At 42.4% G+C, this 68,736-nt stretch overlaps 3 protein-coding genes across 10 annotated transcripts; 1 reads left to right on the forward strand and 2 right to left on the reverse strand.

The window, feature by feature from the left end:
- The first annotated feature begins 5,132 nt into the window (after positions 1–5,132).
- Positions 5,133–48,070, forward strand: LOC139628911 (putative leucine-rich repeat-containing protein DDB_G0290503). Of its 8 annotated transcripts, none has more exons than XM_071491085.1 (13): positions 5,134–6,117; positions 11,605–11,689; positions 11,829–11,922; positions 13,081–13,460; positions 15,958–16,119; positions 16,445–16,642; positions 16,763–16,921; positions 17,666–17,746; positions 17,923–18,079; positions 33,577–33,621; positions 35,130–35,597; positions 36,776–38,277; positions 43,565–48,070. In XM_071491085.1, the coding sequence occupies exons 4-13, from the start codon at positions 13,338–13,340 to the stop codon at positions 43,610–43,612; spliced, it is 2,943 nt and encodes a 980-aa protein (XP_071347186.1). In that variant the 5' UTR covers positions 5,134–6,117; positions 11,605–11,689; positions 11,829–11,922; positions 13,081–13,337; the 3' UTR covers positions 43,613–48,070. The 8 variants fall into 8 exon arrangements, with proteins under 8 accessions (XP_071347188.1, XP_071347186.1, XP_071347183.1 ...); XM_071491086.1 differs by having other exon boundaries at positions 6,045–6,117; positions 11,605–11,662; XM_071491088.1 differs by lacking the exon at positions 5,134–6,117 and having other exon boundaries at positions 11,526–11,662; positions 13,081–13,248; positions 13,357–13,460.
- On the reverse strand, positions 26,547–33,068 carry LOC139629686 (uncharacterized). Its single transcript, XM_071492459.1, has 2 exons — positions 32,153–33,068; positions 26,547–32,112 (listed from the first exon to the last, which is right to left on the reverse strand). The coding sequence occupies exon 2, from the start codon at positions 29,919–29,921 to the stop codon at positions 27,750–27,752; it is 2,172 nt and encodes a 723-aa protein (XP_071348560.1). The 5' UTR covers positions 29,922–32,112; positions 32,153–33,068; the 3' UTR covers positions 26,547–27,749.
- A 129-nt stretch (positions 48,071–48,199) lies between the features above and the next one.
- On the reverse strand, positions 48,200–60,620 carry LOC139628913 (tissue factor-like). The gene is made up of 7 exons (XM_071491090.1): positions 60,337–60,620; positions 56,436–56,550; positions 55,028–55,120; positions 54,782–54,873; positions 53,971–54,149; positions 52,025–52,187; positions 48,200–49,620 (listed from the first exon to the last, which is right to left on the reverse strand). Exons 1-7 carry the CDS (start codon positions 60,401–60,403, stop codon positions 49,478–49,480), a joined length of 852 nt encoding a protein of 283 aa, XP_071347191.1. The 5' UTR covers positions 60,404–60,620; the 3' UTR covers positions 48,200–49,477.
- Between the last annotated feature and the right edge of the window lie 8,116 nt (positions 60,621–68,736).

The raw sequence follows: 68,736 nt of genomic DNA on the forward strand, positions 1-68,736 counted from the left end.
AACTATCCACACAGTCATTGGTTACGCAGTTTTGAATAGGCACACATGAGTTATACCAAAATTTCCCATTACAGCTCACTCTAATATTCACTTACACCTGCTCTCATAATCACATAAGCTCACACATGATCTTTACTCATGTACACAGAATTATGCGACCAAGAGTTATAAACAGTTACAAAAAGAGTTGTGAACAGCTTGATTTGAATTTCATGTAGTTCAAATAGGCATACATTGGAAATATACTTTATCAATACAAGGCTTGGTTGAAACAGCAGTAAAACACTGGATGGTATGACATGCAGTGAATGTACATCAGGGAGCTCCCCACACTCACACACACATACTCATGGGCAGACAAACAGATAAAACAACAACACACAACAAGTTTGTCAGTCTGTTTTCCAGCCTGGTCAGTCAAGGGTCAGGGTTTTCTATGATAAACTGAATTCTGAGCGTAGCTAATTTAAGGCACAAGTTGGTCTTATGTTTTAAGTTTCAACATGAGATATTCTTATGTGGACTCATGCTTGGTTGACTCAGAACATTTTTGCCTGACTTATCTCTCGACACACCTTTCACCAGCAAAGCTCATGGATTTTTACAGGGACCTCTGAATATCTCCTGTACTTTATGTGCCAGATTTTACTCTAATATGGATTTCATGTAATTTTATTTTTTGAGAGCTACTTTAGCTCCAACGAGCTCTACCCAGTTATGTTATAGTTCTAGTGCCTAAATTATTTTGGCCCCTATAGATACTGCAATGGAAAATTCAGAGTCTCTGACCAGTGTGGTTTTTCTGTTTTCTTACAGATCTGGCTTACTCCCCCCTTCAACTGAGAGAGAGCACTCCTTGACGAGTGAATTACTTCACATATCACATATCATATTAAATTAGTTTCTTACACTGTTGGATAATGACCTCTGTTGGCCTTACAAAAGGTCTCCTGAGGCTTCTCAAAACCGATTATCAATGGGTGGCCTCTTGCCCACTACCAACAGCATTTCTCGACAATTTCAGTACCGGACTTCCTTGGTCCCACTTTACACAATACATATATTACACACACCCCGGGGCTCGTGCTCTGCAGATTCATACTTAACATACATTTTTTCTTCACATTGCTTCTTTTTAACTCAATAATTACTTCAAAGTTCTCAGTGCCTCAGCACTCAACCGCACCTTTATTCTCTTCACAAGTGCGTAAAACACAATAACTTCAGAGATCTCAGTACTCACACACAGCTGTCTCTCACAGATGCGCAGCACAACATGTAATTTCACATTAACTTCAGAATATTATATTATATATTGAACACAACACCCAAAACTTACACCCAAAATTAAAACAGCTGTCTGTGCACACAGAAGGCAGACTGCTGCCTCTGCTGCCTCCTCCTATGTCAATAATATTAGTCAAGCTTAACTTCTTTTTTGATCGGTTGGTCGTACTCCCCCAGCTGCATGTAGACACAGTAAGCCTGGATGGGGTTGCTGCTGCCACCACCAGAGGGCAGTAAATTCAATGATGAATGCAAACAGGCATCAGGTTCTTTATGGGACAGAAAGCTATTCTGAGATCAGATGTAAGGAGAGATATCACTTCACTTAAGTATCATTCTGATTAATGTTTAATTTTAGCTTTAATTTGCTCTGACAACACCACACTGGTATATACTCCTCTAACTCTGCTACATTGGCCTTTGAGTAAAATAGTCCATAGAGAGCAACCAGTGCCCAGCTCACACAGACCATAATCCAGACCAGTGACACTGTTTTTTTCATGGATTAATGAAAAGGATTGCATATTGCTTGTTGTCTGTCTACAGCAATGCAGACTAGGTGGAAGATAGACAGGCCCGGACTAACCATCAGGGATACCGGGATGATCCCTGGTGGGCCAATTGCTTTTATGGCCTAAAATTTAGGCCTAATTATGTTCACGCAATGACCACCAGTGATTTCTATTACACCTGTCCGACTTATATGGACGGTTCTCAATAATCAGCAATACAAGGCAACACTAGGGTAGTAACAATCACATAGCCTAGGCAATGCACTCTCAGGGTAAAAACATATATCAACAAAAGGTTACATTTGTCCATTACGTGTGACTTTAAACAGCATGTGTATTTTAACATCAGTAAAGCATTGATTAATTCAGCATGGTAGTCTAATGCTAACATTTTGACTAGGATACCAATTCACCTTGCTCTTTCCCAGCTGAGACAGCCTAACTGCTCTAACTTTGCTGTCTGCATCCTTTGATATATTAGGATTGGCTAAGGTCTAACAAAAAGTTTTGTATATCCCTACCTCTATCAGTTTAGTTTGTCTCTGTGTCTCGCCATTGATGTTGTCAGACACACGTCACATAGCAATGTTAAAAAAAATAATGGATAAAAAACACGCAATAAAATGTGATGGTGGAGCTCAAAAAATAAGACGAAAATAAAGTCTCTGTAGGCAGATGCAGCAAAGTGCCATAAAAATAATTGATTTTACTGGTGCCACTGCTACTTCCACAGCTGCAAGTGAGGAGAATACAGCCAGCCCTAGTGCAAGTGAGTGACATGAAGCATTTTGTGTATTGGTTTGTGCATTCTTCATTTTACCCATGTAAAACCTGCCAAAAATATGTACAGCCAGTAGAAACAGGGTCAGATCCAGAACAACCCCCAGAGCCTGAGCAAAGGGCCAGCGACATGGTAAGGTTGATGATGAAAGGCTTATTTGGCTAGCTTGCTATAGTCTTGAGTGAGGTAGCTAACAGTGCCACATAATGATGATGATTGCTTATTGTTTAATGAAACAAAAACTACTAGACCTATAAATGTTGGTCCTGTAATTCTCAAGCTGTGGCTCCTGACTACTAACTAGGCCGAGTAAATTGATAAAGACAAGTTTACATCCTAACATTATATATATAGTGGTATACTGGCATCCTCACCTAATAACCTGCTAATTACTGTTACCTAGGCTGATCCTGAGGATGACCTTGCTGTTTACAGGGAAGGCAGTGCCCCCTCAAATGTGAATTTTTTCACAAGGCCAAAAGCAGAGGCCTTAGACAGCTTCTTTCATTTTCATCCACAACAAAAGACAGACAAATTTGTAGTGCAGAGCTTTTTTTTGCTAAGATGGCACTAATAGAAAATGGTTGTCTTACAGTGAAAAAAGACAAGCACTATTCTGTTATCTTTGTATAACATTCACTAAGCCTACGAAGCATGTTTGTGTCAGGATGAATGCAACATACAGAAGTCATTACCATAGAACCAGCAGCCATGAATGGTCTGAATGAGGCAATAACAGTAACACCTACGAGAAGGTCCGCAAGAGCCAGAGATGCAACAAGCACATTGGTGGGATTCTGATCAACCAATTATAATATTTTTATTGGAAAATAAAGTAACTGCATTCATTACTTCTTATTTCAACACACACACACACACACACACACTGAATCAGATGATGTGATTTGTGATCAAATACAATTAACAACATCTTCTGATTAGTTCATCCTTATCTCCTTCACTTACCCTTACCACAAAACATATTTTATATGGGATGATCAGAGGGTGGAGACGTGTGGTTGTTCAGGTTGGAGGATTCGTTGGTCATTAGATGCTTGTGCTACTAGAAACTGATGGAAATTCATTTAAATGTCTTTATTTTTAGTCTTTAGTTTTACATTACAGCCTGAACCTGATGTCAGCCCTGTCTGTCATCTGAGGGACACTTGGCCTTCTGAAGGGGGCAGAGTGAACTTTACCCTCCCTGACACACAATTCTCAACTAAAACTGTACAGTTTTTACTCCATCAATCAGTGCTGTGTGTCTCCTACTTTCACCACTGTTCTCTGGGTCATGTTGGTGAGGAACCAGCTCCAGATTCATGTGAAGACATTCAAAGACGCTTCCAGCCTCTTGTCCACACTAAGAACTGAGCTTCTTCAACTCGGTGATAAAACCCAGTGCTCACACCTGACTTATAGTGCTCTACTTATGTGGTCACTTTGTGTTAAACAGTGGTGTGGATGTAAAAGCTCAGATTAAAAACAGTTACCAGTCAGACTGGCATTATGGCAGGAAAACAATTACATAACGCTGCATCCAAGGGTCAGAGGCTGCAACGTCGACCACACAACTAACACTCATCTATATGCATCACATTTTGATATTTATTTGTACACACTATGTTACTATTATGTTATGTTATTTATCTTTTTAAACACTTAGTATTTTATATTTTCATTTTACTGTCCACTTTTACTGCTTTAACACTGTAAATGTACCCACCATGGGACTAATAAAGAACAATCTCATCTCATCCACAGCTGCAGCATCATGTCATTAGAACAATGCTCACATCACATCCAGCAGCAGTGCCTGTCAGTCAGTCCAGTGATAACAACATCCAATATGGCCGCCCTGACATGACACAACATTAACAACATCAGCTGAGCTACAGAGAATAAATCAACCTTTAGATGTGAAGTGAAACTATTTGAACCTCAGAGAAACAGAGGTCACTAGAGGTCATGAATCTGGTGTGAGACCTGATGCTGTTGAGGCAGTTTAAATGAAAAACTGAGTGTGTTAAAGTTCCTGGTTCAAGGTTTGTGTGTTTCAGTCAGAACCAGTGGACTGGTGGGATTTTATTAGTCTCTGTTACTTTTTACGGACAAAATTAATTTGTTTCTTCAATAGTGACTTTGTTTTCTCACAGTGGAAATAAACCTTCCTTTGTGTCCTCAGCTCTTACTTCACATTTCTCACTGCACTTATTTTAACAAATGAAGCTTTTAAACAGTGATGAGGACAAAATTTCACTAACTGCTGGAGACATGCCTTCAGTGACCTCAGTGTCTTAAGTCTCCTCAGTGTAAATGTCACCTGTGTGTATGTTGTTATCTGACAACACACAAAAAAGATTTGTTATAAATAAAATAAATAAATAAATAAAATGTGAATAAAAATGAATTTATTCTAAAAGGTTTTTAAAGCTCCTCCTTTCCTGTTGTCACCACATCATTGTGGTAAAATGACTGATTTCACTATTGAACTAAATTATAAGTAAACATATGATCATAGGTGTGATGACAATGGTAGTTTGGACTCAGTGTTTAACAGACAAAGACATCAGCAGTGTTCCTGCAGTGGGTCTGATGTCAGTAATGTCCTCACTGGTCCAGTGTCTGACAGCAGTGACTCAGAAGAGCCTCCAGTCTCATGTTGGACTGAGGGGACAGGGACCTGGTTCCTGGACCTCATGGTGTGCCATACTGAGGTCTGTGTAGAAGTCTGACTCTGAGTCTGACACAGTGAACTCAGTGATGAGCATGAAGAACAAACAAAGCAACATATCAAATAAACAGGTTTCAAATCTGTGATTTTATTCTGAAGGTGCTGTGACCTAGCTGCATACAATAAACTTTTATTTTCTTACAGTCATCAGATAAAGCTCTGTCCATCACACCTGGTCTGGACTGGTTAGGAGGGTTAGTTAGTGATAGACTGGTTAGGTGGGTTAGCTGGTGATGGACTGCTTAATGCACGGTGACTGATTATGTAATGACTTTTCGCAGGTTGACAGTAGTTACCACAGAGCTGCAGCAGAGGAACAGACCGGAAACGGTTAGAGGGTTCCTTCAACGTAAACGTAACCTGTCGTAAAATATGGTGAGTGGAGTGACCTCTGAGGCCTCAGGTTGAACAGATATAAAACATCACACATGTGGAACAAACTATTTTATTTCCGTCGCTTATTGTCCTGCGTGCTGTCCTGTAAATGCTACAAACAAGGCAGGCGGTTTTTAGTTGGTGCTCTTACACTGACAGAGTGGACAGGTAGTCCTGTTCACGTTGGTAAGTGTCGTTTCCCTCCCCTCTTCCCTGGTTACGGTCTGTAGTTAACAGAGAGGAGGCTGGAAGCCAGAGCCCGGTCCGTCCATCCGTCTGTGGACTAGCTGGCGCGTGCTGCTGCCGCACGAGACCTGTCCGTAACGGAAGTGACAGCAAGAGGATGAGTGCGCGAGCGCTGCAGTAATGATGCGATTCATCCTGGACTGTCTGAGGACACCGAGAGCGAGGAGCAGCAGGGATGAAGGGTGAGCAGACTGCACTGTGCATTTACTCTGTTTGACCTCCTCTTTACCCGCCTGCTCTTGCACTGTTGATGTCCACCATGTCTGAGGCTGCTAGTTACTCTGGAGATTACCTTTACATCTAGATCCATTAATCTATCAGTGGCCAGAATGTAAAATGAGCAAATACAACATTTTAATAAACAATGTAAGAGTATAGATGTAACCATGACAATATTTGTTATTCTAAGCAGACCCTTATAGTAATTTCTGTAAAAGTAATCAACATATGTTTTGAACAGAGTATATCTCAGTCAACTTAAATCACCTATAATACCGTTATGCTATGTTATACTCCATAGGGAGAAATAAGATGCTGTCAAACTGGAGAGGATCCATCACAAATACAATCAGTCAGTGTCAGTCTCATAAACTATGAGAATGCATCATTTCTCTTGGAGGTCTCAAAAGCAGTCACATGGTACCAACAAGAAGCTTCACACATCATCAGTTATGTTGTACGTTTAAAATATGTGCTTCACTCAGCTGTGCTCAACACACACTTTGAGTGTTCACCTAACATCACTAATTATCACCTCTTAATGATGGCTGAAGCTCTGGTCAGTTGACCATCACACCCCCTGCTCCTGAGAAGAACCCAGGTTCAGCGGACGGACAGAGAGGAGCTGTAATCCTGAGAGCACCCCTTGCTGGACAGACGCTGTAAATGTGACAGTGTCTCTAAATGACCTCAAACATAGTTTAACATCAGATTCACTGGCCTGGACCATATGCTGGTATGACTTGTTAACTGTAGCATGAAATATACACCAATATATAACCTTCTGAAAGGGGCCGTTCTGCCTGATGTGTGCTTTAACGTGTGGCACCGTAAGTGGAGTTTTACGTCTTGTACTTCAGTGTTGGCCGTTGACTGTTGGTCATGTAAAGGATGTTGATACTTATCTGAACTGTTAAATCACCTTTGGACTGTTATAGGAAAGAGGAAGTCAGACACAGGCTGACTGCTGCCCAAAGCTGTGTGATATGACTTCAAATCAATATCAGGATTAGTTCAAACTTTTAGCTCGATTATTGATCGCTTACTGTGGTGCTTACGGGTCTCTGTCATATTCAGTACTGTGATTGTGATTAAACTAATTCATGGTGTTACCTTTGATCGTCTCGAGAGTCGAGTCATGTGGATGAAGAGATGAGTTTTAAAACTAAAACGTGTCAGTGTGGGTGGAGCCTGAGGCCGAGCTTGTGTCGTCTGTATGTTCAGCTGCACTCTGAGTGAACGTGCACTAATGTTAGTTGGAGGGGGCAGAGCCACGAGACTGAACATGAGGTGGTATGTATTCAAGGAGATGGTTGATGATGTTGAAGAAAAAAAAATCCAAGTCTAGTTCCAAGTTTGCTGTGGTGGTGTAAGTTCATTGGAGTTCCAGGTCATGGTGAGCCTACCGACACAGAGTTGGTCTGGTATCAGGGACTGCTCCAGAATGCAGGGCCAGAGAACAGATATACCCTGTCCCCAGGTGTGGTCGCAGACACTTCATGAATGGATCGTATAGTGGATGTGTATTGGTTAGTCATGAGCAACAGGTAACTGTCTTACAGGAGGGTGAACTCAGTAGGGGGGCAGGGATGGCTCCCAGACAAGGTCAGAGACAAAGAAACAAAAGGACAAAGGAGTGACACTCAGGTAGTATGATCAAGGCAGGGGAGCGGAGACGGGGAGGGTAGACAAAGGAGTATGATCAGGAGACTGATCAGCAGGGGAGGGGAGACGGGAGGGAACAACATTTGGCTGGGTTTGCCCCAGACGTGTAATGGAAAATGTCCCTTCAAAGAAAATGTATGTTGCATATGTAAGTTTTCTTCTTTAATGAACGCAGTGTTAGAGAAAGTGAGACAGTGAGAGGGTCTAAATATCGGTTTGATAGTTAATTACTCAGACCTGCTGACAGGTCGTCGTCTTTCATGGTCGTCATCATTACGTTAGGGGGGAACTGTTGCCTATTTACAGAGCAAACTTATAATTTATATGGAGTGGTGTTTGTGTCACCTGGTGAACATTGGTCTCCACCAGCTCCCGCAGCCAGCTGATGACTACAAACTAACACCTCCACATCACACAGAGTTGACCTAAAATGTTACTACATGTTTAAATATGGAGGCCTACACTCTGTTCATATCTGCTCATCAGCTCAGCATTGAAGGCTACATTCCTCAGCTGATGCATTCTGGGAGAAAATCAGTCAAGGTTGACACATACTGAAGATCGTTAGGAAGAAAACAGCAAATCATCAAATCAATTAAAATCAAATCAAATCAATCCTGATATATGTATATATATATATATATATATATATATATATATATATATATATATATATATATATATGTCAGCTTTGATGCAAAGACTGTAGCAGTTGCTTAATAATAATAAAAAGCAGTAAAATCAGTTAAAAAGGGGGAAAAACAGAGAGATAGATAAGTAAATAGACACAATAAATAAGGCTCTGTGTCAGTCAGTGAGTTTAGTATCACATGATCATCATATAACTGCATAATGTATAAAGAGAAACACAAACATGAATCACCTCCTTGTGGTGTTTCATGGTGATTCACCTGTCAGGCCAGTTGTAGTTTACATCCATGTGACATATCCACTCAAGTGAAGGAATGAATTTAATGCAAGTGAATTTATCAGAACATGAATTCTTGGCCAAAAAAATCCACTCAAGGTGTTCATGAGTTGTGAGGTTATAGGAACCTTTGACCTTTGACATAAACCTAATCAACGAGTGAATGAGTCCAAGATAAATTTGAAGACCCCTCAGTGATATCAGGTTAAGAGAACGGGACAGAAAGACACCTGAATGCACATCAGCCATCTTTAATATGGTTATAGAAACTCAGTGAAGTGGGTTCACATCTGTTCTGTTCTTAGAGGAACAGTATGAGGGGCTCTGAGCTGGGACAGGTTGGACCAACATGATCCACTTTCAATTAGTGTTGCTTCATGAACCAGAGGGAAATCAGTCCAGTTTTCACAATAAGAGCTCACAAACTGTGTGAAGGTCCTGTGTTATCAGACCATAATAATATACTGCTATGAGCAGTGCATAGTCTATTGTTGTCAGTGTCAGTGAGTTAACGCAGCTACAGACCTGCAAGTTGTTTTAAAGAATGTTACTGATTATTACTGAAGTGATTCAGATGCTGTTATTTCTGTGAACAGCTGATGTGGACGTTACAACTGGAGCACCAGGGTACGATGGTAACTGGGTCAACAGTGACATCAGAGCTTCAGAGTAGAGAGGTCATGCTGTCAAACAATGTCTGCCATGGTATTGTTCAGTTTACAGAGGAAGGCACTTTCACGTTCACTCGAAAACCAATCTCCAGCTGATTGATCAGTTCATCATTTAATCATTGCTCAGGCATCAACAAAATCCATGGCTGCAGTTTTACTGTTTTCTGTCATGTAGCAGCATAGCTCATTTAAACATGTCACCTGGTGTCAGACTCACCTGTTAGTGTTATTGGTTGCCTGTCAATGACATCATATCCTCTGCACTCATGCGTCAGCATCATGGTTCCCCTGAATGTTTTTCAATAAAGATTAAAAAAAAGATAAATTGTCTTTTATCCAGTTTTAAGTCACATGTTTCAGATCCTCTTTTTCCACATTGGTGGTTTTCAGCTCTATATTTGAACCAGATGAAGGATTTTAATCATCAGACGTCTGGATCTGAAGTTATCAGAGAAAACAGTCAGGCAAATGTTAGACAGCTCAGGTCCCATCACTCATGGATGTCCATGCATCCACTCCAAGATGTCCTGTGTCCAACAGGGAGCGTCAACCAACGTCCTGTGTCAACCAATCACTGACTTTAAATGTGCAACTGTTTGATTCAGTGTTTCTACTGGTTCTAATCACCTGCTCTGTTTGTTGTGTAAAGTAGGAGACCTCTGTGGAGAATTCAGCTCCTGAACCACTGACACTGAAACCAAGAGAAGACTACAACTCCCATGATCCCACACTGCTTCATGATGTTTAGATTGAGAGACCTGTACTGTGGGTTTAAAACATCCTTAGATTTTTTTTCAGTCACTACAGTATGTGTGTGTGTTTGTTCAGAGAGTTATCACCACCTCAGCTCTGCCGAGACTTATGGCCTCGTTCAGCTCATTGTTTTGGTTTTCAGACCACAAAGTCACCACCTGCAGAGCAGCAGCAGACAGACTCAGTCAAAGAGCAGCTGGTGGAGACCAAACACAGAGCTGGCAGATGAAGGATCATGTTGCTACGTAGCTGCTGGATGTGGACATAGTGTCTACAGATGGTGACGTTTGGACTGAGCAGTATGGTCTGAATATATCACTGGATATATCACCGCTCATTCTGTGCTTCTGCTGATTATCGTTTTTAAACCTCCTCCTCCATCGTAGTGTACAAAGCGTTCAGATAAAGCAGCCTGGACTCTCAGGTTTATTGGACAAATTGCTGGTTCAGGCTGATGATGATGAACAATCTCCTTCTTCTTCTTTCCAGCAGACGAGGCACAGTGCAATGCATCACTGCCTCCCCACTGGTGTATAATAATAATAATAATAATAATAATAACAATTATTGTTGTTGTTGTTGTTGTTATTATTATTATTATGATGATGATGAAGAACAAATGTATTGTATATATGATAATGTAAAACGTATTTTAGTATCAGAAAAAAATATATGGATAAAATGTATTATTATTTTTAATAGTAATGGAATAAATACATAATTGAATTAGATTACAGTCAACAGTGATTTGTAACTGTAGTAAAATCATTAACCATATAGTTAATTAATGACAGTTGTTAATAATCTGGTCACATATTTAAAATGTGTTTATGATTGATTATTGATTGGTGATGTTTAATATTTGCCTGCTGCTGCTGTGCTCTCTGGGATTTTTATGAATGGCTCAATCATTGCTTGCAGTGTGTGTGTGTGTGTGTGTGTGTGATGCATACTGCAGTGGCCTGTGATGGAGATGGAGGGAAAGGAGGAGCTAGATGAGGAGGTGAGAGCTGTGTGAGGACTAGAGAAGCAGGAGAATGGTAGGAGGGAAAAAAGGGAAGAAGAGGACAGACCTGCAGGAAGGAGACTAGAGAGGAGGAGGGACGATCACCTCCTCTGCTGCTCTCGCTCTGACTCATCCCCCGCTCTCTTTCCATTCTCACATTGGTGCATTCTGCCTGTGTGTATCGATCACACACACATACACAGACACATACACACTCACACATACACATTCACAGAGGCAGCTCCGCCTCCTCTGCAGTGTAGCGACAGCTTGTGAGGGCAGCAATGGAGGAGCCAGCGGTGCAGCAGGAGAAAATAGAGGGATCACGGGAAGGAGGACATGATGGAGGGAAGGCAGACTGGAAGAACGAGTGCTCCCTCTCCTCGCTCCTTAAACACTCCTGTCTCCTCTGCTGGTCGTCTCCTAGGGACACCGACGTCGTGGAAACGGATGAGAGGGTCCTCGCGAAGGCAGCCGAGATCAGAGTAAGAAGACCGCAGCACCTAGCGCTGGTGTGTGTGTGTGTTTGTGTGAGTGTGCTGGATTTTCACATATCTGTCTGGGTGTTTTGTGTTGTTGTCACATTTTTTCCTCACATAATTAATGTGTACGTGTCATAAATCATTTGTGGGTCTGTGTTTGTGTGTATAGTGTCTCCAGTTTGGGACCCCTCCATCACTTGGTTTCCCGTGATGCACTCATGTGATGTCACGATGCTGTGAGACCAGTGTCAGGCTGCATGAAGGTGTAGATACACAGACACTCAGCTGACTGTTGTTATTTGATGGTGAAGGTTCATTAATCTCTGAGCATTTCTCTGTAAACTGAAATGATCAGCTTCTGCGTTTTGACCTAAATCTAGTTGTAATGTTTTCATGATGCAGTTGATCATGTTAATTGCTCATGATGCATGTTACAGTATATTACATTATATACTAAATATATATGACTTCACATCATGGAACCCCTGGATGTTTCTGCTTTGTTATCATCACTCAATTTATTTACAACATGTCTTATCTTTATAAGGTATGTACTGTTACTATCAGGCTACTCAGAAGTCATTTGTGTGCAGCTATAGATGTTGTAGGACAGCAGTTTTGAAAAAATAAATAAGAAATCCTGTATATACATATATAGCACATACATAAGTATTTACATTTGAGAAGCTTCCTATTATTCATTTTTACTTTAAAGCTCCATACAGTCTGGTAAATGTTCATGTGTTTGTGATTATAAAGCAGGTCTAGGTTCTATATTATTACTGTGAAAGTATCAAAGCCTCAGTCCACAGAGAAATGCACATAGCCTGTATTCATAAACTGAGCCTTAAAATGAGCCATAAGGACTTCTGGAACTTTGTCACAACAAAGCACTCACTGCCCCAAGCCCCGCCCACCTGGACCCACCATCCAACCTTGCAGGATTTGGTCTCTTTGAATGTTTACCTGAAATCTGCTCAGATCCTCTCTTCTGATTGGCACAGAGCCTCTCTTCTGATTGGCTCACTGACCTGTTGTTACTAGAGCTCCAGAAAGAAGTCTGAGAGAGGAGAAGTAAAACTACAACTACATACAACAAACCCATGGAAGGGGTCCCCCTAGCAGCTCATTCCAGGCCAGTGTAGTTTTGCTGTAATGGTCATGAAAACGTACAGTATCTATTGTTTGTAAGAAGATACAAGACAGTTACATATTTTCTTCCTAAACTGGGAAGACAGGTAGTCGATAGCCCAAAGAGGCCATGAAGGGGAACATACAGTGCAGTGGTACTGGTGAGAGAATTATGAGCGCACTCAAGCCAGAGAAACTGTGCACTCCAGGTGGACAGGCGGCGAGCAGTGACAAAATGCAAGGCCGCTTTGAGATGTTGGTTTGTTTTTGTCTGCACTGTCTATGGATAGTAACCAGGGCAGAGGCTGGTGGTGGAATCCAGAGCTCGGCAGAAGGCCTCCCAGACCTGGAAAAAGAACTGCAGGCCCTGGTCTGTCACAATGCTCAGGGGAATGCAGTGAAACCAAAACACAGAGGACCAAGTGATCTGCAGTTTCTGTAGCTAAAAGGAAATTAAGGTACAAAAAAACAGTCAACAAAGGTTAATCTGGTAGTGTTACCTTCTGATGGAGAAGAACAGAGGGGGAAGGAGACCAGCTGGAGGTTAATGAAATGCCTTGCTGCAGGCACAGTTGGAGGAGGAGGACATGAAGGCAGTGGTGTCTTGGGACATGGACAGCAATCTGAACCACTGTTTGATGAAAGAAAGAATGTGATGAAAACGGGAGTGGTAAGTTAGCTTTAATGAATGTCCCATCTGAACTTGAGACCAAATAGAGTCAGGTACAAACAGACAACTAATAATACCTACCAGACCTGGTTAAGAAAGGATGGCACCCACACTAGTCATAGGCATCCACCTCCACAACAAACTGCCTTGAGGGATCAGGGTGGGTTAGAACTGGGACAGTAGTGAGGAACTGGTTCAGAGTGATCAAAGAAGAGTCTGCCTCTGGAGTCCATTAAAAGGGTTTGTTGAGGAGGGGAGCAGTGTGAGGGTGGCTGCCACTCTGCTGTAGCCTCAGGTTGATCATTTGTAGAAACTGGTGAAGCCCAGGATTCACCACAACTGTTTCCTGTTTAGTGGGTTTTGGCCTGGATTTTGGCATGGTCTGTTTTCACCTGCCCCAGCTTCAGGTATGAAGTCAGGAAAATTCACAGAGATTATGTGAAAGTCACACTTTTACACTTTTACAAACGACTTTCCAAATGCTGACAAAGCACTGCCCGGACATGTTGAATGTGTTCTGGGAGATCATCCACATATACAAAGACAAAGTGGTTCAACATGTCACTGAGGATGTCATTGACCATGGGTTGGAAAACTTCAGGGGTCTTGATGACTCGTCACTCAAAATGGTGTTAAAAGTGGTTTTCCATTTAGCTCTTCTCAGACTCGGATGAAGTAATTGGTGTTGTGGAGGTCCAGTTTGGAGAATAGGGGTTCAAAAGCAGGGTCAATGATAGATAGATCTTTATTGTCATTGTACAGTAGGTCATACAACAAAACTTTGTTGGAGCAATCCAGTGAGTAGCATAATATAAAAATAAATATAAAATATATACACGCACACAGTCCAAGTACATCTCATCCATACCCATGACCACTTACACATTCATACTCATAAGTTTTAAAATATGTAATAAATGAGAGGGAGAGGTTGTTTTTTATGGTTAGGACGTGATAGAGAGAGGCGAGTTCCAACTGTGTGGGCTCGTCCAGGGAGGACAGGTGAGAAACTGAGTGAAGGACCAGCTGTTGGGGCATACATAGGGGGCTAGTCTGGACTTGTGGGGGCTTGAATATGGATTACTCTCTCCCCGCAACATTCACAAAGGTGGCTATCTGAATGAATATACAGGGAAATGACAGAGTCTAAAGTTTCAGACACGTCATCCCGCCCACTCTCTGATTATCTGAGGAGTAGACAGCAGGTTGCAGCTGGACAGCACTGCAGAAGAAACCTCCCACAAGCCCCCAAATGTCAAGGGTAGCATTCTGGGTCGGGATGAATGGCTCACAGGCGAGTGGGGCTTGAGCGATCTGCACTGAGGGTCATGTGGATGGCGCTGTCAGAACCTCAGCAAGAGAAGCAGATACACCTGTAGTATCTGAAGTTCTGTATGTTATGTTATGTGAATTTATGGATTTCGTATGTTTAGCTAGAAGTCCCCTGGTCAAAAAGATTTAATGGCCTTAGCCAGACGGCTCTAGGGCAAAAAGATTCAGGGGTCGTGTCTAGGGGTTTCTAGGTCAAAAGGTCTAGGTGTGGATGAGAGATTGAAGACTCACCCATCTTATGTAAGGAAGCCCTTTTTCTGTAAGTTAGGAACCATATGTTTTACCTTAGGTTCACGAAAACAACCAGCCTATATAGACGGGGAGTTAGAGCAGTTATTCAGAGGAGATTCACATTGGCTTCGACTCCTCTCTCAGGCAATCCATGGTGCTTGATTTGATGCTGGACTTCTTTGTAATAAACCTCTTTATATACAAGCAAGACGGTGTCAGCGGAGTTTTCTTCATCATCATCACATCATCGCTATTTAAGAAACAACACACCCATGGCAGAGAAGGCTGTGAAGTGAGTGGTGACCTGGCCTATTTGGCTTCTGAGTTGAGAAAGGTATCAGACCACAGAGAATCCACTACTTTATAGAGGACTGTATTGTGTTGTTGAACCAGAGCATTCTGGGAAGACAAGGAAGAAGAACGAATCCATGTCTCCTGTGGAGGGGCGAAGGAGGCTGGCAATGGAAGGGGACAGGCAGGCTGATGAGTGGAAGAAAGTTTGGAGACTGGAGGGTGACTTGAGTGATGTATTGGCACTGGAGAAAATCTGGTCAGTGAGTTGCACGAGGAAAATCACAAGCACTACTATAGTATCTGTGAAACTGAGAGTTTAGCTCCCACTGAACAGGCTGGAAGGAGAGCTGGGCACACAAACACACACACACACACACACTCAGAAACAAACAGGGGAGAAGGAGACTCGGGGGAAAACAAGCCCTGACAGTTTGTTTCCTGGTCTCAGATGAAATTAGTGTGGATGCTCTCATCAGACAACAACACACAAGCACTTTATAAAACAATCACATGTTGAGCCAAATGTGGAACGTGTTAATGTGATGGAAGATCCCGGATCCAGGTGATGGTCTGTTCTATGCTGGAAGAAGAAGAAGAAAGAACATTTCTCACCTGCTCCTGTGTATGTGTGTGTGTGTAGGAGCTGGAGAATGCTGTGGCGGTGGAGAACATAGAGCTTCAGGAGCAGCAGTCGGACCGTAAGGAGCTGGAGGAGACTCTGGATAAATTAGAGAAGCACAAAGAGAAACTGGTGCAACAAATAAAGACAACCAGACAGCTGTGCTATGAGGAGAGTCAGCAGGTACTAATAGACTGTTATTGTACATATGGTCTCTTTCACTGTAAACTGGACTTCTTAAATGAATTAAACACAGTCTATATAAATACATAATGAGCCTGCTGTAACTGATGTGCAGATACATTTCCTAGCCATTTTTTCTGGAGGTTGTGTTACAGTATGTGATGCTGCATTAGTGTGTGTGTTTACAAGGATTTCTGATTGGACACTACTGAAGATATAGATTAGTTCATTCAGCAGGTTGGCAGCAGCATCACTTGTATCATCTGGAACCAACAAGCTATGGGGTTTGCTTTAAACTAACGACCCACTGGGCTGGGTTTTCCAGATCCTGTCTCTGCAGGCAGAGGAGGTGCAGAAGGAGAGCCAGGTGGAGGAATATGAGAGGGAACTTGCCAGAGCCCGGTGGAGGCTGAGGAGGCTCAGAGAGGAGGTGAAGCAGGCCAAGAGGAGGGTGGAGGAGGCTGGAGAGAGGAACACACCTCTGCAAGACTCCATTAGACAGTCTTATGAAGAGATCCTGCAGGTATGACAAGTTGTGTGTATGTGTGTGTGTGTGTGTGTGTGTGTGCGTGTGTGCTGTACGTATATACAGTATACAGTGTGTACTGTACCAGAACCAACCTCGCTCTGCTGTCCCCTGCAGGAGGAGCACACTCTGTGCTCTCTGTCAGGAGGTGCAGTCACTCCAGAGAGCCAGCTGGAGGAGTCAACGTCTCCTGCAGACACCACTGAGGATGATCCACTTCCCATGAGGCCATGGGGAAGGAGCCAATCACTGCCCGCTTATGCCGACCTGATCATGGTAAATCAAAGTGATGGTGCTGAGAGCTCTGTGTGTTTTAGTTTCACACAGCTGCATTATTGTAACTGATTATTGTAAAGGGACAGCACCTGAGTGATGCTAGATATTAATTAAAGAGGAAAGTAATCAGGCAGTACCACAGGCAGAAACTGGCATTTACCTCAAGAACCTAACCAGTACCAGGATTTACACACATCTCTCAGTAAACAGCTGGTGCAGCAGCAGTTTAATCATCTGCAGATAATCTATATGTGTCAGGAAAATAGAGCTGTTACTTTTAGTTTCACTGGAGAATCATTTGACAGAAGGTGGAGACAGTATTACAGCTTATTAATGTTCCGTTTTTTTTAACAATAGATGAACAGATAAAAGGGAAGAAAACTGAAACACACAACCAGATAGATCCTGACCACTTCAACTGCCCCCCAACACCTGAAAATATACTGTGTCATTTAGTTTTAGAGCAGTGGAGCCTACAGACGTGTTTAATAGAATGAGGTAATGTCAGTGATGGATTTCCTCCAGACTGTTTTTCCAAATCTCATCAGAAATGTTGAATCCCAGTTCCTCCTCCTGAGCTGCTGTAATTGTCTTTGTTGTGGTTAAATGAAAAAGTTGTAGGTGGTATAAGTGTCTGTCCACTGGAAATTCATGTGAGTGTGATTGTACATTGTTTTGCATTTGCAGAAACCTGAACCTTCTTTTCTTTGTGTGTGTGTGTGTGTGTGTATGTGCGCACACCAGAGGGCCAGCGGCTCGTCTTTTTGTAATAATCTAGCAGACACCAGAGAGGAAGTCGACGACAGTGGGACCAGTTCTCCAAAGGTATCTTCATCACCTCTCCTCATCATTTCACATATGAAGGTTTAATAACAGCTGGAGCAGAATCAATTAAACTGTTATTGACTATTGATCACACCATCACTCATCACATCATTGATGACACCAAGCAGCAGTCATCACTGTTCATGGATGTAAAGGCTGTGCTGTGTGTTTAACAGATGGACAGGTCTGACATAGAGGATGACCTGGAGGAAGGGGAGATCAACAATGAAGGGGGAGCGAAGAGAGAGAAAGAAGAGTGCAATATCAACCCAAACCCCCTCAGCCAACTGGACTTCTACCAGGCCAACCCATTTGCCTACTGTCAGAGTGACCGTACGTATCAGAGCTTCTTTTTTTAATAAAACTAGGAGGATATACATTATCTCGAGGCACTTTACAGGGTAAGGTCGAGACCTTACTTTGTTATAGAGAAAAACCCAACAGTTCCCACAAAGAGCAAGCGCTTGGCGACAGGGGGGAGGAAAAACTCCCTTTTAACAGGAAGAAACCTCCAACAGAACCAGGCTCAGGGTGGGCGGCAGTCTGCCTCGACCGGTTGGATTTAGGAGGAGAAAAAGGGGGGGTGGGAGGAGGAGAGAGGAGAAAAGAGAGAGAGAGAGACCATGAACAGCTGTATAGGTAATGGTGTTATCAATTCTAATGACAACATTAACAGTGGTTAATAGTAATGATGAGTAGTGGTAGATCTGGATCCCGCTGCTCCAGAGGTAGTGATACCTGCAGAATGAGGACAGAGAGAGGGAGAGAGACGAGAAGCAAACCAGGTCGTTTCTGACTGTAGCACTGGAGGCCAAGGTGATGTCATCCAGAGTCAGTATATTATCACATTGTGTATCTCTGAGGTGTTTTGGGCCAATTACAATAACCTCAGTTTTGCCTGAATTTAAGAGTAAGTAATTACTGGTCATCCAGGTTTTTATGTCCTTAAGACACGCCTGAAGCTTGGCTACCTGGTTAGTCTCACCTGGCTTCAAGGATAAGTACAGCTGGGTGTCATCTGCATAACAATGGAAATTTATCTGGTGCCTCCTAATAATGTTTCCTAGAGGAAGCATATATAGAGTGAAAAGTATAAGTCCCAGCACAGAACCTTGTGGAACTCCATGACTGACTTTAGTGATGATAGAAGAGTCATTATTAACATGAACAAGCTGGAATCTATCTGACAAATATGACTTAAACCAGCTTAGTGCGGTTCCTTTAATGCCAAACATATGCTCTCGTCTCTGTAATAAAAGCTTATGATTGATGGTGTCAAATGCAGCACTAAGATTGTTGTTTCTTAAGCAGCGATGATGTGATGATGATGAAGAAAACTCCGCTGACACCGTCTTACTTGTATATAAAGAGGTTTATTACAAAGAAGTCCAGCATCAAATCAAGCACTCGAGATTGCCTGAGAGAGGAGTCGAAGCCAATGTGAATCTCCTCTGAATAACTGCTCTAACTCCCCACCTATATAAGTTGGTTGTCTTCCTGAACCTAAGACAACGTATGTAATCCATACCATAAAAGGCCTCATTCAGAAGGACAATCATCTTCCAAAACCCCTAGACCTAGGACCAAAAAAGGCCACATTCTCCTAAACAGAGAAGCACCCATCTCCCAGTGCATCCTCTGACTTGGGGCCCCTATCTAAACATACCAAACCCATAAAGTTACACATCCTATAGAGCCCCAGACACTACATATTTCCCCCCTTCGAGACTACGCAGAGTCTCGAAAAATAAATGAATAACACATACATGCTTGCAGTTGTGACAAAAATAACAGTTCCTCCTACAGCATAACCTTAACAATTCAACAGCTTTGTGGAGTGTGAGAGTGAAAAACCTGTCAGGCAGCTATCTGTCCTGAAATGTCCATCAAACAATCTAGACAGGAAAATTCTCTCACAGCCCCTCTGCCTTAGGCGACCACATATAGTACTCCAGACCAATTAAAAAGGAGGAATTTTGACAGTGTGTATAGGGATATGACTTAAGTAAATACATATAGAAACCTCAGAAAATAAAATCAAAACAATGCCCAAATTCAGGCTGGTCGACCCATCGCACCTTCCAATGGACCTTTCCCTGCCTAACACCAATATCCCTAAGCATCCCCGAAAAAAAGAAAACATCTGAGATTCCAGTATATTTACTCAATAACAGAAAACATCATTCTTCAATCAATTAAAACAAAAAACTTTATAAAGCACTATAAAAAATATTACTCATGTAATAAAGAAACTCAAAACTAAGCAAGACATAATAGTTTGGCTAAATTATCACTACTATATAAACGTCCTCTATTACTATCACAGATTACAATAAACAGAACAAAATCCAATATTATGAAAATATATGTAAGAGAAAACAAAAAAATGCATCACACTGCAGCTCCTCAGCAGCGTTGACTCTCAGTGTAGTATCGATGGTGTTTTAAATCTGGCCAGTCCTTTTTATTGTCCATGTCTGAATGTCTTCAGAATGTCAAAATTCCTGAACAACCAACCACCCTCACAGTGGTCTTCCCCCAATATCGTTCTAGGAGGAAAAAAGAAAACACCAAACAGTATCTTTGCAGAAACAACAGATGCAAATTGAAACATCAAATGCAGATTAACACCTTATAAGTAGACATGAAATTCACAATATCGTACTTTCACATTATTCCTAGTTATAAATCACCTTTTCCATTTCCCCCCTTTAATCATACCACTCCATAATAAGAAACTACTAAAAAATAATAACAGAAAATATATGTTAAAGATTCAGATATTCAAAATGGATATTGCTCTACTAGTTTGCCTTCTATGACCTCTACCTCATCATCGTCTGTGTCTGTCCTATGTAATAATGGCATCTGACCTTGATCTCCAGGCATCACAATACCAACCCATCTCAATATCATAGCCTTCGCAAAGGTCAACAGCAACGTACAAAAACAAAACATCACACACAATGATAGAAGAGCTGCTACCAAAATCTGAACCAACACTGCTCCAACTGGTCCTAATTTCTCCTGCAACCAAGCATTCGCAGACCATCCAGCTCCTTCCGATGGGCCAAACGCATCTCTTATACGCCTCAGTGCTTCTATGACACTAGTCATATTATCAGAACTATCAGGAATCAAAGTATAACAAGCATCCCCAGTTAAATTCAAAGCCACACATAGACCACCTTGTTTGGCCAAAATATAGTCAAGAGCCATGTCATGTTTCAGCAATGTCAGTCTATGACTCCTTTGAGTATTTGACAAATATTCAAAACCTCTTATAGTCTCATTTGCAAAACCCTGTAGGGTGTAGGTAATATTATCAATGTGATCTGCCAAAAACGTTACACCATACCATGGAAATAATCCTATACCCCACTTCTCTCCTAGACTTATCCTCCAATGGTAGGACTCCAAGTTGTGAAATTGTGCCAGTTCCCTTTTCTTTCTACTCCCAGAAATAGCATTAGATTGGACCTCATCAGGTACTTTTCCTCTCTGGATAGCAAAAACCTCATATGGGAGTTTCAGCGTTGCCATATAACAGCATCCTGTCCACCCATACGGTAAAAATATGTATGCTTTATCACCACAAACCCACCAAATATCCTTGAAATTCCCTATAGTCACGTTTCCAGGCAAAATTTGGTTCCGCACCATCAAAGTTCTACTCTGTTTTTGATGTGGTACATAAAAGGTTACTTCATACAAGTCATCACTAGCCTTATGTTTACGCTTACCCAAATTCATCATATACTTGTTACAGTCTGATATTCCCATAAACATCCCAGGCCCATTATGGGTATCGTTTGAACAAAAACAGTCTGTAGCCCTCACAGATTTCACCTCCATTGCGTCAGGAACCGCTGTTATCATATTTTCATACTGATCCAGTAAATTCACATATGGTAACTCCCTCAACCAAGAACAATTAAATCTAGGTCTAAACAGATGCACCGACAAAGCCATCAACATATCCTTTGCTGATTGTTGCTGATACAACAACCACGATAGTGCATAAAATTGACATACAACAGTTAGTGGTTGTGGTACCGTCTCTAAAATTGAAGGCCATGTTCCTGGTGATGGGATTTTCACCACATATGGACAATTCATTTTCCTAACCGATCTTACGGAATGAGTTACCTGTTGGAACCATAAGTTCCTACTTGCCCATGGATCTGTGATTTGTAACACTGAGGAATCAAATCCATATGCCTTCCACTTAGTTTCTCTCTTCTGTAATGCATGGTAATGGTTAGTCATGTCTTCTGATGTCCAGTCAGAGTCAAAGAACTCATCTTCCACCCATTGTTCTCTAGTTTCCAAAATCACATCACTACTGTTCACACTAGGCTCTATCCCTAACTTAGGCTTCTGAGTCACATTAACCACCTCCTTAAATCTCAAAGATGTCATATCAGGTGTCTGTGTCACATTTATTAATTTCATAGACATCAAAGACGTTGTCACTGTTTTATTAGTAAAGGTTGCCCTTGTTGCAACCTCACTTGTAAAATTTCCAGAAGTAACAAAAGTAGAAGTTGTCACCGTCACTGTTGTAGCATTCATCCCCTTCAAAGTTGTACCTAAAGTAGTAGCCTTCATCTGTACACTACTCAGCCTTGGAGTAGTTACTGTGGTGAACTGTTCCTGAGTCCCTTTAGCAACCGTAACAACTCCAATAGGACTCAAATCTTTTATCACAAGTGTCACCTTACGAATTATATAACCCTCTATCCAATAATTTCGAAATGGAACAAATTTAAACTCCGGCTCTAAAAAAGTACATGTGTACTCCCCTTGGTCTTCCCATGTAACATTACGCAAGACAAGTGAACAATATCCCCTAATTTTCAACCGCTTCATGTCATTGTACAAAAGATACTTCCTTTGATCCAAAGGTACAATGTCAACTTCAGATCCTGCTAACAACACATCTTCACCACGACTATTTTCCCACTTAGGAGGATTGTTACCATCAACATTCCATCTTCCACATCGACAGGGAAGGTGAACCTCTCTTCCTAACTTAGTTCTAATCACAGTCTTCAAAGGAGTTGGCGTCGCAGAAATCTTCTGATAGTTGAATACGACGCATTTATATCTTCCATAACTTTCAGCGATGCAAGAGTAGATTTCCATTCAATTTTTTCAACTTTCGACTGGAGAGTTGATGTCACCATTGTCATTTCTCTTATTGCCTCAACATCTTCGAGATCTGTACTCTTACTTTCATCTATGACCACTAGATTCACTATACTAGCTCTGAATCCTATCTCTGATCCTTTACTCTCAAACTGTGGATCATAAAAAGAACACCTATAATCACCTTGATCTTCTTGTTGAGGCCTACGTACATAAAGACTACAATCTCCTTCAATCTTCAATCTTCTCTTATCATTCAGTAACACATACTTTCCTAATAGTGATGTACCTGACAGATCTAGAACCCTACCATGGTTATCTTCCCACTGGACTCTAAATTTCCCTTCACCACTATTTTCTCCTGTACACTGGCATGGAAGCTGTACTGACATCCCTAAAATCACTTCAACCCTAGTTCTCGTAACGTTTTGGTCTGACCCTTTTCCGAACTGGCCTTGGACTCCTTCGTCTAACTGAATCTCTGGGTTCCCCTGCAGCGGAATCACAGCCCTTTGTAACCTTCGGCGCTTCACACTCCACTGAAATAGGCTCTGCTGTTTCTGGGACATGTTGGAAATCAATGTCACCAAATCTTCTGTCCTGTCCATTGACTGCACAGTCATCTCTGGCATCATCAGAAATGTGCACAGGATCATCAGTATTGGCCACAACATGGATAGTCTCCTCTTCTGGATTTTGACTCTGGAGATCTCCACGCATCTCTTCTTCTTCTGCATCTTCTTCTGGCTCTCTTGAGCCTTCAACATCTCGGCTCTGTGAGCGTGGCGCCTCGTCTCTTGGCGCTTTGACACAATGCGATAAATGATACCACGTTGGAGACCCCTTAACCTGGACCGCAGTTCCAGTACTGCGAACAACTTCAAATGGTCCTTCACGGCATTCGTTATACCACTTCCTTCTAAACACCTTCACAAACACCTTGTCTCCAGGTTGCACTGTGCTCTTCTTTTGCTCATCGAGCCTCTCCTGCACCTCCTCTTGTCTTTGCCTGTCAGAAACATATGTGGATATTCCCTTATGCAAAGTAGCCATATATGTAACGTACGCTCGCATTTCATCTTCTAAAAGGGCCAGACTTGGACCCTTTCCACTTGTACGCAAACAAGGCGTTGGCATCCGTCTTCCCGTGACCAACTCATGAGGTGTCATATGCAAATCACGCAGCTCACTTGAGCGACACACCATTAGCGCCAGCGGAAGTGCCGCTATCCAATTTAGGCCCGTGTGTTGGCAGATTTTAACAATGCGATTTTTCAAAACACCATTCATTTTTTCACAAATCCCTTGACTTTGCGGATGATAAACTGCTCCAAGACGCTGTTTAATTCCCAGTTTTTGCAAAATCAATTTCACTGTTTTATCCACGAACTCCTTCCCATTGTCTGAGGATATCCTATCTGGAAGTCCCCACCTGCTTATGACCTCTCTACACAAAAACTTGGCAACCGACTGAGCATCCTTCCGCTTGGTTGGACAAGCCTCAGGCCATCGCGAAAATCTGTCCACAACAACTAGCATATATCTCTTACCTTCAACTGGTTTTATTATGTCCACAAAGTCCACAACTAGCTCACGCATAGGACCCCTCGGAGTTGGAATGTGACCAGGGGGAACCATCACACCCCTCCGAACATTATTCTTCAGACAGATAGTGCATCTACCTATGACATAATCAATTTGTTCAAGCAAATATGGTGCCCAAAACCCATATTCCTTTGTAATCTTTCTCCTAACTTCCCCCCTTGCAACATGAGCTAACCCATGCGCTTCCTGAATCATCAGGCCTAACAGGTCTGAAGGTGCTACTATCAGCCCCTCATGATTTCTCCAAAGACCAACAGCATCTTGGGTGGCACCTCGGTCTAGCCACAACTGTTTATCCATTGCAGGAGCAGCTTCCTGCATTGAAATCACATCCCTAAGTGTAATTTTATCTTCCAAATTCACTTCATGAGTTACCAGAAGAACTTTACCCAATTTGTCTGCTCCTGTGACTGCTTTTGCAGCTTCATCAGCCGCTTTATTCCCTTGTGTGACCTTTGACACATCCACTTTATGTGCTGCACATTTAGCTATTGCTATTTCTTTAGGCTTCATCATAGCATGCAACAGTTTCATTATCTGAGCGTGATGCTGTATTGGAGAACCATCTGTTTTCTTAAACCCTCGGTTTTTCCACACTGATCCAAACAAGTGACACACATTATGTGCATATGCAGAGTCTGTATATATTGTCACTCGCTTACCTTCCGCCAACAAACACGCTTCAGTTAGCCCTACAAGTTCAGCAAGCTGTGCAGATGCAGGCTGTGGTACTACTTCAGCCTTCTCAACAACAAATTCAGTTCCTTGGGCTTTTACTACTGCGTAGCCAGCACTCAATTTATCTCCTACACGATAACAGGACCCATCAGTCCAATACTCCAAGTCCGCCTCCCGCAGCGGAAGGGCTTGCAAATCTGATCTAAGCCTCGAGTATTTCTCTGCTTCTTGAACACAATCATGTGGTTCACCATCCTCTGGAGTTGGCAAATTCTCAGCTGGATTCACCATGGCACATCTCACTAGGTTGACATCTTCCTGCTCTAAGAGTCTATGATAGTCTCTAAGCCTAGGCATAGTCAATGTGTATTTGCCATAGTTCAAGAGATTTCTGAGACTATGATGGGTAAGAATTGTCACCGGATAACCCATTGTGACAGATGATGCCTTATCATACATTAAAGAAACTCCCACCATTGCTCTGTAACACCATGGTAACCCCAACTCTACTTCTGAATAAGCAGTAGAGTAGTAAGAAATAGGTTGAGGACTTGTCCCCGTTCCTGTTGGCTGACAAAGAACTGCACATGCATATTTACCCCCAGTAGAAGTAGACACATACAACAAGAAATTCTTTGAATAGTCTGGAAGCGCTAGTGCCTCTTGTAATCTCTGTTTGTTTGGACCATCCTGTGTCCAGGAAAGATTACAATGAAGTTGAGAATTCCCAGTGTCTTTAATCACAGCCCTCAAAGGCCCCGTTAAACTAGCATAATCCTCCACCCATGCTGAGGAATAACCAGCAATACCAAGAAATGTCATCATCTCTCTGACTGTTCTGGGCTTTGGAGCTTTACGAATAGCTTCTAAATGACTATCAGAAATACTTCTGTGTCCCTGCGTTATTGTCTGACCTAGATAAACCACCTTCTCCTGACAATACTGCAACTTCCTCTGAGAAGCCTTGTGTCCCTTTTCTGCCAGTATCTGTAGCAATTTAATTGAGTCCTTATGACATGTTTCCTCATCTGATGAACAAATAATAATGTCATCCACATATTGAACAACCGTGCTTTTCAATATCTGATCTATCCCAGCCAAATCGTCCTTCAATACTTTATTAAAAATGTGAGGACTATGTTTGAACCCTTGTGGCAATCTCTTGTACTCATAGAACTGTCCATTGTATGTGAACCCAAATAAACCCTGACTCTCTATACTAAGTGGAACACTGAAAAACGCACCGCATAAATCTAACACTGTGAAATGTGTCGCATCTGGAGGAATTTGGGCTAACAATGTATGCGGATCCGGCACTTCTGCTGGAAAATCAGCTACCACTTCATTACCAAATGATAAGAATCATCTGGCTTCTTCACAGGCAACAAGGGCGTATTACTCTGAGGATTCTGTGTTATCTTCAAAACATCTGCTTTCAAAAGTCCTTCAATTTGTGGTTCAATCCCTCGGATTGCCTCTTCTTTCAGTGGATATTGGTTCTTCCAAGGAGGTTTAGTTCCTGGTCGGAGTTCAACTTTCACTGGTTGGGCTGACTTCACAAGTCCAATGTCGGTACTATGCCGCGACCACAAACATTCTGGAACTTGTCGCAACATCTCCTCTCTCTTAGAGTCTGAGTCTGTCTTAACATTGCAAATTGACTCATGTGTCATCTGCACAGTTTGTGGCTGTCCCTGTCCTTGAGCAGTGATCATAATCTTAAGAAATCGCTGATCCTCACTTCTCCAAATGGCAAAATTCCCTTTTACCGGTACAAAAACAGCTTCCTCTACTTCTGCCATCATTTCTCCTATATGCTTCTGCTCATATTCCTCAGACACCAACAAAGTCACATGTGGCACACTCTTCTTAATATCAAACTCTTTGTCCAAATAATCATCTCTGTTTATCTTCATAGCTGCTCCTTGTGGTCCCAGAATTATACAGCACGAACTGAGTTGAACTTGTTTTGGTTGACGACTCAACCATTCCTCTGAGTTCGACTGAGCAGCATTCTTGAAGTACTTGAGCGTGCAGTGGAGTGGATACTCTGGAAGCTTCACATCAGGCATGTTTGCTACAATGAACTTCTCCCACAACTTAGCTGGCTCCAAAAAATCTGCACTAAGATTCCCAATCCAAAATACTGAAGAAGCTTCAGTCTCTGTTGTCATCAATAATTGGTGAGCAACCTCACTTGGCACTTCCACCAGGCAGCCGTACACTTTATTGTACAGTTCAGTCTACACAAAGCATCTCTTCCCAAAAGTGCAATAGGTGTACATTCTGATACCAGTATGGGTATTGTAGTCTTCAGGTTTTTATAGCAGAGCTCAATTGGTTCCGTAAGAGGAATCAGCTGTTTCACTCCCTCAAACCCGATTGTCCGAATCAATTGACCAGACATGGGGAGATGTATAGCATCTTCAGGCCGAATACAGGTGAAAGCAGCTCCGCTATCCGCCATTACTTCCAATGGTCGATTATTTACTTTCACCACTATTGTTGGATCTCTCTCCGGCCCTGATACTACCAGCTGACACCCCCCTTTCGAGTCCTCTGGGCACCCCTAGAATCCTGGCTCCGGGCTCCTATAAGGGTTCACCGGTCCCCGGGATGGCCTTGGTTGGCCCCTGAATCCTCCTCTGAAATTTCCTCTGAAGTTTCCTCTGAAGTTTCCTCCTGGCCTGTTGCATTCACGAGCAAAGTGGCCAAACTGTCCACAATTATAACATACTTCTGAAAACTGTTGAAAATTTGAATTAAAATTTCCTCCTCTTCCTCTTCCTAAATATCCTCGACCTCTTCCTCTCCATGTTTGCATTTCACCAAAAACTGGCTGTGGGCAGGAAACGACTGGAACCACCGATGATGGCTGAGATGATTGGGACTGGACCTGGTTTGGCTGTGATTGTTGTGAAGGTTGATTTAGTGGAGACTGACTTTGTATAACCAAAGCCTGCTTCTTCTCCTTCTTCTTATTATCCACCAGTTGTATTTGATTGAGTTTTCTGAGGGTCTCTTGGTCCTGCTCTTTCTGATCATGCTCCTTTTTCCTATATAGCTCCACTTGATGGGCTATATGATCCGTATAAACACCCTTTGTCATACTTCCAAGACCAACCACCTCTGCCAGTTTGCTCCTCACTGGTAGGGGCAGCCCTTTCTGTATTTTGACTCGCAAAATTGACTGCTCCATTTGATTCAAATCCGGGTCATTTCCTGTAATATTTCTCCACACTTGATGGGCTCTTGACACGTAGGCCCTCGGGTTTTCTTCCTGTCCCAATGGCTCAATAAGAATATTATCAGGATGTACATTTGTTGGAAATGTATCTCTCAGCGCTCTCCACACTCTACCTCTATTTGCAGCAAACAGCTCCGGATCATTCACAGCTGTTCCCACATACCGATTAAGTCCAGCATTCTGTAGAATCTCTTCCATAGCTGGAACCCCAAGGAGGTTAGCCAAAAGTCTCTTAATATCTCCCATGGCAGACTGCGTTCCCACCATAATCTCTTCCAACTTCGAAATCCAAGGATGTGCTCCATCTTGAAGAGTAGGTAACTTCTCAAGTATGTCTGACATATCTGTACTCTGCCAGGGCTTGTACTCCAAATTCTGTCCTCGGATAACCACTGGACACATCTTCTCAGATGTCTCCCCTTTCTTTGGGCGCAATGAATACTTCGTGTCCGATTTTTGGGAACCTTTCTTCCGCAACTCTTTCTTTTGGATCTGCAGCTCCTCTAATTGGCTCTCCAGTGCTTTTCGGCTTTCTGATCTGGTAGCTTTCGCCAAGAACGAAATGCATTCGTCTATACTTCTTTCGACCTCTCTTATTGCCTTCTGTCGGTCTTCTTCTACTCTGGTACTGGATGTCGTCGGAGAAAACCCTCTCGAAGATGAAGGACCCTCACTCTCAGAGTCTCCATCGCTGTCTCCATTCTCACTTTCATTAGAGCTATCATCTTCTGGGTCCTTTTTCCTCCATGTTTTGCCTCCTCTTTTCTCCGCTCTAGCCAGTATCCGTCTGACTGCAGGTTCATATCCACCCATGGCTCCCTCCAGATCACTTTGATCATCATCATCTCCAGATTCCATCCTCTTGATCCTCAGTCCACCCTTAGTTTTCAAATATGTCGTTTTCTTCTGTCTTTTGGAGCTTGGATACATCTTTATAGTTGTTTCCGCTTGTCCTACTTCTATTATTTGCTCATCCTCATTTCTGATTTGATATCTACCCTCCTGACTGATCACTGGGAGCTGGGGATAAATTTCCTTAAACTTCACCTCCTTCTCATAAGGTGGGGGTCTCTTTACTGGTTCCGTATGTGAGAAAGGTGCATTAATTTCTGCCATTAATTTTTCTATTTCTTTTGCATTTTTTCCTATTTCTTCTGCACCCCTATCTCTCTTATCTTTTGCAGCTTTTATCAATTTCTGTCCCTCATTTTCAAACAACTGGAGAATGCCAAGTTCTATTTGTCTCTTTTCTTTACGTTTTACCCCCTTTTTACCCTTCTTTTGATCTGCCTTATATGTGGACACAAGCACCTGCATTGTTTTAATCACATCTGGGTTAAGAGTCCCCTCCTCTGGCCATGGTTGATCAATTTCAGGCCAGCGCTTATGCCATCTCTTTGACATCTTTGCAATGCCTTTAATTAAAGAATTATTCTTCTGTACTACATCAACGGGAGTAATTACTTTCGAATTTTTAGTGTCCATTTTCGACATCGTAATAGTTCCCTTATGTTCCCTTTATTGTAAATTAAGACTATTTATTAAAACTAGTTAAAAATTATTTAAATTATTTATAAGCCACTATTTTGCCACAGTCAATAAAAGAAAAATGAAATAAATTTGCCAACTTCAAAGGAATCAAAAGGCTTATTAATATGAACTAAAATTACAACACTGGGTCCACATATGCTATTGGTTAAACACACAATCTACCAAATTTTAAGTAAAACTTCCCCAAATATCCTGCAAATAAAAAGAAAGTCCAATCCTATATAAAGCTCAAAAGGTCACACACTTCCACAGGGACAAACTATCACCAATCGTGTTCCCCCTCTGTAACAAGTCAATCACCTAATTATCACCCAATGCTCACACTCATTCACTTGAAAATCATCAAATAATTTCAATATTGAATCCTCAATGCAGCTCAGATCAGAATAAACCATACACAGACAATAAAATTCACATTTGCAGCTCTCAACAGTATTTAAACCCAATAATTATATTCCATTAATTGATTAAATGCATTAACTGGTCAGTCCGTTGCCAAGCTTTTCTTCTAAATGACTACAACATGTATTATCTTTTGCATATGTAGAGAGATGGATGTATTCTATTAACTCCAAATTAAAAAAAATTTCTTATAACAGCCTATAAGTGAGAGCAAACTAAATGTGTATCAACAACAATGACTATAAATGAATGTTCACACAAACGTTTAAAATGCAGGTTTTGTTAAAAGAGTTTGTGGATAAAACCGCACTAGCCTTGATCAGCCTGGATTCAGGAGCTGCACACTCTGTCGTCAGCAAGCCTCAATCCATGTGACGCACTGGCCAGCTGCCTTCTCGTCTGTGCTTTGGAAGATCCCAAGTCAGACGCACTTCGTCTCCTCTCTCTCCTCCTCCCACTCTCACACACCATAGGTGGATAAAGGAAGAAAAAGAGAAAACAGACAAAAATTCAGTATCTTATGAACCCACTAGGTCCTTATAAACAACACAATAAACAATTCAGTGTGATTTACGCACATTATCTGCCAACACTTAGGTCATTTTTATCTACATCAGATGTTTTCCTTCTTTTAAACTACAACCATTAATAAACACCAAGTTATCATTTCACACAATACATTATCAATTTAGATATTTTAGTTTGTTTCACTCTAATAGCATCTTAAATCTTCCAATAGTATATTATTATCCACAAGCTGTATTTCCTAGTACTCTTTTTACTCTACGATGATTCCAATATCTTACAAACTGCCAAATCATAATGACCTAACATCTTTCTCCATTACACTACCTTACAAGGAGAGAAGGGAGGGAGCACCCTCACCACTCCTCCTATTAGAAAGAGCCATCTTATTTGCATTCTATGTGGGGTATCCCCCCTTGCTCCACCTCTTAAAATTAGCAAGAACTTCCAGTATATTCTAGCTCTCAGAGAGTGAACATCTAGCCCAATCTCCGTATATCTCCCCAAGATCAGATAGACTCCACATGACAAAGCATAGAGTCAGAAACAAAGAACACACGCACAAACCAGAGCAGAATCTCAGTCAACCACCAAAAATACAGAACCTCCATTAACAGCCAAATCTATCTTCTACCCTATTTTGAATAAGACTGTATGTTCTTTAAACAGACCAATCTACTACATACAATCTCACACACACACAGACTCACTGAGAAACTCACAGACAACAAAAAAGACGGACAGACAAGGACCACACATTGCACTCATCGCTAACTCACATTCCAAAATCAATAAACTTCATCAAAAGATTTTACTTTATTCCCCTTTCTAATACTTATTAAATCTTTTTACCCATGCTTATGCACACAAAATATCCTCACTAATTTTCCCAGTTCTCTTCAAAATCTTATACGTCCTTTTTGGGGCTCATATGTTCTTACAAATTGAAAATGTCCCCTCAAAAGAGGCTCATAGATCTTATCAAAGTCCCCCTCAAAGGCTCATAAATTTTTAGTCACATACATATAAAGTCGTCTTATTTTTGAGGCTCATGTTGTTTTTAACACTAAATGACAAAATATCTTCCCTTATAGATTACTAAATCTCCTGTTCTCAACCACAACCTATATATGCCTATTCAATATGAAATCTATCACTTTAACATAAACCACATTAACCAACTCATTCCGCAGCCTTTCACACACAGCTGAAACACAGCTGAAACAGCACTCCACACACACACACACACACGGACACACAGGCAGAGACCAATCATCCAACAAACGAAGGCACAGAGCAAACTCACAAAGTAAAAACACACAGCAAATTCAACATCATCCCAAAAAACACAAGCAGCATTTAATCCCAAATTCTCAAAGCCGACTCATTCATACTTTCCCTATAGCATGCTTTTCACCGCTTCTTTTCTCTCTTTTTCCTTCTAAATTTATGCTACCTTATGAGGTGTAGATATTCAATGAGAGGCTGCTTCAGACACTGTTCGTCAACTAGTGTTCGAGTGGGAACTTACAATTGAATTTTCCTTTCTACACCTCCAGTTCCTAGAACTGACCCGAAATTCACCTAGTGATGTTCCAGGATTTTTGGCCCGTCTAAAACCGCCTCCCAGAGGGCTTCTGTCCAAATCTGCGGCTTCTTTCTTTAACTCTTATTTTCTCATTTCTTTCTATTCCTCTATTGTCTCTTTATTTTTACCTTTATCTTCTCTTTTACCTTATCTCTTTTTTCATGTTTTCAATTTCCCCTGGGCCCAGGGTTGTTACTTTCCTCTTTTTCTGTCAGCCAAATCCGACTATTCCTCAAAGCCAACTTTCACGCAGTGACTAATATACACATGTCTTACTGTTAAGAAGCTGAGGGCCCAATCTTCATTAATCTTGCACAATGTTGTTTAGCTCACCTTATCGTTACTAATTAGGCTATTCTACACTTTTTACATCAACTTCTTATCTTCTTTACTTCTTTTACTTCAACTTTTATTCTTCTTCCTTTCTTAAACTTTTATTCTCTATCTTCTCTATTATACTCCCCCCTATTGCGTTGTTCACAACGCAATAAAACCCAATTTAGAACGGAGCCTCACTCCACACATCAACACATCATGGCACACACACACATGATTCTTTACGGTGTGATCTGACAGCAAACGTCTGTCTAAACTAGCTCAGTCTGGGGTCCATGGCTTATCACTTGCTGTCCATCACAGTCTGTGCACACTGTTCTTGAGGGTTCATATCTGTTCTCATCTGCTTCTGCCCTTGGTGTTGCCCACCCTCTTGAAATTGACAGCCAATGAAATGACAAATTACCTTTAGCCAGGAAGCATCTTTCTATGTGAAATCTTCGACACAGCTTTGATGATGCTAGTGTTTTTTTTGATGATGTAATTCTGTGCTGAGAGTTTTATGTTACCACACTGCTGTTATCCTTTAGTATTTCTACTAATAAACAGAGTCACATCAACATGTCTGCTTGCCTCTGATGGTACTTGGTTGTATGTTTATTATGTTCAACAGAGTTCTGAACAATGTGTTGTCATGTGCAGCCTGAACCAACTCAATGCTATAACTCCACATGTTTTTAATTTAACCACGTGTCTCATTGGTTGCATAAAGTAAATATCCAATGTCTTTCTCATTTAAATTTGTAGATGACCTTTTCAATGAAGACCTGTTCCCTAAAACTGACTCATCTGGTGAGTAAAACACAATTTAACTTGAAATTTTAAGAGGAGTTAAGTGTGTTGCTCTGGACGTGTTATTGATGGAGATCAAGTATATGATTATTCAAGGTTTTACTTAACTTTACAGTTTGAGCTCTGAATACTTTTATTGTTTTAAATTGGATTTAAGGTTTCACTGATTACTTATGCGCCACCACAAATTTCCTGTAAAGTGACAGTAAGGTTTCAAAATGCTTTCAGATAGCAGGGCCATGTAACTAACTGTCCCTGAATCGAGGGGAACCTGAAGGTTAAGACTTGAGAATTGAAGGCTAAGACTTGAGACCTGAAGGTTAAGATTTGAGACCTGAAGGTGAAGACTTGACCTGAAGGCTAAGGCTTGAGGCCTGAAGGTTAAGAGTTGAGACCGAAGGCTAAGACTTGAGACCGGAAGGTTAAGACTTGAGACTTAAAGGGCAACGCTTGAGACCTGAAGGTTAAGACTTGAGACCTGAAGGCTAAGACTTGAGACCTGAAGGGTAAGACTTGAGACCTGAAGGTGGAGACTTGAAACCTGAAAGCTAATACTTGAGACCTAAAGGCTAAGACTTGAGGCCTGAAGGCTAAGACTTGAGACCGGAAGGTTAAGACTTGAGACTTAAAGGGCAACGCTTGAGACCTGAAGGTTAAGACTTGAGACCTGAAGGCTTGAGACCGGAAGGTTAAGACTTGAGACTTAAAGGGCAATGCTTGAGACCTGAAGGTTAAAACTTGAGACCCTAAGTTTAAGACTTCAGACCCAAAGATTAAGACTTGAGAATTAAAGGTTAAGACTTGAGACCCGAAGGCTAAGACTTCAGACCAGAACGATGAATTCACACATAGCATTGTAATTAAAAATAGAAAAATAGAAAAAGATCAATTAGATTTTGGTGATTACAGTTTTGGTCATAACTCATGAATTCATTCCATAATTATGACACAACTCAAATGTCAATAAGGTTAAAGGGCAGTGATGACATCTTATCCAAGAGGTCAAGAGTCAACTTAGATGATATCATGATGTAAAAACACATCACACATTTTACATCATGATGTGAAGTTGGAGAGTTTTTGGACTTTCTTGTGTTTATTAAATTACCCTTATTGCACTTACCAACTTTGGTTAGAGTTTGTCTATATTTGGGTCCTGAAAACATTCGCGTTTTAACGCTTAAAGGTTAAGACTTGGGATTTTAAGGTTGAGACTTGGGACTCACATGTGTGACTTACCCCCACCTTTGTTTATTACTTGAATACAGGACTTTTACTTGTAACACAGTGTTTGTTTATTATGCTAATGAAGGAGTATGTCTTCCATACAGGGTTTCTATCTGCTGCTGACACACCTCAGTAGATCTGTTGTTAGAAAGTCTCAAGTTGCATGACAAAGCTTTTTTTTTTCAGTTTTTCAATCTGATGAAATTATTAAATCACATTGTGATAACTATAATAATTTAACTGACATGACTCTGAGTTTTTGTTAATGATCTGTTTGACAGATGGATTTGCTTCAGACCCTTTCAAAGGCAGCGACCCCTTTGCAGCAGATATTTTGTTCCCGGAGGCCATCATCAGCACTAATGAGGTAGCAGGAAATGTTGGTGATGAGGCAGACACCAGTCTGTCGTGTGCTGAAAACAAAGCCTCCACAGGAACTCAGTGCTTCGAGTCTGAATTCCCCGATGAAGACAGCGACATAGAGATCAGCTACAGCCGAGAGGACCTGGATGCCATCGCTGTGGTCGATGATTCTCGTGGATTTAAACCCATTCAGAGCTCGTCAGAGGAACTGGGGCCAGAACCTATCCACGGCTGGAGGTCCCAGGGTCAGTATTCTGTAGAATCAGACCCTAATGGGTATGAGTTGGACCTTGGTGCTATCTCTCCTCCCTCTGACATCGAAGAACACAGTCTGGGATCTTTAGCTGGAGAGGCTACCACTGAGACTCCAGCAGGACTGGAACAAGGTAATTCATGCTCAGTTTTTTTCTGTATGTGGTCTAATGCTGCAAGTCATTCACACTTTCCTTGCTAATGTGGTCTAATTGTTGAGAGCCTAGTGTAGCTAAGGGCCAAATTACATTACACAAAAGTGTAAGTACTTCTTTAAAAATCAACCCAATCGCAAGTGAGTCACAGCTATCAATCATGATGTCACCCCCCCCATTTTATAGCACCATGTAACTGATTAAAACCAAACTTTGCAAAAAAAGAACATGAACATCAACTAACTAAAATGACAGAAACCATCTTCGGAAAATATTATTTGATGTCTGTGATTGATTTTTTTTTTTTTTTTTAGTTTGGCTGATATATCCCATCACCATTATGACCTATACTGCAGCCAGTCACTATGGGGCGATCACAATGTTTTGGCTTCATTTTTGGGAAGCTGTCATGTCATCCATCATTGTTCTGAATACTGAAAAGTAGTAGAGCAATTAATCAAAATATTGTCGATATCACAAGTGTAATATCCAAATCACAGGAGCTGAAATTTTTTGATAAAGGTCAAAGGTGTCACAACAGACCATACATGAAGCATTGTGGTGCCACAGAGATGCCTAGCCTATGAATCATTTTCACCAGACATAAAAGAACATGCTTGTTTAGTAAAAGACAAAAATCACATCATCATCATTTTTATTTTTTGTTAGTGAAAATGCAACGATGACCATTCCCACTGAAATCATGACTCATATCACAGTATGATTTTTTTATTCTTGTTTGCATGGTCCTTAGATATGTCCCAGATATCAAACATGATGGAGCCGGAGGGATATTGTCCATTTGCATGTGCTTGTTCATGTATTTTACTAGACAAAATATCCAATGTTATCCAATATTAGAAGACAGCATGTGACCTGTGGGCTGACAGTGTCTTTAAAACTCTCTCTACTGATAAAACACAGACTTTAACATTTAGATTATTATTTGAATTATTAATTATTAATAATAATTTTTCCTATGATTTGTTTCAGTCTCTAACTTGAGAACCTTATAACACTGACCTGTTCATGTTGATAGACTTTTAAACTTTTGACTGTAGTGTTTCAAATTGTTTTGTATGTGTTGTCTTGTTGCTTTTCAGGCGCTTAAAGTCTTGCCCCTGACCCCTTGACCATTCATTTTTGTCTTCTCATAGGTCTGAGTTCTGGTTCAGCTCAAATTGTACCTGAGAAAGTCCTGTTGGAACCAGACTGGACAGACGACATAGAGCAAACTCTGTCCCGTGATGTCACCTCCAGTCAGGGGGCAGAGTGGGTTAGCAGCATCGAAGAGGGACCCCGAAACCCTGCAACTCCCCAAAACTCACTAGACTCCCAGAACCTCTTCAACCAGCCCGACTCAGATCAGAACAGAGAACCGAGCTTTGAGTTGAGCTATGAACCAAACTGTCAGTCTTCCTTCGACCCATATGGGTTTAAACTCAGTCCAGAACATTCTAGTCATACCCTCTTGGACCCTGATGAAGCTGAACTGAGCCCAGAACCCAATGATAATGACCTGACCTTTGACCCAGAGCCCTCCTCTTCTCAACCAGACCAACTGAACTTTGATCCCTATGGGTTAGACATCACTTCTTCTCAGATGGTACGAGACACTGATCCTTATGGCTTTAAGCTCAGTCCAGAGGAAGAGAACCAGGAGGTATTGGACCTCTGTGGCCACAATAACCAGGAGGTGATGGACCTTTGCGCCTATGAGAACAATGAGCAAGTAGAACCCTCTAACTATAGCAACCAGGACGAACTGGAACCTCACACCCATGAAAACCAAGAAGTGCTTGAACATTGTAGCCACAGTAACCAGGAGCTGCTGGATTTGTGCAACAATGGAAACCACGAAGTGCTGGAATCTTCTAGCCTTGACTACAGGGAGTTAGTCAGCAATGAAAACCAGGAACTCCTGGATCTTTGTAGTCATGACAACCAGGAGGTGGTGGAACCCTATCGCAATACAACCAATGAGGAACTACTTGAACTTTGTAACTATGTTAACCAAGAAGTCCTCGAACCTTGTAGCCATGGCAATCAAGAACTGCTGGATTTCTTCCATTCTGAAAATCAGGAAGTGCTGGACTTAAGTAGCCATGGCAACCAAGAACTACTGGATTTTGATAGCAAAGAAAATCAGGAGGTGCTAGTTTCTGGTAGCCACAACAACCAGGAACTCCTGCAGCTCGGTAGCAATGAAAATCAGGAATTTGTAGACTTAGGTAGCCATGACAACCAGGAGGTATTTGACTTGCTGAGTAAGGAGGTTTTCCCTGAAGCAAACAATAACCAATGTATTGTGGAACCAGAGCTCAGTGTCAGTCCCACCAATAACAGCTCAGACAGTGATGTTGCCTCAGAAGACCAGCTGGGACTGCAACTCAGTAACACCAGTATCTGCACTACCAGTACCACTGACACCTTCAACATCAGCAACATGTCTGCCAACCAGGACCTGGCTGCATCCAATGCTCCCACCAGGCACAACTTGTTAGACGGTGATCTTGGTTCAGTGTTTGGGGCTGGAGGATACATCGGTTGTCCAGATGTAGCTGATGACTTGGAGCCTCTGGACAGAAGGCAGGTAAATCCTGCAGCAGAGCCAGTGCGACCAGTCAGACCGGTCCGGCCTCCTCGGCCCTCGCTTAAGGTAAGTTGGAAACCACTCACATGCAACTCTTTCATGCACATATTCTTAGTACAGGTCTTTATGGGTCCACTTGGTTCTTAGTGTCAGTGAACCTACCCTGGACTGAGCTGGGCCACATCCAAACTGTATTCATTTTAATCCATTAAGGACCAGTTGTATTTGGATATGTTCAGGTCAGCTGCAATTTAGATGCTTTAGTCCAGTGGTTCTCAAACTTCTCACAATGAGTACCACCTCTCTATAATGATCTGGCTCTCCAAGTACCACCATTATGACGGGCATTAAAATACAATAGCGAAGGCCTGTTTAACTACATATATAGTTTACACAGGAGGCAATTTTAGTCCTTATATGAATATTATTTATTATTGACTGTCATCCACAGCCACAACTGTACTTGACTGAAACACCCATCAAGTGACAATATAACAACTGTACTGCATTTAAACACTCACAGCAAGTGACAATAATAACAACTGCACCAAACTGAAACAGTCAGTAAGTAAGGTTATTGACAATTGTACTGCATTAAAGCATTCACAGCAAAGGGGATGTCAACTGTACTGCTTTAAGAATACTGCAGTCAAACAAAAAGCAAGTGGGGACATTAGCTGTACTACATTGAGGATATTAAGAATAATAACTACACTGCAATTAAACACACAGCAGGTGTGAATATTAACAATCAGCTCTATACAAATCAAAATACAAATGTTAAAATTTGGTGGTTATTGGAGACTTAGCTTACATACTTAATGAGAAGGGTGTGCATGGATCCGTAAACACAGTCCTGTGATGTTTGGGTCAATTGATGTGAGCTTCAGCCTAAGATTTGGTTCAGCATCCAACCTGCTTCTGTATTTAGTCTTTATGAAGGCGAGTGAAGAGAAGCTTTTCTTGCACAGATATATGGTTGCAAATGGAAGGAGAAAGTACATGGCCTTGTCTGAAAATGCAGGGTATTTGCTGCGTCGCAGTATCCAAAAGTCCAACCATGTCTGACTTCTGAAAGCAGATTTCAGTGTCTTGTCACAAGATAGTTCTGTTAAACTTTCCTGCTCACCAACTGTGAAGTCCTCGGGCATGTCAGATGCTTCGATGCCAAGTGGGTTTCTCATCCAATTCAATTCAATTCAATTCAATTTTATTTGTATAGCGCCAAATCATAATATACATTATCTCAAGGCACTTTACAGGGTAAGGTCAAGACCTTACTTTGTTACAGAGAAAAACCCAACAGTTCCCACAAAGAGCAAGTGCTTGGTGACAGGGGGGAGGAAAAGCTCCCTTTTAACAGGAAGAAACTTCCAACAGAACCGGGCTCAGGGTGGGCGGCAGTCTGCCTCGACCAGTTGGATTTAGGAGGAGATTAAAAAGGGGGGGTGGGGGGAGGAGAGAGGAGAAAAGAGAGAGAGACCATGAACAGCTGTGTAGGCAATGGTGTTATCAATAATAATGACAGATAACAGTGGTTAATAGTAATGATGAGTAGTGGTGGATCTGGATCCTGCTGCTCCAGAGGCAGAGATACCTGCAGAATGAGGACAAAGAGAGGGAGAGAGAGGCGAAGCACAAACTACAGGAGAGAAAAAAATACAAAGTTAATGGCATAAAGTAGTCGAGAGAGAGAGAGAGAGAGAGAGAGAGAGAGAGAGCGCCCAGTGAATCATGGGAATCCCCCATCAGTCTAGCTCTATAGCAGCATAACTAAGGGATGGGTCAGGACATACCCGAGCCAACCCAAACTATAAGCTTTACTAAACAGGACAGTTTCAAGCCTGATCTTAAAGGTAGAGAGGGTGTCTGCCTCCCGAACCCACACTGGGAGCTGGTTCCACAGGAGAGGAGCCTGATAGCTGAAGGCTCTGCCCCCCATTCTGCTCTAACAAACTCTGGGAAGCACAAGTAGACCTGCATTTAGAGAGCGAAGTGTCCTATTGGGAAATTAGGGAACTATAAGCTCTCCAAGGTATGATGGTGCCTGACCATTAATGGCTTTGTAGGTGAGGAGGAGGATTTTAAATTCTATCCTGGATTTTACAGGGAGCCAATGCAGACAATAAAGAATTACAGTAGTCCAGTCTTGAGGTAAGAAATGCATGAACTAGCTTTTCAGCATCCTTTAGACACAGAATGGGTCTGATTTTTGCAATATTGCGCAGGTGGAAGAAGGCTGTCCTAGAGACTTGCTTTATATGTGAAGTAAAGGACAAGTCCTGGTCAAAAATGACACCAAGGTTTCTGACTGTAGAACTGGAGGCCAAAGTAATGTCATCCAGAGTCAGTATATTATCACTTATAGTGTATCTCTGAGGTGTTTTGGGCCAATTACAATAACTTCAGTTTTGTCTGAATTTAAGCGTAAGAAATTACTGGTCATCCAGGTTTTTATGTCCTCAAGACACACCTGAAGCTGGGTGTCATCTGCGTTACAATGGAAATTTATCTGGTGCCTCCTAATAATGTTTCCTAGAGGAAGCATATATAGACTGAAAAGTATTGGTCCTAGCACAGAACCTTGGAACCGTGGAACTCCATGACTGACTTTTGTGATGATAGAAGAGTCATTATCAACATGAACAAACTGGAGTCTATCTGACAAATTAAACCAACTTCAACCAGCTTAGTGCGGTTCCTTTAATGCCAACCATATGCTCTAGTCTCTGTAATAGAATCTTATGATCGATGGTGTCAAATGCAGCACTAAGATCTAGAAGGTATAAAGAAAGTATTGAGACAAGTCCATTGTCTGAGGCTATGAGGAGATCATTGGTAACCCTAACCAGAGCTCTTTCTGTGCTATGATGGACTCTAAAACCTGACTGAAAAAAAATCCAGTTATTCACTTCTGTGATCGCTGGGAAATATTCACTGAACTGTTGTCTGAGAGAGACACGGTGCACAATGATGTTGTCCCTGACTCCATCAGTGAGGGTCAGCTTGTTGTCAGAGAGGAAACTCTCCAAACTGGGGAAAGCTGAAACATCACCTGTCTTGACCTTGAGTTCGAATAACTCAATTTCTTTCAGCATTGCATTGACTTTGTCCTGCACATCAAAAACACTGATGGAGAGTCCCTGTAGTCCCTGATTCAGCTCGAGAGAAAATGTCCGACAAGTAGGCCAGCTGAATGAGCCACACAGTGTCTTCAAAAACATTGGACAAGGGGAAGCTTTTGTCCTGTAAGAACATTTGGACCTCTCTGTGCAATTAGAAAAGACACAAAAGCACCTTCCCTCTTGAAAGCCACCTTACTTCTGTATGGAGCAGAAGTTGGACATGTTCGCTGCCCATCTCATCACAGAGCACATGAAATAGGTGAGAATGCATCGGTCTGGTTTTTATGAAGTTCAGAGTTTTCACAGCTGAGTCTGGTACAGACTTAAGTTCTTCGGGCATCATCTTCACTCCAAGGACCTTGTGATGGATACTGCAGTGAATCCATCATATCTCCAGTCGCAAATTTGGGCTTCTACTCCGCTGTGGCGACCTGTCATCGCCCTAGCACCGTCCATGCAGACTCCAACACACTTTTTCCAATCAAGGCCATTCTCTTGAACAAATGCATTGAGGAGCTGGAAGATATGTTCAGCTGTAGTTCTGCTCTGAAGTGACTGACAGAACAGAAAGTCCTTGTGAGCTGCGCTTTGATATTCACATCTAATGTAAACAAGCAAATTGGCCATATCTGCAACATCTGTAGTCTCGTCAAGCTGAATGAAAAAAAACCAGCAACTACTTTTAATGCGCTTGATCAGTATGTTTTTAACATCATCTGCCATGGCTCTTTTTCTCCGCGACTCCGTGTCATTGGAAAGCTGCACCAAGTTCAGCTGTTTGGTAGCCCTCTCTCCACGCATGATACATGTTATCTCTTTGGCTAAAGGTAGACACAGTTGTTCGCCAATTGTGTGTGGTTTGCCAGTTTTTGCTATGAGGAAACTGGCACAACATGAAGCTTCTTGTGCTTTGGCTATGGGTGTAGCACAACACTTGGAGTGCTTTAGTTCCTTGTGTTTCCTCAATAAAAGCACTGTGTGCTGAAAGACAAACCAAAGAATCCAAAAGAATCCAAAAGAATCCAAAAGAATCCAAGAGAATCCAAAAGAATCCAAATTTGATGTAACTCATATTTCCTGTTTTGTGTCTTTTGTTGCTAGCTGGTGCCGTGGAACATTCACTAGAGTCACCACTAGCACTTGTGCTGGATTCACTGTGGTCGACTTCAGTTTCTGCTGTGCTGCTTGACAAATTCCCTGCACTTCTCTTTCTAATACTTCCTGTTTGGAGCCACGATTGCAAAGTTTTTGAACCATAATTTTCGCTTCCTCCACTTGCCATCACAGCTTAGCTTGTCAACCCTTTAAGCTATTGCTTCACACAGTTAGGCTAGCCTACGAAGCTTGTAGCCTATTGGCTGATATAAAAATGAATATACATTTTTTCAAGAAAGACAAAACCTAGTTTGAATTCAATTTCAGTGATCTCATGTTTAAGGTTTTTTTATTTATTATATATTTTTTAAATGATTAAAAAAAGTCTCCATGGTTTTTTTTCTCAAACCACAGTTTGAGAACCACTGCTTTAGTCCATTCAAATTGGATCAGACTGTGGGGTTTGGGTAGGTCCTCCATGTAGGTCCTCCCTAAATTTGATCAGATCCAGAATTTATGACCCCAGAACCACCAATGATGACAGTTTTGGTTTTGAGAGAAATATCTCAACTATTGGATGGATTGTCATGAAATATGATGCAAACATTCATGTCCCCCACAAGATGAAGTGTAGTAACTGATCTGGTGTCATCATCAGTGACGTAAAAATAATATAATCTAAAAAATAATAATATACTGTCATCACTATCAGCCGCAGATGCACTGCATGTGTAAAGGTTAGCATGCTAACAACCTCAACAAAGATGGTGAACATGGTAAACATACCTGCTGAACATCAGCAAGTTAGCATTGTCAGTGTGACAATGTTAGCATGCTGATTTAGCATGTTAGCTGTTGACAAGTTGTAAGATGAATAATAAGACCACTTCACAGGATGATTGATAATAAGTGTAAATTACCTGTGTTCTACTTTTATACACCTTGTTAATAGAAATCATACATGAAGTCTCAGCTAAATGAATGTAATGTAAAGGTGTACTTGGATACACCCTCATTCACCTTTGTGTACAGCTTCCTATCAGATGTCATGGCCTGAACTCCTTCTCATCATTTCTAACAATGTTTAACCACATTCATCATCATCATCATCATCATCATTCTGTCTGTTCTAGGCCAAGGAGAAGGCTCAGTCCCAGACTCAGGGCATCGACCTGAAGTAACCTCTCACCAGTCAACAGTCGTGTGGGGGTTACCATGTCAGCACGGTTGCCATGACAACAATGGCAACACAAGAGATGAAGAGGATGAGGAGAGAAGTAAGACTATGGAAAAGAAGTGGAGACAAAAGGGGATGGCAGAAAGGAGGGATGATTAGACGGAGAGATCGATCTGTTGTTATTTATGGCAATAATTCTAGCTTCAGATGTTCTGTGTTAATCCAAAGGGAAATATGAGAGGTCAGCAATATGTACAAACTACCAGCTGACTTCATTGATAACTGTTAAGGAAATCTTACTGGCTCATGGCTTCAGTCAGTAATTTACGGGGGTCTGGCCTGGAAACAACTTGAGAAGTGATTCCCCCGTGTTTTAACCCAGATAATGGTCATCAATCAATCCTGATGTTGATTTTATCTGTTATTTATTCACACTATCAGCTGCCAATACACTCCTATAATCTCTGTAACCCCCCCCCAACAAATGATCTGAACTTAGTGTTTGAACATATGGACTTAAATGTATATAAATGATATACTCTGCTATTGTGGTTTCGAGATGATCTAGTTAATAGTTTTAGGTTCCAGTTGGATATAAGCTGTAGAGATTGGCCAGGTTGTACAGTCAGTCCATAACCACACCGTCACCATGGTAACACGCCCAGTGTTCATCAGCAATCCATGCAGAGAGGCAGTGGTTCGCTGCCTGTTTCACCTCTGACCACAGCATAACTCTTGCACCTGCAGCCATGCCCAGCAGTGATGTCACAGCATCCTGGAGTACACCTGTACATCAGCACAGTACCATGAGGAGTAACCCAAGCAAAACAGCAGTTGTCTTTGGGTGTAAGGTTCCTGTTCGAAGCATTTAGCCAGTAAACATGATGATCATCAGTTTTAAACAACCTCTACACTGTTTTTCACTACACCTGTGTCCCAGGTCCACACATTACACTAATGCTACAAGGTAAAACATAGTTCTAATGCTCACCAGTCATTAGACTACACAGGTGGACACCAGACTACTGCCAGAAAACAAACACTAGCCGTGGTTACGTGCACACGTTTTTCATTCTGATTGAAATCATTCCAGTTGAAGACTTCAGGTCAACTGTTAACATATGATGTGACTTCATATGGTCTGAGGTTTAAATGCACTGATGCATATAACCCTAACAACTGTGTGACATCCACAAGAGTGATGAATACGTCTTGCATTCGTCCAACTCCAGGGCTAACTGAAGATGGATATTTATCATCTGCTTAGCACAGTAGTTGATGTTATTGTCCAGTAATAAGTCTAAAAACTGTTCAGTTTGTATTAAACACAAACTCTGCAGAGGAGCAGCTCAGATTGTATGGTGCTGGGTGGAGAAATGTTATCAGTTTTTAGTTGTTCTGTTGTCTGAGCTGCCACTGGACTCTTCACACCACTGTCTGTGGGCAATAGTGTCCATCCATCCAAACTTGTGACCACACATCAGGAGAGTTAGTGTTACCTGGAGCTGCTGTAACTTATTATCCTTATACTCATATCAGTATATACAGCAGTGATATCAGGACCAGCAAGGCAAGCAGTGTTTGACCAGTTAAAGATAAAAGTTGACCTCAATCAGAATGATATCTTTCCTTACATCTGATCTCAGAACAGCTTTCGGTCCCATGAAGGATCTGATGTCGGTTTCAATCCATCTTGCAATGTACTGCCCTCTGGTGGTGGCAGCAGCAGGGTATTATCTTTGAAGCTGGTTGTTTTTCGTGGGAGTGATCATGTCCCGTTGATAAAAGCTGGTTCTGGTCAAGCAGAGGTGGGAGCAGCATTATTGGAGGTTTGATCATTGAGGATAATTCTGGATCTTTGGTGTTCTTATAAAACTGTCCCAGTCTCAGCTCCTCCTGTTTTGAGATCAGTTATGTTACAACATCATGCTCAGACGTGTGTGGAAACTAAACTTGTGCATTATAATATTACTCCAACAGTATTTTCTTCCTGAGTGTTTCAACGCAGCAGGAGCAAGCAAATTTTTTCAGCTGTAAACAGCTGATTAATTGGCACTTTGCATTGCATTTTGGGCATTTACATCAACAGCACACTCAGAAAACAAGCAGATTTACAGTAGTAAGCCTCCTGACACCTTTGAGCATATTTTTTTATTTATTTAACACACTAGACACTCCAGACCCTCTCAGAGTCAGTGTGACTCTGAGGTAGAGCCAGGTAGAGTCAGTACACTGGTAGAGTCAGTATACAGGTAAAGTAGGTAGGCCCTTCTCTGAACAGCACTTGGTTGCTTTACAACACAAAAATGAGGGGGCAATGTTTATTTAGGGTTCAGACTTTCTTACAGGCTGGTGCTGAAACAGGAAATCACCAGAGACACCAGAGAGAGGTAGTGACAGTGAGTGCTGAAAGAAAAAGGCTTCATGGTAAATGTAGTCCTAACTTCTCTGCCACCACCTCAGTCTGTATATGGCTCTGGGTGAGGAGAGTAGTTAGTTCTGCCACATTTATCCACTGGATAAGATGAGATAAAATGCAGAAGGTGAATGTGAGACAATACTGGTGATGGACTTCACCTTCACACTGGAGCAGACTCAGCTGAGTTTGAAGGAACATTTCAGTTAATGTTTCAGTTCACACCTACCTCATTATGACACTGTGAAGACACGTTCAGTCCAGACTAAATCAAATCCATTCACACAGACCATCAGTAACCAGTGTAAGACACCTGAGGGACAGATGTGATACACAGCTGGCATCATGGACAACAGGTGTGTGACAGTCAGTTGCTCTCATGTCAAGATCTGCTGCTAATGATTATCTTTATCAGGAAACTAATCTGCATATTTACGGTAATAAGAATATATGCGAATGAGCCAGGTGTCAGTGCTGTCGTCTTTAATGAGTCATGGTCTCTACATGCTGCAGTATAGTAAGTGTATGTCAGTTTATAACTGTAGGTAATATGGAGAAATCCAATATCACAATGTATGTATGTAATGACAAGATGTGTATAGATATTTACATTATCAGATGAAATAACCAGGATGAATTTCTGTTTTGTGGTAAATCAAACAGTGAACAAGTAAAAAAAAAAAAAGATCATGTAAACATTCACTTTGCAATAAAGCAGTGAGAAGCTTCTGCAGCAGGAGAGAGACCACAGTGTTAATGAGGCCTCAGACATGTCATCACATCACCTGTATAAGACGTCATCACTTATCACCTGTCAGAGGAACAGGAAGCAGGTGGATCACGTTCTGCTCTGGTGCTCAGATGCAGAAGAATGTGTCTGACCAGTCACAGTGTTCTGTACGACATGGTTGATCAACATCATCAGAGCTGTGTGGTGTGACAGCTCCGTCCTTTAAACCAGTGGTTCCCAACCTGTGGGCCGTGAAGCTCTTTCAAGTGGGCTGACAAACCTTTAGTTAAACAGTTTTTACAGCAGTTTTTCTCTCGTATTAGGGACCATCACTGTGGAACTCCAGCTGGACCGCTTTACCGCCAGACCACATCGTACATTTGTTTCTATGGCAACAACTGGAGAATCAAAATGGATAGCTGGTTAGCAACAAGAAGAGTTATCTCTCCTCATCAAACCAAACAGAATCATTCATCTTCCTCTGGTTTCGGTTCAGTCCTGAATGTTAGACCGTTGGAGAAGGCGCCATTTGGCCTCCGTACTGTCACAGCTGAAGCAGCTTCTGAAGCACTGGTTTAATCTTGATCCACCTGAGAACCTGGAGTCTTGTTCTGAGTCTTATTCCTGTTTCAGATGCATTTGTTCAAACATTAACACTCTCTGTCCACAATGACGACCAGGTCACATGATGCGTTCAGTGCTGTCAGTGTCTGTGGGCGGAGCCTCCCTCACCAACCACCCACCGCTGATTCTCCAATCAAACCAGAGACACTCAGAGCCTCTTCCTGTGAGACCCGGTCTCTGACTGTCAACTGATCCAAACCTGATCGAGATCCAAGTTACTTACACAACATTCTCCACCTCCTAACCACCTAAAGAGAACATCTGTTCCACCTGAGCGAAGTAAAATCAACCTGCTGCCTCTGACACATCTCACTGTACAGACACATGTGGCACAACAATCATCTCATTCACTGTAAAGCTTAGAAATCAGTCTAATCCTTCACACAGATTTTAGCAGTGGCATCATTTGTCTTTGCCAACATTTGAATTTATTGATTTATTTTTGTATTTCTTTATTTCCTGCCTGTAATGTCTAAGACATGATGAAGATGTAAGGAGGATGTCACTGAAGCTTTTCATTTTTGGCAGTGTGTGTTTTCTATGATACAGATGTTTGCACTTCAAGAAGCCATGGTGACTGAACTGAGATTTAAAAAACATGATGATGATGATGATACATTTATGTGATGTTGTTTGTGTTGCTGTCTAAATGTGACGTCCTGTGTTGGAAAGAAATAAAACTCCTCAGTGAGTCCGTCTTGTTCTCTGACTCTGTGTTCAGGGCCCCTCACACTGACTCTGTGTGTCCGGGGCCGCTCACACTGGCTCCCGCTCTGTGTCAGTCTGGTAGTGTTCATCATTAATAAAGGGAGGAAACAGCATAAGATAAACATGTAGTGTTTTATTAGTTTTCCATCCTTTGATCAACAAAAGTTGGTTTTGTGACACAACAAATAAAGAGTAACAACAAGTAAAGACTGTGACTGAGGTCAACAACAGTATGAGCAGAATATGGCTCTGCAGAGGAGATGAGGAGATGTAGTGGTTGTTAACAGGTCTCAGACCAGCTTCAGTTGCTGGACTTAGTGGTTATTTGGAGGGGAGATGGGGGATGGTTGTAACATTTGACATTTGTGTCTGTATCTTTTAAAGCAGTGTGTTTGTTATCAGATGATGTAGGTGTTATCTCTGCAACAGTGACATGTTACAGTTCACCCACAGACTGAATATAAAAATAGATGTAAACTCCGAGTCTCAAAAGTGAAGTCAGTGAAAAAGTTCCTTAAAGTGCAACACCTGAGGGCCACTGGGGGGTTGACAGCTCATTTGGGGTTTGGAGTTGTAACATATCCTGGGCTGAAATGTGTATTGTTGTTACAACTATCCCAGAATGTTGTAGCCCTGAACTAGCTTAGCTTACAGCTAATAGCTAAAGCATTAGCGCTGGCAACTAGCATGAAAGATATCTTCATATCAAAGAGTTAAACTACAAACAATCAATCACAAAAGTAAATGAAATGAAAAAAATATCCTTTACATCAAAATGATTTTTTTTTCCACCAAAACTTGTCTATGTCTGCCACAGGGTGCCACCTCCTCACATGTGGAATAAAGACTAAATTGGGCTTATACAGGTGATTCATAACTTGATCCTGATTGGAGGACTTGGATTAACCATGCCCAGTCTCCTCTACTTGGTGCTGACGGAACTTTAAGTTGGCAGTAGGAAAACTACAGAACCATATGTGGAGGAAACAGTGTGAGGTTAACTGGAGTAGAAGAAGAAGATCAGGTTGTGAAGGTTATACACTTCATCTGCAGCACTCTAATTATCCAATGAGCAGACTGATCAAATTTTAAATCTTCTAAGTTAGCTCTGACAGAACTGAAACTGATGCTCTAAATAAAATTTTACATGATTCCTGATGTACCAGTCAAACACACGATGCCTGAAAAGCACAGGTAGGTAGAGTCACCTCGAAATCAGGATTCTCACTGAGCCAAAATCTGCATGTTCACTTTTAATGGAGAGTTAAAAATAAGAGAATATCAGTAAACTAAGAACATAGACATGTAAAACATGGGGATAGAAAACTGAAGGGAGGCCGGCTCCCCGTGTTTGACAGACACACACACACACACACACGCACACACACACGCTAAATAGGGGCTGATGACTGAGCTGTGTGGAGGGTTTTTCTTTGCTGGCAGCATCTGCAGCAGAGGACTGTCACTGTGATGATGATGATGAGGACAGTGAGCAGGATGAAGACCACACCAACCCAGGCTCCCAGACTCAGCTCTGCAGAGACAAACAGAGTCTCAGACAGTCAGATCTGACTTAAACACTTAAACACAGTGTAACAGTTGGACCAGCGGAGGCTCTGCACAGCAGCACAGAGTTGTCATGTGTCATTGCTCTGGCAGTGTGGAAGATTAAGACTGTCCAAATCAAAACACATTAAACTCATATAAACTGCACAATAAAATTCACCGAAAAAAAATTCACACAATAACAAAGAAATAAAGAGAAATACAACAAATATCTATATATGTATTACCTTAATATGTCTAAATTTACATTTTAAAAACATGTTAAAGCACCATATTTTAGCATTTTTGTTTTTCTTTGGGGCAGGAATCATCCAGGCCACAAGACACAGAAATGAAAACACAGTGAACAGGTGAATTACATTTCAGTGTCCAGCAGAGGGCAGCAGAGATCTGACTAAACCACACACACACACACACACACAGACTCACAGACAACAACACGCAGCAGATGTGGCAGGGCATCCAGGCCATCACCAACTACAAGGCCACAACCCAGCAACCACCAGTGGCGGCACCACACTGGTAGAGGAGCTGAACAGCTTCTTTGCCTGCTTTGAGGTTCACAATTGGTGACTCCCTTCAGTAACATGAAGTGAGATGTGTATTGAGGACAGTGAACCCATGTAAAGCTGCTGGACCTGACGGCATCATGGGGAAGTTGCTCAAAGCATGCACAGCCCAGCTATCAGGAATCCTCACCAAGATCTTCAACCTATCCCTGACACATGCTACCATCCCATCCTGCCTGAAGTCTGCCACCATCATCCTCGTACACAAGAAAACAGCCATTGACAATCTCAGTGGCTACAGACCCATAACTCTCACATCTGTAGTCATGAAGTGCTTTGAGAAGCTGGTCTCACAACACATCAGAGACTGCCTTCCTCCCCCTTTCACCCCCACCAGTTTGCCTACAGGGCAAACTAATCAACAGAGGACGCCATGACCATAGCACTTCACACAGCACTGAGCCACCTAGAACACTGAAAGAGCTATGTGAGGGTGTTCTTTGTGGACTATAGCTCAGCCTTCAATACCATCATCCTGGACATATTAGTCAGCAAACTGTCTGACCTACAACCCCCCCCCCCCCGCAAAGGAACTCATCATTGACTTCAGGAAGAGCAGAACTGACCCCGCCCCTCTCTTCATCAGCATAGAATGTGTGTGGAAATTGTTAGCTCATTCACATTCCTGGGCTCCACATCTCCGCCGACCTTTCCTGGACCATCAAAACCACAGCTGTCTTGAAGAAGGCTCAGCAGTGGCTGCACTTCCTGCATGTGCTCTGAAAAAACTATCTGGAAAAGAAGCCACTGCTGGCCTCCTACCGCTCCTGTACATGTACTGTCTATGTGTGTGGTATGCGGGCTGCACAGCAAAGGACAGAAAAGCCCCACAGAGAGTGATAAACATGGCACAAAAAATCATCGGCTGCCCACCTCAACTCCACCTCACACCCCTTACAACCATTAAGAACATTTTTTATTATCAAAAGTTTTAACATATTTTACACTTGAAAATGTCACCTATTTTTATATGTTGTGTTCTGTACTCTTATTTGTTCTATTATTGTTCTGTACACTGTTTTGGGTACAGCTCAAACAATGTCATTGTATCCCACTGTACAATGACAATAAAGTCTATTCTATTATATGTAACTTTTCCATCTCAGTCGCACTTAAGCTTTTTTTTTTTTTAAATGTATGCACAGAAACACAAGGGTGAAACTGTACCTGGTTTCCCACAGTTTCTCCAAATGTAAGAAGATGAGCTCAGAAGATGTAAAATGAGGCAGGAGATGGTTGTTTCTCAGCATTTGAGGATACACATAGTGTGAATGTGAAAGAAACTTTGTTTACACAAACCTCCTGTTGGCTCAGAGACTTTTCCAGCTGATGGACCCTATGCATGAAAGCCCCAAGCAGGACTCATGTCCTCATTATTTCTGGATTCCTAACAGTCTGAGCCGTCATGTGGGTGCTGACACTTTGTTATCCTCTAGACGTATTGTAGGATGTACCTGCCCCGTTTCTCTCCATACACTATGCAGTGTAGTCTAGTGCAGTGTAGTGCAGTGCGGTGCAGTGCAGTGCAGTGCAGTGTAGTACAGTGTCGTCTATTGTAGTGCAGTGCAGTGTGGTGCGGTGTAGTGCAGAGCAGTGTGGTGTGGTGTAGTGCAATGCATTGCAGTGTAGTCTATTGTAGTGTGGTGCAGTGCAGAGCAGTGTAGTTTAGTGTAGTGCAGTGTAGCGCAGTGCAGTGTAGTGTGGTGTAGTGCAATGCAGTGCAGTGTAGTCTATTGTAGTGCAGTGCAGTGCGGTGCGGTGCGGTGCGGTGCAGTGCAGAGCAGTGTAGTGTAGTGTAGTCACCTTGCGGGATGTTCATGCCCTCTGTACACCACTGTTTGCTCCAGGCTCCCTGCTGGGTGGACTTGGGTCTGGACGGGATGTAAGCTGCCACCATGAAGCAGTAACTCTGTCCTGCATCTAGGTCCTTCACCTCGGTCACACTGGAGTCAGACATGATGTCTCTCTGTGAGGGAGGAAGAGGAGGACACATTACAACCACTTTGTCTAACATCTGTCCACATCTTTACAACTTTCCCCAGATGAAGACATTTATATATCAATTGAAGTTGAAGATGATGAAGATGATCTGGAGTCAGAACAGACTCTCTCTCTGCAGCTCATACGTTAGTATGAACGTTATCCCTCATGCCCCTCTCTGTCACAGGTGAGTTCACTCTCTACACAGTAACAGTGAAGACCCCCTCAGGTACAGTGCTCTTCTGGACCTGCATCCCTTCATCTGTTAAGGAAACGAGTTTGGAGGAAAAGGGGACCAAGAGGAGGAAACAGGTTGAGAAGATGAGGATGTGAGCGCCTACTTCCTGTTTGCACTCTGTCAAATGTAGCGATCTGCCATACCACTGATTTACTTTCCAATCCATTACCAAGTAATACCCAAGCTGGTATCACTGATACCGATACAATACCGATACTTTGTACACAAGTTTAATATGTTCAGAGAAGGGAAATAATAAGTAGGCTATAACCATTTCAAATAAGACATCATACTCTTTCTTATTCTTTAACAGTAAAGAAAAATACATTGAGTGCACTATTTAGCACTTTCAACAGATCAAAAGAAGATGACCCACAGACCAAGAAATTTAAAAGTTGCATGTTAACTGACACTTCAGCATCTGAATCAGGCTCCCTTGAAAACACTTAATAACTGTGGCAAACATGCTTTCCTGATAGCATCTTTAGCACAGCTGAGTGCCTGGGTATCTTGCTAAAAGGCTAACCCAAGACTAATTCAACAAGCTAAGTAACAAGTCATATATGGTGACACAGTCACTGAAATGTGGTAGTTAGAGCTAACATATGAATAAAATAACACCAGAATTTCTACCACCTCAAAAAGCAGAAGCACAGACTTCCTCACATTCTGTTAATCAATTAACCACAGGTCATATTAATTGTTTGATATTTGCATAAAATATCCTCCCCAAGGCACCAACACCACAAACACAGCCAAGAGGTCACATTTGGTAAATCTGAGGTGATACTGTGTCCTGTGATCACACCTCAGGTGTTTGACAGGGTTTGTGGTGCTGCCAGAGAACCTCACAGTCTTCACACACACATCACAAACCAAGATCATTGTTATACTCAGAACCGAGGAGGTTCCACACACAACTTTGTTTGTGTTCAGCCATCATCAATGTCAACACTGTTCAGTGGCTTATGTATTTATAGAGCTGTAGTTCATATGACTATGACAGGCGGAGAAGTAGTTCCTATCAACCAGGTGTTATTTAGACTAGATCCCAGTGATAGCGTTGTTGCTTTCTGTGCCCCTGTTGATGATAAAAGACAAATTTACCCCAAATTAGTGAGTTAAGTTATCAATCGTTTAATGTGAGAATTGATCCTAGAACAGAAACGTTTGGAATAGGTAGTATTGATATTTCAGTGTTAATCTGAGCGCCACTAGTCAAATGTGACTATGACGTAAGCTGAATGAATGCTGGTAAAATCTGGCTGTAGATGATGACTGGACGTCCACCCTCAGTCTGTCAGACTGACTCTCAGTATCATGAACCCATGAGTGTGTTGGTCAGTCCTCACCATCTACCTCACTACTTCACACAGTGAGTCATGTGACTAATGAATAACCACAAACACAAGGAATTTAAAAAAGGTATTTAACATAATGTTACAATAACATTTTCAGACTAGTTTACAAAGAGAATTAGTTGTGTGTAGGTGTGTGAAGTTGTGTGCAGTGTGTGTAGTTGTGTACTGACCTTGCCTGTGTTCCCAGACTTGTAGTAGCTGATTTTGTAGTTTAGGTCCTTGCTGAGGACGTCCCTGATGCTCAGCTGCCTCCCTCTCTGGTGGATGCTGGTCAGAGGGTCTGAGATGTTCACTCTCACTCTGTTCTCATCCAGAGCCTCCACAGTGAAGGTGGCAGCACTGATGTTACCTGAGGAGGAGGAGACCAGGTGAGAGACCATCACAACACCTGTCACACACCGTCAGCTGATCACATCATGGCTCCACACCTGCAGCTTCAACAGTAACCTGCTGCTCACACAGTCTTCCTGTTGTTGTCCCTCACTCCTTCATGTGTTTGTTTGTCCCCGGTCTGCTCTTCTGTGTTTGTGTGTGTTTGTGTGTGTGTGTGTGTGTGTGTGAACACTTAACTAAATGTCATCTGTGCAGGTTTTTTCCTTGAAAACCTAAACCTGAAGCCTTTAACTGAAGGAGAGAACATTTCACAGTCAAAATCTGCTTTGTAGGAGAAGTGTCCTCAGATAACTTGATCCAGATGTATAAAAATCAAACTGACTTGACTAGGCAGTGTAATAAAACCCTGTGCAGTGTGTTTGGATGTGACGAGCCTTCAGATCTGTGTATCACTGACACTTCCTGGTTGATACTTAGACTCAAAAAGACCTGGAGCAACAAACTCTGACACCCCTGGTGAAGAAGAATCTGATACTTTACATCCATGTGACAATAATATGTAACAAGTAAAGTCCTGCAGCGGTAACTTCAAATGAACCAGTCGTTCTCATTTCCAGCTATGTGTGTGTGTGAGAGAGAGACACTTACTCTCTCTGTAGGGGTTGAAGTGAGGGGAGTAGGTGGGTGACTCCTCTGGTTCGTAGTCCATGGTCTCTGTCAGGATTTTAGCAGAGTAGGTTCTGTCCAACAGGGACACATGATTACAGTTAAACACACATGTGACAGTGATAATATGATTACACATGATATGAACATGACTGACAGTCAGGTTACTGAAACTCTAACCCTCTGAGAACACATCATTAGAGCGTCATACAGCCTCAGGTGTGTTACCTGTCAAAGGGAACCAGGTAGTTGCTCAGATCACACTCTAGTCCTGACACTTGGATACAGTCAGGAGTCTCACTCCAGTGATCGGCATCCACCCTGAGAATCACATGACAGAACACACAGAACACACAGAACACACAGAACACACAGCACACACAACACAGAACAAACACAACACACACAACACATAGCACACAGAACACACAGCACATACAGAACATACAGAACACACACAACACACAACACACACAACACACACAACACAGAACACACACAACACACACAACACAGAACACACACAACACACATAACACAGAACACATGGAACACACAAAACACAGAGCACACGGAACATACAGAACACACACAACACAGAACACAAAGATGACAGAACACAGAACACACAGAAACAGAGGAATCAGGCTTTGATAAAAAAAAGTACAAAGACAGCTGACAGTCTGGCTCTCTGCTCTGACACGTTGAAGATAAATATCAGAAACAAAGAACAACGTGACTTCAGCACACCAGTAGATGAAACACTGTTTATGAAAAATAAAGTTATGATTAAAAAAAAACCTCACGGAACCTTTGGAAACAGTTTTATTGCTGCTATAGTTTCAGGCAGTGGCAGGTGTATAATACCTGAGCTGATATGAACATGTCATCATCACACAGCAGCATCATGTCATTCACCTGATCTACCAGATGATGTCACTCAGCTGTTGTTCTGCTGAGAACATCAACAGTCCCCAGACCGGGGGCTCCAAAACTGGCTTACATATTCCCTGAAGAGTCTTTAGGGACACAATTTCATTTGCATTTTCTATTACAGTGTTTAACTGTTTGCTTCAGTCACACACTCAAACGCTGAGGCAGCAGGTGACCATGTGAGGTGCTGACCTGACCACTGGAGTCATGAGGGGTTGTTTCCAGACACCTCAGAACAGAAGACACAACACAAACACTGAAATGACTACATTAAAAACTGTCAGACCCTGTCAACATAAAGCAGATAAAAAGATTCATCAAGAACACTGAACTAAATATCATCTGTGCAGTCTAACTGAAGGAGAGAACATTTCACAGTCCAGACCTGCTCTGTAGGAGAACTGTCCTCAGATAACTTGATCCAGAGTTATAAAAATCAAACTGACTTGACTAGGCAGTGTAATAAAACCCTGTGCAGTGTGTTTGGATGTGACGGGCCTTCAGATCTGTATATCACTGACACTTCCTGGTTGATACTTAGACTCAAAAAGACCTGGAGCAACAAACTCTGACAGCCCTGGTGAAGAAGAATCTGATGCTTTATATCCATGTGACAATAATATGTAACAAGTAAAGTCCTGCAGTGGTAACTTCAAATGAACCAGTCGTTCTCATTTCCAGCTTTGTGTGTGTGTGTACTCACTCAGAGTACTGGACGGTGTAGGTGTAGTTTGGGGCTGTGGTGGTCCAGGTGAGGATGGTTTTAAAGTCCAGAGACACCCAACGAACGTTCTCTGCACTGGGCACAAACTCACCATCTGTGAATGAATGAAACACAACTTTAGTCTCAACTCTTCATCATCTTCCTCTTCCTCCTGCTTTTGTGTTTTCCACATGATCAGTTCTTCCTCCTCCTCCTCCTCACAGACCAGGATCAGTCAGTGTCAGTGAGCCAGAGGAGGTGCTGTCACAACTTTTATCACGTTTACTTCTATTAGGAGGCAGGATCTGATTTCTGATTGGCCAGAGGAGCAGTCCAACTCACCTTTCATCACACCTGTTTTCATGGATTAAAACTGGTTCAGGTGCAGCTGCTGATGACTGACCTTCATCACAGTGACTAACACATGATAAGCTGGAGTCATACATGTCCTTTTCCATGTGTCATACGTGTTATGTTACATGTTACATACATGTTGTGTTCCATATGTCATACATGTTGTGTTACATGTTACATATATGTTGTGTTCCATGTGTCAAACATGTTGTATTACATGTGTCATACATGTTGTGATACATGTGTCATACATGTTGTATTACATGTGTCATACATGTTGTGTTACATGTGTGTTTAAAGCTTTTGGCAGCCTAAACCAGATGTTGTAGGGTTGCTTGCCCTAAAAGGCAAGTGAAAACAAAACTGGTGAAAAAAAAAAAAGGCTCATCTTTCTAATTTAGTTTTTTTTTTCACACTTCATGGATTTTCAGTCCAGTGTATTTCAGTGCCTGTATTCTCTTTATGTGTATGTCATTCAGGGTGCACATGAGAGCATATGTGCATGCTCTCATGTTCAAGGCTTTCTGGACAAAAGCTTTGAAATAAAAAAGAAGTTATACTTATAGATTATGAGAATAATGAGAGTTATAAGATTATATTATAGAATAAGTTAAAAAGGTCAGTGAATGGGGCAACTCAATAGCTGAATGGTTAGGACACGTACCACATGAGCACAAATGCTCTTAGCAGGCGAGTCACCAATTCGACTCCCGACTGGCCCGACTCTTTCCTGCATGTCATTCCCCCTCTCTGCCCCTTTCCTGTCAGTCTCCACTGTGAAAGAGTGAAATAAAGGCACAAAAGCCCAAAAATATCTTAAAAAAAAAAAAAAGGTCAGTGAATATGAGAGGATTCATGCCCCAGTCTCTTGGGTGAAAGACCTAAATGTGATCCATGTGAAAGTCTTTACTGATTACATATTTCTGACTAAAAGAAGTAATGTTACATCACTCACTAACACATGTTATATATTGTATGCACCTTGTGTTTAGAGTAAATGGAGAAATGCTGAAATGAGTATTACAAAAACAAACAGAAAAATCTTGACCAAAAAAAAAATCACCTGTTTTCCACAGATGAAAAAAAAAACTAAAACAAATTTTGAGCAATGAGAAAAATCTGAAAAAAACAGACATTTTTACAAATAAAAAATAAATAAAAATCTATAGAAAAATGACCCTGGCTTTTTGGGGGCCTCCGTAGTTTCTCTCCTGTCAGAGCCAGGGGTCAACTTCTCAGGAGCTCAGAAAAACAGTTGCTTCAACTGTGACACATTTTCCAGAAATGAGTTTATTCAGCTGAGGGAGGAGGAGTGTTTTCACATCAGGAGAATGGCTGTGATCCCTGACAGCAGGTACAGTATTATACTTTATTTGGACTCTTTATGTTTAGATATTTATTCATTTCCTGTTCTGTTTTGAAGAAGTTTTCCTTGTGTGTCCAGTGTTGTTTTACATCTTGTCTTTGTCTAGTTTTCCCTCCAATGTGATTGTCTGCCCCTTCCCAGTGTGTTACACCTCTTCTCCTTGTCTGTATTGAGTCTCTGTGCTCCCAATTGTCTCCGTTGGTTCACCTGTATTTGTCCCTGCTGTGTTTGACTTTCCTGCCTTTGCTTCAGTACTTTGGATTCTTTGCAGCTCTGATCTGGATTCTGCTCCACCTGCCTGTAAGACATCTGTCTTGTTGTTTAATCTGGTTCACCTGCTCCAGCTTTGCTTTGAGCTTGTTTCTGTGTTTGGGTCCAGAGATCCTAAACTGTGACAAATCCTGTGACAGTGTGATGGTGGCTGAGTTAGCCAATCAGATACAAGTCAAGCCACGCAGATTCCGCCCCCTCAGGACAGAATTAAAGTTCTCAGATTTTGTACTTTCACTAGTTGAATGAACATTCGCATAGAACAAAGGCTGCTTCATGAGTCAGTAAAACTAACACACAACACATGTTAAAGACCTCTACACACAACGCACAACTGTACACAAAACAACTGAAGAACACACAACTATACACAAAACAACCTGAGAAGACAAAACTGTATACAAAACAACCCGAGAACATACAGCTGTACACAGAACAACCAGACAACACACAACTGTACAAAGTCTCATTAACACTTTATAAACAGTCTGAACCCATCCATCCATCCATTTTCTATACCACTTATCCCAAACCAGGTCGCAGGAGGTGGGGCTGGAGCCAATCCCAGCTGACTTCGGGCAAGGGCGGGGTACACCCTGGACAGGTTGCCAGTCTATCACAGGACTAACACATAGAGACAAACAACCACACACACACTCACTCACACACCTACAGGCAATTCAGAGTCACCAATCACCTGCTGTGAGGCGACAGCGCTAACAACTGCCCCCCCCCCCCCCCCCCCCCCCCCCCCCCCCCCCCGTGCTGCCCCAGTCTAAACCCACTTACATTATTTAAACATTTTTCCAGCACAGATCTCTAATTTGTGTTTTCCCCTGCAGTGTGTCAATCTGATTCTGTGACATGTGATTTTCACTCACTCTACACATAGCCTATAACATAACATGATCATCTACACATATAACAGGTAATGTGATTTTCTACACATATAACATGTGACATGATTTTCTACACATATGACATGTACATGTGATTTTCACTCAGTCTACACATATAACATAACGTGATCAGCTACACATGTAACATGTAACATAAGATGTAATTTTCTATATGACATGTGATTGTCTAAACATGGCATGTAACATGATTGTCTACACATATGACATGTAACGTGATTGTCTACACATATAACCTGTAACATGTGATTTTCTACATTTATAACATGTAACATGTGATTGTCTATACATATGTGAATGACAGGATGACTCACTGAGGCCATGAAACCAGCAGCTTCCCTCTCAACACTTTTCCTCTGTCTCACACTTGTGATGAGCCAAACCTCTTTTAAAGGTGAAGCCAAGTGGTGACCATTGGTAGCCATGGTAACCTCCACAGAATGGAGGTGAAAGGGCAATCCACAGAGTACAATGAGAAAACTCTGTATTCACAGGCAGCTGTTTAAAACCTGGACCAGTGAAGGCAGCTGATCTCAGACCAGGGGCAGACTGCAGAGATCCAGTTAAAGCTGAACACTGACCTGATCTTCTGACTTGAGAACAGCAGTAGGCTGCTCAAAGACTCCAGGCCTCAGCCTCACAAGACTGCCTGAACCATGTCTGGAGGACATCTAAAACTAAAACTAAACTAAACTAAACTAAACTAAACTAAACTAAACTAAACTAAACTAAACTAAACTAAACTAAACTAAACTAAACTAAACTAAACTAAACTGTTTCTATTTTAATCTTGTTTTATTCCCACAACATCTGTTATGTACATTATACTTTATGTTTGTATGTGGCCATACACTGTCTCTCTCTCTGCCGCTCTCTCTATCTCTCTTTCTCTCGCTGTTCTCTCTCTGTCTCTCACTGTCTCTCTCTCTCTCTATATATATATATATATATATATATCTGTCTGTCTGTCTCTTGCTCTCTCTTCTGGTCTTACCTGCAGCATTGATGATCCCAGCAGAGAGACAGACTCCCAGGTAAAGCAGCGTCCTCAGAGACTCCATGTCAGTAAAGACCAGGATCCTTGGTCTCTCCTCGGTCTTGTCCGGACTCTGTGGATCAGAGGATCATCTGAAGCTGCTCAGACTGAGGGTGGTTTCTCTTCAGGGTGTGGGGCTGCAGACGGGGGAGTAGGGGCACCATTCAGGGTTCTGGTCCCGCCTGCTGATCCCTCCCATAAGCTGCCTGCTGATGGGGGATTCTGCAGAGACAGATGAGTCTGAACTCCTCCTGATGAGGAATGTGGACGTCCACAGGCTGACACGCCACACCCCTGAAGACATGGACCATGTCTCTGTGAGACTGTGTCATGTGTCTTCCACAGAAACATGAGTAAAGAGTGACCAGCAGTCACACCCACCCTGACAACCACCGAATGGTTGAATCTCCCTCAGAGGGACGGAGCCTCTCAGCACCACGCTGCTCAACTATTTAACTGTTCAGTGAAACACAAACAGCTCGACATTCTGCTGCCTGCACAGCTGACAGCCTCGTCCCAGTCTCCCCAGTCCAGGTTCTATACTGGTAACACGTCTGACACAGCAGCACTGGAGCCACAGCTCATGGAGACAACCTGATCCAGGATGTCAGCATGTGAACACATTAAGGACGAACAGTTGAGCTCAATTCAATACACATAAAACATGATTTTAATATTATTCCACATTATTATTATTATTATACTGTTATTATGGGATTTTCTGCTCTCTTCTGAATTTCTTAAATTAATTTGAATAAACAACCTGTAACTACTACTACATCAAAAATAATCCATAACACAACAGATGTAACTTTTACAGGTTTCTCAGTCAGGAAGTCAGAGTAGATGAACTTCATACCACTTTTTATGAAAACATGTTCAAATAAACAGGAATCAGAGCAGAGGATTTTTAAAGAGTTTAAAACTCAGAAGTTTAAAGGTTGTGTGACTCTCCATCTGTTATCCCCATGAGGCAGGAGAACAGGAATGAAGCCAAGGAATGTGGTTCAGATGTAAAGTTGAAGACCACAGCTGAAGTAGTGTGTACTTCCTGTGGGAATCAGCCGTGCCTGTTATTTAGTCTGTTTAAGGTAATGACATGTGGATTGATCACAGAGCTGCAGTGAACATGTGGGACCTGTTAGACATTGAGCAACTGTGGGAACATTGCTGTTGTGTCATTTGGGGGAAACCTCCTGGTAGCAATTAAACCATCTGACTGGACCCTGCCTCCACAGACACACACACACAAAGAATGAAGCACTGTGTTTGTATCACTCCACCCTGTCCTCTAAACATTACACTGATACTCAGCTTATTCTTACATTGAGTCCAGAAGAGTCAACATTTACTACACTCTCTAGGAAACATGAAGCTGCCAAGTATAAAGCTCCATGTTTTATCTTCTCCTGTGTTTTATCTGAAGAGTTGATATCCATCAGAAGATATATTTGTGGTTCGAAAAACCAAAAACCAACTCAGTGTAGTTTTACACCTGCTCTCTCATACCCTTTATCCATTAAAATTATCAGGTATAAGCAGGTTTTTTAAACGTGGGTAAACCCACTGATAAAAGCTGATTGACCTCTTTTCCACTGACAGTCAAGTTTGTCTTTCTGCTCTGTCTCTCTTCTGATTGGCTCACTCTTTTCTGATTGATCCAATAAAAATCTAGCAGATTTCAGGTAAACACTCCGACAACCAAAATAATAATAATTATTATTGTTATTATTGTTGTTGTTGTTGTTGTTTTATCAGGCCCAGCTGAACTGTGACACTGTGACATCAGTCCTCGAGTCTCCGAGAGCTCAGAGCTCCTCCAGCTGCAACACAGATGTGGGTGTGATGGTGGTATCACTGCTGCTCTTAGTCTTTCCCTCCTCCACCGTCCACTCTGCTGACAGCTGCTTGTTTACCACAGGAAGTTGCCCAACAACGGCGGTTAACTGAGAGCTCACGAGTCATGACAACAGGCCGAGGCTGAAGTTATACACTGCATGAAGCTGAACACGAGAACAAACTGCTCACACCTGACTGTCATTGGTCCACGTGTATGACCACCTTCACACCAACACCTGGCCAACATGTCATGGTCATTTGACACTGGAGCAGCGTGAAACCAGGCGACAGTCATCCTGACTCCACATGTGGGACAGGGGGTTCTGTTCTGAACCCAGCAGACCAGGTTCAGCACTGGTCTTTGATCCACACAGGACTGAAGTGTCCAGACCATGACTCTGTCAGCTGACTTCATCTTTGTGTACACGTTGAACTTCTCATGGTCATCTTCATATGTCCGACTAAAACACAACTGTGAGATTGTGTTGTGATTGAGAGACGTTTGTGTGGGTGAGCAGAACATGACAGAACAGAGGTCCTGATCCGTCCACCTGTAATCAGAGCCCAAGACAACCTCAACACACAGTATTAACACACATGTGACACTGTCCTCATGACATCAGGTGTGAGGGTTCTGAGAGGGTGGGAGGAGTCAGCTACAATCTTCCCTGCACGCCTCAGAGTCCTTGAGGCGTACAGGTCCTGGAGGGACGGAAGATTGCAGCCAATCACCTTCTCAGCAGAGTGGATGATACGCTGCAGTCTGTTATTGTCCCTCTCCGTGGCAGCAGCGTACCAGATGGTGATGGAGGAGGTGAGGATGGACTCAATGATGGAGGTGTAGAAGTTCACCATCATAGTCCTTGGCAGGTTGAACTTCTTCAATTGCCTCAGGAAATACATCCTCTGCTGAGCTTTTTTGATGAGGGAGCTGATGTTTAGCTCCCATTTGAGATCCTGTGTGATGGTGGTTCCCAAGAAGCGAAAATGCTCCACGGTAGCCACGGGGGAGTCACACAGGGTGATGGGGGTGGGTGGGGCTGGGCTCTTCCTGAAGTCCACTATCATTTCCACTGTCTTCAGAGCGTTTAGCTCTAGGTTGTTCTGCCTGCACCAGGTCACCAGACGCTCAGTCTCCCACCTGTAGGCAGACTCATCGCCATCAGAGATGAGTCCAATGAGAGTGGTGTCGTCTGCAAACTTCAGGAGCTTGACAGACTGATGGCTGGAGGTGCAGGTGTTGGTGTACAGGGAGAAGAGCAGAGGAGAAAGAACGCAGCCTTGTGGGGATCCAGTGCTGATGGTCTGGGAGTCAGACACGTGCTTTCCTAGCTTCACGTGCTGCCTCCTGTCAGACAGGAAGTCGGTGATCCACCTGCAGGTGGAGTCAGGCACGCTCAGCTGGGAGAGCTTGTCCTGCAGCAGAGCCGGGATGATGGTGTTGAAGGCAGAGCTGAAGTCCACAAACAGGATCCTGGCATAGGTCCCTGAGGAGTCCAGGTGCTGGAGGATGAAGTGGAGAGCCATGTTGACGGCGTCATCTACAGACCTGTTGGCTCTGTAGGCGAACTGCAGGGGGTCCAGGAGTGGGTCAGTGATGGATTTGAGATGGGACAGGACAAGGCGCTCAAATGATTTCATGACCACAGGGGTCAGGGCAATGGGTCTATAGTCATTTAGTCCTGTGGGCCTTGGTTTTTTGGGGACAGGGATGATGGTGGAGGATTTGAAGCAGTGGCTGGCACATGGCAGGTCTCCAGTGAGGTGTTGAAGATGTCCGTGAACACTGGAGACAGCTGATCAGCACAGTGCTTCAGGGATGATGGAGAGACAGAGTCAGGACCGGCTGCTTTGCGGGGGTTCTGCTTCTTAAAAAGCCTGTTGACATCTCTCTCCAGGATAGAGAGAGACGTTCCTTTGGTAGGGGAGGAGGGGGGTTCTGATGTGGCTCTGATGTGGAGGTTAGTGTCAGGCTTGTCCCACTGTCTTTCAAAGCGGCAGTAGAACTCATTCAGATCGTTGGCCAGACGGAAGTCATTAATGGAGTGGGGGGGTTTAGGTTTGTAGTTTGTGATCTTTCTGAGCCCTTTCCAGACAGAAGCAGAGTCATTGGCTGAGAACTGGAGCTGAAGTTTCTCATTGATTGATTGATTGATTGATTGATTGATTGATTGATTGATTTGTGTTTCTATGAACACTTTCTCTTCATTCAGATCTCTGATGAAAGACCAAAGATCTCACTGCTTTAGATCAAACACAGCTGTGTAGTAGTTTAGACAATAATGTGGTGATATGAATGAAGTGTGTGTCATATGGTTCAGAAGTTTGATTCTCATGTGTTTGTGTAGTTTTGATGCTGAGCTTCATTGTGCAGGTACATGAGGTGTTTGTGTGTCTGGTTTTGTGAAGTGTGTTCAGTGTTTTGGGAAAATGAGTCATTTCCAAAATCATCCTTGTGAAAAACTGTAAAAACATAAAGTCATCCAGTGGTGGACCTGACCTGACCCTGAACTCTACAAATAGTCCAGGTCTGTGCTGGTCTGAGCTCTGTGGACTCCTGTGGGATTTGCTGTGGGCCTCAACCGGAGACAAGAGTCTGGAGACAGATGAGCTTCATGTTTCAGTCTCTTCCGTAGGTGTGGACATACTCATGTTTCCTGTAAGTGAGGGCTCAGCCTACAGTTTCATAACCTCCTGCTTTCTGAGGTATTTCACTCTGCTCCTGACTCACAGGCTCAACGGCTGCTCTCTCAGCAACAACACTGTCCCAGACTCTGCTCTGTGGGAGTCACTGTAACCTGAACTGGATCCTCTAAAGACCAGCTCACCTGTTTCTATCTGTAGTTCAGATGGAGCGGTGGAGTGCTGTCAGCTGTGTTTACCCAATTAGACCTAAGACCAGAGTCATTCTGAAGAAGAAGTGACCTCTCTCTTCACATCGGGGTTCTGTCCCCTCCAGGATCAAGACCAGAGAGAACCAGCTGGGTGTGACGTTACATCTGACAACTGAAAGTTCTGACACACACGCACGCATGCACCCACACACACACACACACACACACACACGTTCACATACGCACACACACACACACTCTCAGCCTCCTCAGCTGACACCTCTTCCCCACCGATGAAGACTGAACGATGAAAACTGAACAACAAAACTGAACAATGAAGACTGAACGATGAAAACTGAACAACAAAAACTGAATTATGAAGACTGGACAATGAAAACTGAATGATGAAGACTGAACAATGAAAACTGAACAACAAAGACTGAACGACAGAAAACTGAACAAGGACTGAATGATGAAAACTGAATGATGAAGACTGAAAGATGAAAACTAAACAATGAAGGCTGAACAAAGAAAACTGAATGACAAAAACTGAACGACAAAAACTGAACGATTAAGACTGAACAATAAAGACCTCGGCACCTCAGTCTGATCATAAAGCTATGAGATCGTTCAGGTTCATGACTGTACTCACTCATACAAACATGGCTGCCACCAGGTGGAGGCAGGAGTACACCTCACTGCCACAGTAGAAACATGAAGTGACTAGTCATGAGTTTATGTTCACCTTCGACCTCCAGACTCAGCCACCTGTCCATGTGGAGGAGGAGGAGTGACAGTCTTCACTGTGACACCTCCTCACTCACTGAGCCTCAGTCAGCTCATTTCCAGACTACTCCAAAACCTGATCCTCTCAGACCACGGGACCAGTTTTCTGAGTGTGGACCACAGACTGTCTATAAACCTGGACATAGACAATGCTGAAGAGCCTTAAAGCTGCATTCTATCTAACCATCAGGGGGTGACTCCACTGGTTGTAAAAAGAAGTCTGATTGATGTATTGATGTCTTTGTGAAAATGTCTCTACTTCTCACTTGATTTATTACCTCAGTAAATGTTTTCCTGATGAGTTTATGGCCTCAGTCAAGTCTTCTTCAATACAACATGATGTTCATTTTTTAAATTATACTCCATTTAGAGGAAAATAGACCATAAAGCAGGGGATACATTAGGGCAGGGCTACCATGGGATTGACAGACTGTACCTGACAATCAGGATAGAGTACAGAGCAGGTCAGATCCACCCCTCACTCCTCCTCAGCTCCACCTTCCCCTCCAAATATGGTTTCTTCTGGTTTCAAAAAACCAAGATTGAGACGGACAAATTACAAACTGAGGCTTCAAAACAGCTGCTCACAAACCAGTGGTTGATATTAGGGTGGGTTGACACTTGAGTTGGACCTGATCCAGACTCACTTTGTTCCAGCACATGAACAAACCCACCAGACCATCTGAAGACAGGAGAGGCTTTATTCACTTGAGGTGAGCCATGACCACAGAACACACCTGTGGGCTCGGTGTGTGTATATTGTTTGAGTATCTGTGTTATTACAGGGTCATAAAGTTACTGTGGAGTGTGACAACACGTTGTGTTCCTCTGGAGTTGTGTGTCAGTGTGATTCATGTGCAGTTATTTTATCAGTTGTGTTCCTCTGTTTCCACCATGACGTCGACCTGTCGGTCTTTTCCACATCACTCTCCAGTGTTTGTCCTGGTTTCACTCTTTCACACTGACACGTCGACATCTGACTCCTCTAGAGTGAGATCCTGACTCTGGTCTCGTCCAGAGGAGGAAATCCAAACCAGAACCCTGACCTAGTAGAAACCCAGTCCCAGGGGAGTCAGGATGTTGTGAAAGCTCAGCTCATCTGCACCATGATCCACAGCAGAAAGAACAACATGTGTTATTGTTGTGTCACTGAGGAATGTGTGTGAGCTCCAGATTCTCTTACACTTACGTAATAACCCTCATCACTGACTCCCTCCCTGCCTGGTACACACTGCACCAGCCTGAACCAGGGGCAAGCGTAAACCTGTTACAGTCCTAAGGGTCTCTCCAGGTCTCTGTAGAGGATCCACGGCCTCAGTTCAGAGGAGGATCAGAGTGAGATCAGATGATCGGATCAGATGACACCAGTTTCTGTGTGTGCTGCTCTCTGGTGGCTGCTCACTGTTTCAGGCCAAACCACTGCTCCTGATGTTTCTGTCATCTTCTCTCACTGTTGTCATTTTCCCTTCACTCATCTGCTCCACCTCTGACCTCTGAGCTCTGACTCCAGCTCCTTCTGAACATATTGTTTGTCCTGTTTCACACAGATACAATAATGAAAGGATGATTACAGCTGGTGCACCTGTGACCCCTGACAACACCTGTGACCCCTGACAGCACCTGTGACCCCTGACAACACCTGTGACCGCTGACAGCACCTGTGACCCGTGACAGCACCTATGACCTCTGACAACACCTGTGACCCCTGACAGCACCTGTGACCACTGACGACACCTGTGACACAGGACAACACCTGTGACCCCTGACAGCACCTGTGACCCCTAACCTATGACAGCACCTGTGACCCGTGACACCTATGTGACAGTAACAAAAACCATGACTCGCTGTGACAGAGAGAGAGTTTTAAACACATCTCTTTTTCTCCATTTTAGTTTTAAACTAGAGGGCAGTCTAATGTAAGATGCGGGACCTTGTAATGGTACATGTGTATCTGATACAACAGGCGAGTAAAGACATTCTGACCAGAGTACTCAGTGTGCAAGCGTTGTCAATACATGGTACCAAGAGAAAACATGATTAAAAGAAAGGACAGTAAACTCCATCCGTCAATCAGACGGAAAAACTGGAAGGTTTTCAAACAGTGTTTTGAACTTAATGCACTTGCCATCAGGCTGGAAGAAAATGAACAACAGAAAATAGTATTGCTGCTAACAGTAGCAGGTCATAGTGCCCTGGACATGTACAACACGTTTGTCTTCACAGAAGATGAAAAGGACAAATACGATGCAGTAATTGCAAAGTTTGTCTTCAGAAACCGAATACAGAAAATGTCAGAATCGATTGAACAGCATGTCACGTACTTCAGTTATGCAACTTTGGGACACTATGTGACTCCACAATAAGGGACCACATTGTAATTGGAGTACAAGATAAAAGCGTGAGGATGCATTTATTGAAAGAGATGGACCTTACTCTAGAAAACCAATTAAAATTTGCAAAGTGTCAGAAGGCGCAAAGGCACAAATAATGGCTTTTTGTAATGAGAATGAGACTCTGGAGGTGGACACAGTGCAGCATGCCAGCAAGAGGCTGGCATCAAAGAGGAAGGAGCCAAAGCAGAAAAAGGAGAGCAGGGGCTGCAAGAACTTTTGGGAAAGACTGCCGAAAATGTGGGGGATCACTTGCAAAATGCTGCTTCTTCAAGAAAAAAGTGCAGCTAATGGAAAAGCAGAGTGACAGCAAGGACAAGGAGACACCGGTCATCATGGCTACAATAGAGGATGAACACAGTGCTTCAGAGGATGAATGGATAGCACACCTGGATGTGAATCGCAGGATGTTCTGCTAAAACTGGACACAGGTAAACATCCTGCCCATGAGAGACTTTCACAGACTGAGAAAAAAGCCCAAGGTACATGACAAAAAGATAATTCTGAGG

Source organism: Trachinotus anak, unplaced genomic scaffold (assembly GCF_046630095.1).
Source record: "Trachinotus anak isolate AG129_WGS33_773 ecotype Australia unplaced genomic scaffold, CSIRO_AGI_Tana_v1 ptg000012l, whole genome shotgun sequence".
Taxonomy (NCBI): domain Eukaryota; kingdom Metazoa; phylum Chordata; class Actinopteri; order Carangiformes; family Carangidae; genus Trachinotus; species Trachinotus anak.

Coding starts and splice junctions, on each gene's coding strand:
- LOC139628911 (XM_071491082.1), top strand. CDS start 11,462: ATGGAGGAGCCAGCGGTGCAGCAGGAGAAAATAGAGGGATCACGGGAA. Junction 11,663..15,957: donor CGAAGGCAGCCGAGATCAGA/GTAAGAAGACCG, acceptor GTGTGTGTGTAG/GAGCTGGAGAATGCTGTGGC. Junction 33,622..35,129: donor CCCTAAAACTGACTCATCTG/GTGAGTAAAACA, acceptor TCTGTTTGACAG/ATGGATTTGCTTCAGACCCT.
- LOC139629686 (XM_071492459.1), bottom strand. CDS start 29,921: ATGTCGAAAATGGACACTAAAAATTCGAAAGTAATTACTCCCGTTGAT.
- LOC139628913 (XM_071491090.1), bottom strand. CDS start 60,403: ATGGAGTCTCTGAGGACGCTGCTTTACCTGGGAGTCTGTCTCTCTGCT. Junction 56,551..60,336: donor TGGGATCATCAATGCTGCAG/GTAAGACCAGAA, acceptor ATTCATTCACAG/ATGGTGAGTTTGTGCCCAGT. Junction 54,874..55,027: donor TACCTGGTTCCCTTTGACAG/GTAACACACCTG, acceptor CCTGTTGGACAG/AACCTACTCTGCTAAAATCC.